This window comes from Anolis carolinensis, chromosome 2, assembly GCF_035594765.1.
Source record: "Anolis carolinensis isolate JA03-04 chromosome 2, rAnoCar3.1.pri, whole genome shotgun sequence".
Lineage (NCBI taxonomy): Eukaryota > Metazoa > Chordata > Lepidosauria > Squamata > Dactyloidae > Anolis > Anolis carolinensis.
In genome coordinates, this window is record NC_085842.1 from 249,232,371 (window position 1) to 249,304,459 (window position 72,089).

Below are 72,089 nucleotides of genomic sequence, written 5' to 3' on the forward strand. Positions count from 1 at the left end.
CGGGGTGAGAAGGGCGGAATATAAATACTGTAAATAAATAAATAAATAAATAAGAGAGTTCCTGACCATTGCTGACTCCACAGAGGTGCTCACATGACAAGAAAGAAGGTAGAGAGATCACTGACCTCTATAGCGATCTGGGAATTGTGACAAGTGGTAAAGTAACAGTCCATAATGCCCCACGTGGTCTCAACTTGGCTGGATCAGCTGGACTCTGATTCACTACTACTGTGAGTTCAGGCAATTTGGATAATTTGTGCTCCAGACTATAAATGCGCCCTGAATAATATTTCTTTGGGCAGTACTCAGTAACCTTTGAGAAAGGGGTTGATGTCTTCTGATAGACTTTTAAAAAAAACTTTTGTTTTTCTGATATTAAACGCAACAATCCATTTAGAAGCACTAAAAGAAATTGCATTGGAGCATCAAGATCCACACTTAATCAAAACTGAGCAGCAATGGAATTGATAAAAATATTGAATGTATGAAAGAACTGATGTTTTATTGTGTTTTTCAAATTCAGCCCCACAAAATACATTAAAAACAACTACAATATTGGGAAAAGTGTTTTCCTCGCACGTCTGTTTTATCGAGGGCATCTTTGTGCCATGTCACCACTTTTCTTGGCAAAATGCAGCTTTTTCTATTGCTGCGTCTGTGTATTTTGCTGAGAAAAGTGGCAAATTAAACACCTGTGCAGTGTTCAGAAAATAATGCAAGGTGTGCTTCATTTGTTCTAATGTACAACATGACAAGTGAGGAGCAGCAAATAATCCCCTCAGTACTGAACTCACAATCCATCAAGTACTTCAGATTACATTTCCCCACATATCCAGGCTTCTTTTCATTCTAAATTAAGTAACTTTAACCCTCATGCACCAAGATAGGGAATGCTAGTCAATCAAGTTTTCATGTAGAATCCACACACAATTAGACCGACAATGTAGACATCCTGGACCACTGTCAGCTGAGGACATAGGAAATTTGTTTACAAGTTTCAGCCATTTTCCATATGCAAGATTGATATTCTACTGCCTGTTGACACTGAGTTCGTCTACCCTGGGCAGTTTAGCAGCTTAGTTCGGTTTAAATGTGCCCTGAAGCAGCCTCAAATCAAGCATGTTTATGCTAAATCTGGGATCATTGTCTACATAGTCAGGCAGCATAGCCACAGCTTTGGAGCGGTATGCACCAATACCACCTCCATGTTGCTGCCAACACTGCTTCTAGCTTGCACAGAGCTTGGTGGTTGACTAGAAGCAGTGTCAGCAAGGACACTGCTTTGATTCTTATCTTTTCCTTATGTTGATGGTGCCAGTGTCCCATCTGGACAGATGATCATACTGAATTGGACCCAATTGGCCCTCCAAGGTCATTTACCCAGCCCCTGCCCTAAACTTTAGACAACTTGAAAGCATAGAACAACAACAATCCTAATTAACATCACTATCTCATCAGACAAAAGCAGACCCACACTTCCCACTGAAATACTGGAAATTTTTGTTGGTTAAAATTGTACTTCATTTAAATATTAACATTTTTCTGTTATCTTATTTTACAAATAAAATATGTGCATTGTGCATAGGGTTTCATTCATATTTCTTTTCAAACTATAGTCTCTCCCCTCAACAGTTTCAGGGGCTGTGAACTGGCCCTCTGCTTAAAAAGTTTGAGGACCCCTGCTATAGGGTTTTCATCTCACAAAGACAAAAAATACCCCACAGCATCGTCAACAAAGTCTTTCCCCCCTTTTAATTTTGGTTCACAATGATGAGAAATATCTCTAATGGAGATGTCTACATTTCTCCATATGTTCTGTGATGTCTTTTAAACAATATCACATATTCATGCAGTTATTTATACGTTTGGGATCCAAACACAATATGAGGTTAAGGTTTTAATTGGGAATGTTCTGCCACAAAAAGAAAGGGGGAAAAAGGGAAAATGGATGATGGCCAGGATTAACTTGGTTGGCAGTTTCAGCTGCTTAGCATGCACAATTTGCTTGGCACACATACTGTAGGGGTGCTTAGTTTTGACAGAGCTATTGTGACTGACAAGAGGATTGCTCTGTCTTCTGAAAATGTACAACACAGAACATTCTACCAGTTGAATTATTCATTCAGAGCTTCCGCCAACAAAGAGCAAGTTGCCTTTCAGTTATTTGAGGGGTGTCAGGGGGAGAGTTTAAAAAAACAGGATGATGTCAATGGTGTTTAATGAAGAGAGGTGTGATAATAATAAGCTTGAAAAGCATTGCAAGGGGTAACATCTGCTTAATAAATGCAAAGCTTCTTAAAATACATTGAGGGAAAAGAAAAAGTCTATAGAAAATAACCTTTATGATTTGAAAGAACTGGAAACAAATGCAGACTTGACATTTAAAATGCAAGAAAATGTTTAATATTTTAAGTTGAATTTTATGCTGATTTCAGATGACACACATCACAACATGACCCCAATAGGAAACTTCAGGGCATGAAAAACAAAGGAACTAGAGATGAACTATAACATTTTTGTTCCAACATGGTTCATAGTGTTTACTGTTTACTCTTAGGCCATAAACCAACACAGAATTGTGTATGCCCAAGTCTTGCCAATTTGTTCCAGGAAAACATTATACACTAAAGTCATTTCCAATATTTAAAAGCAAGTCTACATGGAGACAATTCAAACATCAAGGGAGCATCTACTGATATTCTATAACAAGCTTTTAATAGTATTAGTTGAGGCAAAATGAAGGGATCATTTATCACTCTAATATGTTTTGTACAATATGACATTTTTATTTTGTTGTTACAAATATTCAGCAATGGTGCATAGAAGCTGCCTTCTACAGCTACAGCTTTGAAAGGTTACTATGGTAGGCTAAAATTACACATTCTCTAGTCAACATGACAATTATTGTAGGTATGGTCTAAAACGTAACTTTTCCAAATTGATAATCACTCTAGAGGGTCTCCCAAACTTATTAAGCATCACTGGAATTCACTAAGTCAGCTGTAAATGTGCTATCTTTAGTTACGCATTTGTCATTGTTTCATATCCACAATCCCTACATATTCTCTACTTTATGGGATACTTCAGGGCCGCTAGAATAATAGAATCATAGAGTTGGAAGAGACTTATTGGGCCATCTAGTCCAAACCTGCAGTCAAAGCACCTCTGACAGATGGACATCCAGCCTCTGCTTAAAAGTCTCCAAAGGAGGAGCTTCCACCACACTCCGGGGCAGAGAGTTTCACTGCTGAACAGTTCTCACAGTGAGGAAGTTCTTCCTGATGTTCAGGTGAAATCTCCTTTCCTTTAGTTTGAAGTCATTGTTCCGCACCATAGTCTCCAGGGCAGCAGAAAACAAGCTTGCTCTCTCCTCCCTATGATTCCCCTCACATATTTATACATGGTTATCATGTCTCATCTCAGCCTTCTCTTCTGCATGCTAAACATGCCCAGCTCTTTAAGCCTCTCCTCATAGGGCTTGTTCTCCAGACTCTTGATCATTTTAGTCGCCCTCCTCTGGACACTTTCCAGCTTGTCAAAATCTCCCTTAAACTGCGGTACCCAGAATTGGATACAGTATTCCAGGTGTGGTCTGACCAAGGCAGAATAGAGGGGTAGCATGAATTCCCTGGATCTAGACACTATACTCTTATTTATGCAGGCCAAAATCCCATTGGCTTTTTTTTGCCACCACATCACATTATTGGCTCATGTTTGAGTTGTTGTCCAAGAAGACTCCAAGATCTTTTTCACACGTAATGCTGTTGAGCTAGGCATCCCCCCATTCTGTATCTTTGCATTTCATTTTTTCTGCCTAAGTGGAGTAGCTTGCATTTGTCCCTGTTGAAGTTCATTTTGTTAGTTTCGGCCCATCTCTCTAATCTGTTAAGATAATTTTGGATTCTGCTCCTGTCTTCTGGAGTATTAGCTATTCCTCCCTGCCTATCAACTTATCAGACAGCAGCTCATGCAATTGACAGAAGTCTATTAGCCTGCCAATTGGGAAGATGCGAATTGATTATTCCACTCCTCTTGTATAAGCAATCATCAGCTTGAGGAGGTAGTGGCAAGATCCTCCTTCTGTCTCTTGCACCAGAGATTGAGAGTGTGTGAGACAGTCAGTCAACTACTTTCCAATTGATAGGGAACAGATTCCCATCCATTGCAGTTACTGCTTCCTGGTAAGTAAAAATTCAGGAGGTTGCACTGGGATTCACATGGCCAAAAAAAGTTTGGGAACCAGAGGTCTAGGCCAAAGAGATTAAATTTTAGAGCAAAATTCAATGGCAGTGTTGCCAAGATTTTAAAAGAGAAAAGGGCATTAATTGACACATGACCAAGACGGAAAATATTAAACTCTCAAACCACAGTCTAAAACAGGGTCTCTTTTAAGGGTTTTCTTCATATAAGGACTTTGCAGGCTTCTTGGAGAAAGAGTGTACCCTTTAGATGGCAAATCTCACCATTATATAAATGTTAGACATGTGCGATCCAAAAAAAAAATATGGTTCTAAACTGTGTTCAAATGTAGGAGGCCTTGGTGCTTCGTTTCTAAAGTCCTTTCTGAATTTTGGGGGTAAAAATTTCAAAACTTTATGAAACTTCCAAATATTTGTAATTAGTTTGTTAATGGTGGTCGTGTATGCACAATAAGGAAGACATCATTGCCAGTGGGGAAACTTCAGGGGGCCATATCTCCTTCATCTTTAAAACTATTAAGATGAAACTTGCAACAATGGTAGAACACATTTAACAATGTTAGCTTTCCAAATTTCAGAATGTTTGTTTCAACCACAGATTTTGGTGAATTTTCAAAGTTTTAATAAAAAACATTTTTAATAATAAAGAAAATCTGTTCCCGATTTGGAAGTGTTATTTCTTGTGTCATTTGTGGTCTTTACTTTGAAAGTCTACTGTGTTAAATTGGTGGAGACTCACCAAAGCAAAATGTGCTATATAATATTTATAGGTCAATGTCCCTTGCACAAAGACAACGTTTTAGCAGTGTAATAAACTTTCACCATGTTTTTTATGACAGAACCAATTAGAAACTGCCATTTATAATCCAGAAACAGAAATCATAGTACAGACACCATCAAGGGACATCTAGACTAGACTAACCCCCTTCATCCAGGCAGAAAGGCACCACCCAAACTCTCCTGACATCCAATTAATATGCTTCCCCTATTGACACCCAACCTCACAACTTAGCACAGATTTATACTATTACTTACTGTCCTCTTTGCAGATTACATGATTTTCTATATATTATAAGAATTAGTCTGTCTCTCAATGCCACAGCTAGCTGCTCCAGCCCAATGCATTCTGGGAAATGTAGTTTAGTGCAGGCATGTGGCTTCTCCTCACATCCCATTAAATTACTATAAATGAGGAAAATTCAGGGGCTCCTTTCTCCCTCATTTTTAAAGCTATTGGGGTGAAACTTGCTATAATGGTGGAACACATTTATCACTCTTTCCCTATCAAGTTTCACTCATCCACTGATGTTTTTGGAATTTTCAAAGATTTTAAAAACATTTTTAAAGACTATAAGAGCAATCTCTGCCTCTGCCTCTCCATCTCTCCTCCACCAGCCCTGATTGGCTGAGAGGCAGGTTTGGCTTCACTTCTCAGTAGGGCTTGGTCACAGCTACATCCAAAGATATCTGAGGCTTAAGAATCATAGGCTCCTTTTGATTCAAATTCTTAATATGGGGGTGGGCAGCAAACAGGTGGGTCAGAATTTGCTTCAAAATTGCTAAACTTCCAAATTAGATCCAAATTCAAAGAAATTCCAAACAAAACACACAACTCTAATAAATGTATTTACTAATCAAGAATAGAATGCTTGTGCAAACCAAGGCAGACTACAAAAGTAAGGAGCACTCTGAAGAATATGTACTTCCATGCACATGTCCTCTGGAAGATGTTCCACATCCCTGCTCTCAAGGGAAATGAATGGTTTCAATGCATAAATGAATACACGATGATGACACAAGTAAATCCATTTCATCAGAAATGAGCTCTCTTTAATTTACTGAAATGGATAATGCCAGGCTGCACAGGTTTGGCAGCAATTTGATAATCCTGTAATTTGGCATGAAACTGATTAGCATCAGCTGGGCTGCTGAGCATTTCCCCTCAGAAGCCTTCTTCAGTGAGCGCCTGAATAAATTTAGCCTACAGCAGTAACATTTGTTGCACAAGCAAGGAGAACCAAGTGATACTGTGGTGTGTTTTAATATTTAGTTTACTGCTGGACAACTTGGAGATAACATGAAGACATTATTTCTGCAGAAACAGCATTGCTTTATTAATTAATTTGCAAATACCTTTTCTCCTGGAGCAAACTGAGGCAAATTGTGCCTAATTTCAATTGCAATATAACATGATCATACTACAGGATGCCAAACCAAAAAGGCCCTCTCCAATGTTGTCATACCCCAGCCACCTTTGGCTTCTGAACCTGATCCAGAAATGAACTATGACCAGGAGGAAGCTTATTCTGACTTTTTACCTAGACCACAGAGCTCTTTCCAATTACAGCTGCTGGCTGTTGATAGCTTGGATGATTCCTTAATTGGGAAAGAAAGTGAAAATATTACTCCCATGGCGGAACCAGATGTTCTTAGTTCCCCAGAGAATGTGTCCTTCAACAGAAGGGAGTTTCTGCATCGCCACAGATCTGAGAAACAAAAACTCCGCAGGAGTAACCGCTTGGCATCTCGAGGGGATAATGGATAGAAGGTTTCCCTTGGGAACCTTTAGGGAGTTTGGCTTTCCTTGTTTGTGATCAAATCTAAGTTCCATAAAAGTGCTTTGCACCATGGACATTTCGCGGTGTCAACTTCCTGAGAATGGTTCACTGACTCTAGCTCCTGTTTCTTCCAAGCCAAGTTTCCAGATCCTGGCAGCCAAGCCGAGACGCGACTCCCGAGTAGGCCCGGATTAAGTCTACTTCCTTGCCTAGCCCCTGAATCAAGTTTTGCCTCAGTTTCATCACGTTCCTGCCTGGATATCAAAGACTTCCTAGTGACTTTGGACCTTGTTATTTCAGTCTTGCTTCCTTGTTTTGCCCCGCTCAAGAACTTTCCAACAGTTTTGAGCGTGTTTCAGTTTCTGGACTTTGGACAATAATATTGGACATTTCCCTTCAATTCTTTGGACTAATTCATACCTTTTCATAAAGGACTATTATCTGCTCAACCTTTCCACCTATTCATTCCTGGATTTATAATTGTTTTAATAAAGATATTATATGTTTATTGGTTTCTGTCTGGTTTTCAGTGCTCACGCTGCCCTGGGGTGCAACAAATGTCCTCCTCCAGAGCAAAGCTGCAACTGTTCTTCATATGAGGTGCCAAGACATTAATGGCTTTAAATGTTGTCACCAGCACTTTGAATTCAGACTAGAAGTGCTTCACCATTGCATGTGATTCGTTGAAACTTGGTGTTACAGAGGGACCTTCCAGATAGGCCCCAAAATGCAGGGCCTGTTGTGCTTTTGCAAGAGGCCTCCTAATGATGCTTCGGGTAAAAGCAAATTAATTCAGAACAAAGCAGGGGATCGCATGACATGGTCCACAGACCCAAACCACACCGGGCCCACACCTGGTGAGGCCTGGGCCTTAGCTAAGATCCTGGCCTTATCAGGTGTCAGCCCTGTGTGGATTGGGTCCGAGGACCATGTCATACGCTCCCCAAGCACAATGCACACAGCCATCTTGGTTTTCCGGGTTCCAGGAGTCTGGAAAACCAAGGGAACACCCATTCACTCCCCCAAAACCCCCAAAATAGCCCTTAAAATTATAAACAACTTACCTGGACACCATTAAGGCAGTCCTGGAGTCCTCCTGGCACATAGAAATGACATGCCAGGAGATGGAGTGAGGAATGAGGAGCGATTCCTCCCCCCCCCCCCCCCCCCCGGTCTCATGGCATGTCATTTCAATGAGCCAGGAGTAGTCCAGGACTACCTTAAGGGCAGTCAGGTAAGTTGTTTTAAATTTTAAGGGCTTCTTTTTGCGGGGCTCCTAGGTTTCTGGGTGCCATCCTGTAATCACCAGAATGGCATCTATGCACTCTCCCCCCAAGAAAACCCAGGTTTTGCAAGAGGGTACTCAAATTTGCCCCAAAGTGAGTTTTAAAAACTCACTTTGGTGTGGATTTGGGTGCTGTCTGGAAGCTTCTGGGTGTCTGGTAGGCTTGTGCACTGAGTAGCCAGTTCCCTTCAGCCAATTCAGCTTGGCTGGATGGCCATAACAGTAAGGGCCCAACTGTCGTGTTTTTCGTCTGTTACAGGACCACGTAGCAGCCAATCACGGCTCCTCCTCCCCTATTTGGTATCACGTGACACACAAAGATGATGTGTCTTACACAAGATTTGACTGTTTCCTTAACTGTTGCTGAAACCTAGGCTCATATGAAGGGAAAAAGGAAAGAGTGCCAGAAAGGTTGCTTTGTTGCTGAAACCCAGGCTCCCTTGAAGGGGAAAAAAAGGAAAGGGTCCCAGGAATGGAAAGGGGAGCCTCATAAGTTCCCCATTGCCACCAATGGACTGGATCTAGCGAAATTTTCAGCTGTGGACCAAAAAAGGTTATTCGGCTACTTGCCTGTTTTCAGAAGGTGTGCGAAAACGGATATGGGGGTCTACCAGAATGTGGCCAGCAGAAACAGACTGAGGTTCAGCCAAAATGCACAAGCATAATGTCTTGGTGCCATCCCGGTAATTAGACACTCTGTCTGGTAAAACCCAGGTTTGGGGGCCCTTGTGAGGACAAAAAACCAATGCTGAAGCAGGCTTTTTAAATCCACTACAGAGCGGGTTTTACCCCTGTCTGGAAGCACCCACAGTTTCTGTATGTTGTTCCAGCCAGCAATCTGCTTCTACATTCTGATGGTACCCAGTCTGTACATTCATAGAATCATAGAATCATAGAATAGTAGAGTTGGAAGAGACCTCAAGGGCCATCTAGTCCAACCCCCCGCTAAGAAGCAGGAAATCGCATTCAAAGCACCCCCGACAGATGGCCATCCAGCCTCTGCTTAAAAGCTTCCAAAGAAGGAGCCTCCACCACATTCCAGGGGAGAGAGTTCCACTGCCGAACAGCCCTCACAGTGAGGAAGTTCTTCCTGATGTTCAGGTGGAATCTCCTTTCCTGTAGTTTGAAGACCTGAAGAACTCTCCCATTGGTTTATATAAACATTGAACAATGCCTTCCCCATAACACTCTTTAAAACCAGCCTTGCAGATAGGAAAGAAGCCACCATAATATAATAGAACTGGTCCAATAGGATCAGTGGCATCTGAGAAAGCCACCTTGGTTAATAGGGTAGCAATTTCCTATCTTTTTTTTTTTGGCAGATGTCATTGGTTAGGGCAACCAACGCTCTCTCAGTACCATACCCTAGCCTGAAACTAGATTGAGGTCTTGTCTACAGTAGTAAAAAAAAACAAAAAAACATTCTTACTCTGAATCCACTACTGGCAGTCTTCACAATATATGGGAACTTCTTGTAACTGAGAGTTGCCCTTAATCCAGTTTTGCTTCACATTAAACAAAGTTAGGGATACTCTGGAGTTTGAAGAAAACTGAAGTATCTGTGGGCTTTGTGGCCATGTGGACAGCTGGGTTGGGTCCATTTTGTCCTGGTCCATTATCCACATCCTTCCTTTGTGCAGATCAACACAAGGAAGGGAATGAGCTATCTACATGTCACTACTACCATTCCTCACCAACCACAAACCTCCCTGCAAGAACCTAACCATCATGGTCACATCTTCTGAGGATAGAGTGGAGTACCCACATGATCAGAAAGAATCTATCCCTTCAATTTTGACTACACAGGCACCTCATTATGATCTCAGCTAATGTGATAGGCAATGACATATTTCATGAGAAAAAATATAAAAGAAGTCCTGACCTGAACCTAGCCACAATTTGAGGATGAGTGAGAGCTAGGGAGAACCAGGGGTCATAAGAACTAGAAATGAAAGAGCGCTTCTGTAGAAAATATTGCTATTCTAGAACACTGAACTGATAAAGAGAAATCATTGGTAAATTGTTAGAGGAAATATTTATGTACTTGAATGAAGATGGGGTTCAGAGATAAGAAAAAATAAGAGAGCTCATATGAAAGTTAGATTCCTAAAGAGGTGCTTGACAGAGATTGCTGATGTAATATGAGGTACACACTTTATTTTACATTGCTACTATTATACTACTAATATTGCAAAGTGGTGCTCATCAGGATCTCCTTGTTTGTTGTTCACCGGGATTCACACACATATGCACATGCACGTTCTCAAAGGAAAAAACTTTAATTTGATAGAGAGAAAAAAAAGAAAACAGACGCACACTAACAAGAAAGGTAATTCAGATTCTCCTCACTTGCTAACTCAAAATATTGGCATATTCACACCAAAAAAGCTGGGGGAAATGTACAAAGGAACTCAAAACACCTGTTGGAAATGTAGAAACCATTTTGGATCGTACTATCACGTGTGGTGGACCTGTCCTGAAACAAATAAATATTGGAAAATGATACATTTGGAATCTCAAAAAATATTTTTAAAAAGATTTCCGATGAAACCAGAATATTATTTATTGGGGCTGACAGATACGGAAACAAATTTTAACTTAAATGAAGATAAACTGTTCACTTATATCAATACGGCAGCAAGGATTACATACGCAAAACAGTGGAAGTCACAAGTCATTCCTACGAAAGAACAATGGCAGGGAAAAATGGAAGAGATTAGAGACATGGACGAAATATTTTTTTTTATTAAAGGTACATAGGGATCAGTCAATAAAAAAGACAGACTGGACTCTATATAGAGAATATATGAACAATCAGTAAGGAACAAGCCTTGAAATTGAAGATTCAGATAGACAATAATAGAGCAACCAGGACTATACAAATTAAAAAATAAATAATTTCAAGTTCCCGCGAAGGAAGGATGGAAGACTAAATAGTGTCTATCCCCGCCTTTTGTGTGTGTGGGTTTTTTTTTTCTTTTCCCCCTCTTTTCTCTTTTTGTTCCCTTTCCCCTTTACCCCATTTACCCTGGACCCGATTTTGCCCCTCCCCCATTTTATGTATAATATATTATGTATAATGTCTTGTTTGTGGAAAACTTCAATAAAAATTACTTTAAAAAATTTGGCATATTCATGGATGCTTCATTCATCCTAACTTCCACTTAAGTAAATCCTGCAGTAAATTCTGCTAGTCACTTATTTTCCTACATAGGACATAACAAGTGGTGTAGAACAGATGAAATGGGGCTTTGATAGAACTAAAATCTACAAAGAGAAAATTCTCAGCATAGTCCTACATTTATTTATTTATTTAATGAATTAATTAATTTGTCACCCCTAGGGAGACTCAAAGCAGTGTACAGCATTGTACATAACAAATATTCAATGCCTTACATCCATATAAACTTATAAAAACATTATACGTCTAGAAACGATCACATATGGTCATAAATTAAATCATTAAAAACTATTCAAACATTCAGCATAACATTAAAACATTAAAACATTAGCATTAAGATATTTAATCATTGCCGTCTCTAAACTGTCCCATTTTCCCCTCCAACTTTTTCTTACCTATATGCTCACACGAAAATTTTTAATAAAAAATATTTTTTTAAAAAGACATTTAAACATTGCATCGATCCCATAGTTCCTTTAGCTGCTTGCATATTGGTGTTATTTGTTGAATGCTTATTTGCACAGCCAAGTGTTGAGCTGCTTCCTAAACACCAGGAGGGAGGGGGCCGATCTAATCTAGTTGGGGACGGAGTTCCACAGCTGAGGGGCCATCACCTGTCTCCCACCCCCATCAATTGCACTTGTGAATGAAGCAGGACTGAGAGCAGGACCTCCCCAACCGATCTTAACACTCTAACTTTTAAGCAGAGGCTGGATGTCCATCTGTCGGGGGTGCTTTGAATGCGATTTCCTGCTTCTTGGCAGGGGGTTATACTAGATGGCCCATGAGGTCTCTTCCAACTCTATGATTCTATGATTCATACAGGGAGATGCATTCAGATAGGTAAGCTGGACCGGAACCATTTAGGGCTTTATAGGCTAAAGCCTATACTTGATAGGCTAAAGTACTTTGAATTGTGCTCGCTAGCAAATTGGCAGTCAGTGGAGCTGACTCAACAGGGAGGTTGTGTGCTCCCTGTGCCCTGCTCCAGTAAGGAACCTGGCTGTCACCCATTGGGTTACTTGAAGCTTTTGAACAGTCTTCAAAGGCAACCCCGCATAGAGCTTATTGCAATAGTCTATATGAGATGTAATGAGAGCCAAGTTTGACTTCCCAAGGTATGGACGCAACTGGCACACAAGTTTTAATTATGCAAAAGCCACCGCCGAAACCTGGGGTTCCAGGCTCAGCAATGAGTCCAAGATCACGCCCAAGTTGCGAACCTGCACCTTCAAAGGGAGTGTAACCCCATCCAGCTCAAGTTGTAACCCTATACCCTGTTTGGCCTTCTGACTGACCAGGAGGACCTCTGTCTTGTCTCGATTCAATTTCAATTTTTTTCGCTCTCATCCAGATTGTCATAGCAGTCAAGCACTGGTTCAGGACCTGAACAGCCTCCTAAGTAGCAGGTGGAAAGGAGTAATAGAGTTGAATGTCATCTGCATACACCTCATGTAAAAAGTGAGACAGGTCCTGCATTTTGGGTCTGTCTGGAAGGGCCCTGAGTGTGATGGGATCTCCTTCTTTGGAGGCTTTTAAACAGAGGCTGGTTGGCCATCTGTCAGGGGCACTTTGATTGTGTTTTTCCTGCATGTCCGGGAATGGTCTATGTGGTCTCTTCAACTCTTTGATTCTATAATTAGTCTCCTGTTATATGTATTTCCTGGAAGCTTAAGAGGTTCTTACGGGAAATGTGGAAGTTGACCTACTTACTATACAAAAACCATTATTTACAAGCTTAGAAACTCAGGTGAACAAAATGGTCAACTCTAAGGAATTTTTGTTAGATACACAATGACAGGCATGAAGCAAAAAACTTTCAATCTCAACAAAAAGAGAGGTTTGTGAGAACAAGACTTGTTTCATAGACCACATCCAGATTTTAATGAAACCACTCAAAATTGAGGATCTCTGCTGTAGAGAGAAACATCTAGATCTCTAAAGTGCTGCTAGTCTACAGGACTTGCTTCAGCAATCCATTAATCTCCTTTCCTGTTACATAACTTCCAGTTTATCCTTTGTTCTACTGAAATATCTGGATCATGTCATCCTTTAGGAAAGAAGAGGACAGCTTTAACCCCATTCTGAAGACTCCCCCATCCCCACATGTGTTTATACAGGCTACAACAGGACAGGAGTTGGCATAGTAGCTCAATAGATGTACTACTTGAGGTATGGAGAGGAAAGAAATGGTTTGCTCTCCACAGGTCTCATTGAAACTAACCACATTTCAACTGCTGGGGTTTCACTATTGGGAGCTATGGTGAAGACAAACAGATTCTTTTGCTCTTTTTCGACTCCAGAGCTCACTTGACCTGGGTTAACTTGGTCTGGGTTAGAATCCATGGTCCTGGTGCATTTTCTCTTTCTCTGTGCTCTCTCTCGTCAATCACTCAACTCCTTTTCCCAACCACTGCTTTTTCTCTGCCTCCACTTCAGTGCTGTTTCAATCTCTTCCGCTCTCCATTCTTACTAAACATCAGAAGCTTCTCCTTCCCTGTGGGTTGCCATATTCAAGTTCCCCAATTCCAGGGAGCTACATAATATGCTTATTATTGAGATTCTTTTCTCAGTATGCAAATGTGGGGGATCACATAGACTCATGCCGCTCTAATGATTTACCCACCAGAAACAATCTGTTCCATATTTCTTTGTGCAGAAAAAAGAAAGACAATTTAATTTTCTTGAATACTTTGCATAGAGGTATTGACCTGCTGCCACTTTCCCATTTTACTTTCCCCCCTCAAAGCTCAAATATTTTCAATAGCTGCAGGACATGCAGAAATTCAACAGATATAGCTTTCCTTAAGGGAGTTTTCCCTACTGGGGATTACCCAAATTCTGTGATGTTGGTTGCAACATCTAAAATTACTCAAATGTGTTTATCATCAGACTCAAGCTTAACAGATGTCTGCTCATTTGTCCAATAAATGGTTTTGAGTTCCTAGCTCAGAAATCTCTGACATTTTATATGCTAAGTGGCACTATGAAAAAGATCTTAAGAGTGCCTTCAGAACAAAACACTTTAGGCTTTTAAACTAATAAATATACCATCTCTTGAACCCATTCAAAAGTACCATTAAAATCATTAACTACAGGAAAGTGGACTTATGATGCATTGTAGCATAAAGTGGCCCTGAAAGAGGACCTCTCATACCCCCAATTTCAAACACAAACACATTTAAATCTCTCTCTCCATACTCCGACTGTATGCCAAATTCAAAAAAATTGTGACTTGTAAAACACATTTGTGTTGTTCTAGTATTTGGGTTGAGGGCTGTCACTTCAATTCTTCAACATTGATGTTTTTAGCAGTTCCACACCCAATGTAGCTCATAAAGTTTAGATGTAGTATGAATATGTGGAAACATAACTACACTGGATCACATAGTCATCAGCCATAACAATACTGTGACTAGAGATGTACCAATATTGGTTTGTTTGTTTAAAATATTTATATATAAGCCTATATCTAAATAACTTAGTGTAGTATACTGCTGAATCAATTTGTTGTTGCTTGCCTTCAAGTAGCTTCTGACTTGCAATGTCCATAATGTGAACCTATCATGGGGCATCCTAGGCACGATTTGCTGGGGGAGGGGGGGGGGCTTTCTCTCCCTGAAGCTTTTTTTAATCATGTCAGAAGCAAATATACTGCAAGTTGCTTTTGGTGTTAGAGAATTGGCTGCCCAGGGGACACCCAGATCCTGCTGGGAGGCTTCTCTCATGTCCCTACATGGGAAGCTAGAGCTGACAGATGGGAGCTCACTCCATCTCATGGATTTGAACTACCTACTTTTAGGTCAGCAGTTCAGTCGGCACAAACCCATTAACTGCATTCAACTGGATTATATGGCAGTGTAAATTTATATACTCCACTTCAAAGCTGTTAATCTGCATTCTGAAACTAATTATCCAGCCTTAGTGGGATTCAGTTTCAGTTTATTAACCCCCATGTAGCCCATTATAGTATACATGCACTAGGGGTGGACAATTCGGTTAAACCCTTTGCCTTTTTTGGTGTCTGGATTTCAGTGACCCCACCCCCAATTCCGTTTTTTGAGAGCCTCTGAATTTGGCTGGGGAAAAATCAGTTTTTTGGTTCAGCAGCCAAAATATCTGGGAAGATCTGGCCTATTGGCAGCAATGGGGAACTTACGGGGCTCCCCTTTCCATCATTTTTAGGGCATCAGTCTTAAGAAACCCCTGCTTCCGGCTTCCTTCCCTTTAATCTCCTTCAGCTAGACCTGGGGAGGAATTGAATTCTCCCCTTGGGGACTCAAGGGAGTCAGGTTATCCCCTCCCTTCAGTAAACCACCCCAATATTTAAACAAACATCCACTCCCCAAATGTCCATTCATGGCCCATAAATGAAATTGCCAAAGGAAAGGACTGGAAGCAAGATCCTAAGAGCAGCTAAGGCACTGAGATTGATAGAACACAGAGCAGTGAACAGGTTTCTTCTTCTGATTGGCTCAGGCAGGCAGCAGGGCTCACAGCCTCACAGGGTAACTTGCCTCTCTCTCAGCACTCCACATGTAGCTGAAAGAAACTGAAGGCAACCGCTTTTGGCAGCCACGTGATTTGTTGCAGCCAAGAAAAAATGGTAGCAGTGCCTGTGCCGTTAAGGCTGGCTGAAAGAGCCAAAAGAGTCAGAGCCCATTTGATAAAAGGATCCATGCACAGCCCTACTATCTGCATAGCTTCAGCTGACTCGGATGACAATGTGAAAAAGATCTGAGTGTCATATGGTTCGTTTCTAGCCCCAAAACTCCTAATGACCTCCCCTAGTTACTTTATGTTTGAACAGCATAGGAGACAAGATGGAACTCTGTAGTTCAACCTTGCAGACAGGTAACACAGAGCTTCCTACTGCCTCCAAAGAAGCAAGTGTGTAGCTTGAAGTAAGGGCCCATCCAGACAAGCCCCAAAACCGGGACCTGTCCCAATTTTACCAGAGTATTGGCTTAAACAAAATTTGGTGCTATGACCTTAGAGAAAATTTTTATAAAATGAGGAACAGGTGGCACTTGACCCCAGCAAAAATAGCTCAAATGTATAAGGGAAGGAACAACAAGTGCTGGAAATGTAAAGAAGAGAAAGGAACTTTCTTCCACATGTGGTGGACTTGTAAAAAAGCAAGAGACTTCTGGGGCAAGGTGCAAAAACACTGCAAAAAATTCTCATTCAAAGATACAATTGGAGCCCAAATTATTTTTTTATTAGTAATGTCAAATACCCAAACAAAATCATTAAACTACAAAGTACTGCACTACATGATAATAGCAGCAAGAACAGCATACACAGTTCTGGAAGAAAGCAGACCTCCCAACAATAGATGAGTGGATAGCTAAAGTCTTTAAAATAGCAGAAGTAGACAAATTAGCAATGATGAATAAAGCAAAAAATGCAAAAAAAAACTTTATCAAGGACTGGGAACTTTTTCTAAACTATGTTTAAAAAGGAAAGAAGGAAAAGTTTGTATAGGTTTCATTTAACCTGTTAGAATCTGTGTAGGGAAATTATAAATGATAAATATTAGGCCAGAAGGAAAAATAAAAAAATAATTTAATAGGAAGGAAGAAAAGAATTATATATGAATGTCTTCAACCCAAGGGACGGGAACTGGGAGGGGTGGGAGGAGGGTAGAATATAACCAAATACGAATATTGTATAGATGTTAGGAATTATTGTATTGGTTCATGCATATATATATATATATATATATATATATATATATATATATATAGATTTGTTTCACTATTTTTTTATGAATATGTACATTGAAAATAAAAACATATTAATCTAAAAACACTGTAGAGAATGAGTATAATTCCCCATAATTAAGCATGTTTTGGGGCACTATTAGAGAGTGATCTGGATTACCTCAAAAAATAGAATCATGGCAGCAGTGATTTTAGTGGAAGAAGACATTTTAGAGGCATTTGGAATTAATTCAACTATCATCTTAATGTTGTTCATAAAGCAGGTGCCATCGTGAAATACACTGCTTTGAAACTGGGTCCATCATTTTGATAAAGACTATACTTCCTTCTCTCCTTCATTCACCATTCATTATATCAGCCACTGAATTCAGTGAAACTTAGAAGAACATGTGGTGTTCTACTATATAGGTTACAAATATTAATAGATTTTAATATGAGCACATTTTGAATTAGAACCTGTGTTGGACTACAGCTCAGGAGACCAGTGCTTGAATCCCAGCTCAGCCATAGAATTAGAAACCCTCTTGAGTGTCTTTGGGCAAGGCATACTCTCTCAAGCTCAGAGGAAGGAAAGAAAAATGACTTCTTAACAATTTTTGCCAAGAAAATCACATTATAGGTTCATCTTTGGATCACCATAACTTATAAATAACTTGTAGGTCCACAATAATAATCAACAATATTTTTTAATATCCTACTTATACGTTGTGCTTCAGGGTTGTTGTTTTAAAGAAATGCTAAAGAGCAGGTTGATCTCTTCCTCTCCCTCTCTTACGCATGCACATGCCCCAAACCACTTGGACTAAAAAAGTAGCCTCTTGAATTATTTTGGGTAATATTGTTAGCATACTTGTCGGCAGTCTTCCCCTTGATTTGTAATCTCACAGCCTTCAGAATTATTGCTTATAATTATAATAATCAAAAGTGATCAACAGTATTTCTCTTAAGGATGGCACTGTAAACATTTCCAATTACACCCAAGTTAATATGTTTTGCTTGACTGCAATTATTATTTTGATTTCCTTCCAAGATTTATACAGGCTGTAACCATTTAATTAAGCAAGTTTCCAACTTCGTATTGATATGTTTTCTCCCCTTAAGCTTTTCTGTTTCCAAATGACCAGACAATGAAAATTGTTTTCTCCCTTCCTCCCTAAGTCTCATCACCCCTTTTAAAACTGTGGGGAGAAACTGCCCTTACTGTAAGATGTTCTTACTATAATTGTTGTTCATTAATAGATTTAAATCTCAGTGTGCGTGCTGCATGTGTGTGTGCATGTAGATTTATGTCTTTTAAACTAATACCATGTCATCTCTTTAATCATGCTGATGCTGAATAATTCAGCCACTCCCTGGAATTTGCAGGGCCAGGATCTATAGCTCTATCTCTCACTGGTGGGAGTTTATTATTACTGAGTCTGACAGCCAAGAACTCTGGCAGGTTAATTGCTCCAGTCCGACTAGCTGGGAGTTTGCTGTTGATATATAGTGACTAAAGGGAGTGAAGGAGATTGACTGTGTCTGTTACAGCGCAAATATCTTCATGCGCCTCAGGTTCCTCTGAAAGATATGAGAAATAAATGTTCGCTGTTCATTTTCTGTCTGCACAATACAAATAGCCTCAGGGCTGAACATAACAGTGGCTATTTTATATATATATATATATATATATATATATATATATATATATATATATATATATGGAATCCACAAATTAACATTATTACAAACATTCCTGTTTGAAATGGCTGAAAATCAATTTCAGCACATTTTGCATTTTAATAAGCTGCCAAGGAGATAAATCAACCCCTTTCAAGGGGATGCTTGGCTGGCAATGATGTTGCTTGATCATCTCCTCTGTTAACAGAGATGGGATTGTGTCAAACCAATGTTAATTGAAGGTGTGGGATGTCTAAGTGCTAGTTAATGAAGTAAACCCCGTGCTGGTTATGCGGGATCATTAATCCAGTTTAGACATCCGGTTTGCTGTGAATGGCTTCTTCTTTTCTTGCTTTGATAACAAGCAGTGCTGAAAGTTGGAATTAATGAGGTCTTTCAGTTTTCAGGGAACTGGCGGATATTTCTTGAAGGTTATAAAGCTCTCTGTCCCACATGTAAAGGTCCTCGTAGCCTCATAGCAGTGAACTGATATTTGATATTCACAGTTCCCTCTGTGTAAAGTATGAACAAAGGAACACAGGGTTTGATCCTTTCTCATTGAGTCTCCACATTAATGGTTATCTTTTCAAAAGCCTTGACTGTGTATGATATAGGATGCATCTACACTGTCAAATTAATGCAGTTTGATACCATATTAATTGCCATGGCCCAATACTATGGATTAATGGGAGCTGTAATTTGGCAAGGCACCAGCACTCTTTGGCAAAGACAGCAAAATGACTGGATTATATTCTGAATGCTAAGGTTGTAAATCCAATGGGCGGCTCTGGGCAAGTCACAATTTCTCAGCCACAAAGGAAGGCAACACTCATCTGAAGTAATTTTGCTTGAGGTAGGTTCATCTTAGGGTAACCATAAGTTGGAAATGACTGGAAACAACACAATAACAACAGAATTTAGGGGCAATGTTTTCATCTCTACCACAGTCACTGCTCTCCAGAAAAAGGAAGGGGTCTGTTTATTTGGATGAAATTTTGATCTGATCCAGCAAGGCTCCTCTTAAGCTACTATAATTACTAGGGTGCAGAACTCACTGTGGTTTAAGCATTAGTGCAGCCACCAGGCAGAAGATAAGCAGATGTGGGTCTGGCTGGGAGGCTATCTGGAAATGCCAACCTGAGTTTGATGACACAGGAAAGGCAAGATTTTAAAAGACAACAAACAAACAACCATTCAGTAATCAGGTTTTCAAAGGCAGGAACCTAATATCTGTCTTCTTTCTTTTAAAACGTGGTTAATAGCTGTTTTAAAAACTACAGCACGGCAAGAGATTAAATAATCGATAACTTACATCATGTTTGAAATTCAGCCCCTTTTTATCCTTATTAGTCTCTCCTAGCAGAAAAGAGATGATGTTTTCCCCCTGGTGTTATTAAAGGGAATCTTTAGGCTTTGCCCAGCATTGCTGAAAGGCAATCAGTCCCTTTCCATCCGATTATTGTGCTCATTAGCTGCACTTCACTAGCTTGCAGGTCACCGCTATCTTTTGTGGGGGGAAATGGAAGCTAACAAGCATGTTACTTGATGGAAAGAATTTTTCATGAAATACTAACTGTTCAATACTAGAGGGACTCGGAAGAGTCTCTCTTTTCAGAAGAAGAAAAGTATTTTGCCCACACTGAGGACTGATTTACTCAACCCTGAGCTCTGGTTTAAAGTTCAGCTAGGTCATATATAGCATAGTTCCAGGATCATAGAGAAGAATCTGGATGAGACTCTCCATGTCAACATCTACTTTTACTTAAGCCTCATTTATTTGATTCTTTCCCTGGTTATTTTGAACTAGGCATCAGTGTTATCTTCATTCAAATTGCTGGAAAAGAGATTCCACGTAAACATTAGGAAGAACTTCCTGACAGTCAGAGCTGTTTGACAGTGGAATATGCTGCCTTAGATCGTGATCGAGTCTTCTTTTGAGATTTTAAAGCAGAAGCTGGATGATCATCTGTTGGGATTCCTTTGAGTATGTATTCCTGCACAGCAGGGTGTTGGACCATATGACCCCTGCAATCTTTTCCAACTCTTTGATTCTATGATTCTAGAAAGACTTAGCTGCTGCTGTGATTTTTTAATTGGCCTTCAAGTCAATGCTTATGTTATGGTGACCTTAAGACTTATGACTGACAGACCTCCAACAGCCATGTTCAGGCCAGGTCTGTGGCTTCCTTGATTAAGTCCTTCTCTTTTCCTATTGTGTTCCAATTTCCTAAGACTTCTTGTCATTTCCAATGAGTCATGTTATCTCATGATATGTCCAAACACCATGGTCTTAGTTTAATCATTCAACTTCCATTGAGAGTTCAGGCTTCATATGCATTTAGACCCATTTATTTATCTGCTTTTCAAATGAGATTATTCTCTTCCGATCAGATTAGGTAATTGTCCAGGTATCACAATCATGCAAATAGAATATTCTATTAATGGCATAGATTATTCTGGTTTTGATATTTAATTATATATCTTTGCAATAGAGGATCTTCTCTAGTTCCTTCATAGCTGCCCTTCCAAATTTTAATCTTTTGATTTTTTGATGAAAGTATCAATTTTGATTAATGAATAAGCTTAGCCCAAAGGCACAAATCCCATCTGGTCAGTCCTGATTACTACTTGGATAGAAGGTTGCCAATGAATACTTGGTGATGGAAATTCTTATTTCAGAGGAAGGAACTATGAAACCACCCTGGATGAATCCTCCACCTTGTGTGACTGTGGAGCAGAACAAACAACTCCGCATATGTATGCTTGCCCACAATGTCCTGCCTCATGTACAGAGGAGGAGTTGCTTAAAGCTACAGACAATGCGGTTGCTGTTGCCCACTTTTGGTCTAAAGCTATTTAGTTGCTTGTGATTTCCTTTTTTCCCCATCACTTTAAAATGTATTTGTTATACAATGCTTTTGACACGAAATAAAAAAATAAACCACCTCTGAATAATTCTTGCTGAAGAAAACCCTATAAAATGTATGGTCACTATAAGTTGACAGGTGACTTGAAAGCATATGCACATATGCCCATACTAGGTATGTTTTCTTAATATTCAATCATAACACTGTTTCTTCCCTACTTGTTCCAAGTTTTACTTATTTTCTGCCTATAATATGGTGTCATCTCCATATTGTAAACTGTTGACATTTCTTCCCTCATTTTTCACAATTTCCTTCCTCCAAATCTATATTTAAAAGAAGTATACAGTCAGCCTTCCACAATCACTGGAATTAAGGGCATAGGATCCCTATAAAATTGGAAAAACTGAATTTTTTAAAAAATGCTATTTTTAACTTGAGAAAACACCTTTATAAGAATTTCTAAGCCCTCCAGCATGATTCTATGGTCCACCTCTGGCAGAAGTTGATCACAGAATTGCACTGAAGAACCAAGAGATTCCGAAAGACAATGTTTTAATCAAATCTGTAAATAATCCAATCCACAAAAGTCAAAGTGGCAAATATGGAGAGCCAGTTGCAGTCGATCTGCATGTTCTCCCCCAGTGAGGACATCGGTTTCCAGGTGGAAGACGGTCCCGGTCAGGGTTGGCTTGACACTCCTTCCTCTTGGCACGTTTCTCCCTTAAACCCTCCATTCATGCCTCTTCAAACTCCGCAGCACTGCTGGTCACAGCTGACCTCCAATTAGGGTGCTCAAGGGCCAGGGCTTCCCAGTTCTCAGTGTCTATGCCACAGTTTTTAAGGCTGGCTTTAAGCCCATCTTTAAATCTCTTTTCCTGTCCACCAACATTGCGTTTATAGAGGTGATCTCCCTATTCAGTGTTAGGAACTCAAAGACTGATGATCTCAAAGCATTGGGAGAAGTGAAAAACATCCTTTACAATTATGGCCCAGGACCATACATTTGCGACTGCAACTGTCTTGGCTGCCTTGGAGGATGCACTCTACAGGGAACTAAATGGAAATGCATCACTCTTGGTTCTGCTGGATTTCTCTTGTGGCATGTAATAGCCCTGGCCATTATTCTTCCTGAATCCTTTGTTGGTTTGAAACTTAGGGGCACAATGCTGTGATGTCTATAAGGATGAATGGCTTTACTTTTGAGAAGGTACAGTTGGGGGATTATTGCTAAAACCCTTTGCTATAGGCTTCTAGGGTTTCTCTGTGTTTTTTTTTTTAATCTGCTAGACTTCTTGACATCTGCATTAAATCATTAGGAGAGGCCAATGGAGAGCTGAATTTCATCAGTATGTTTAGACCAATGATGTTCTCTCCTTCTTAGCTGATGCCAAGGAGGCTATGGAAATGTTGAACTGAAAGCAGTGATTGGAAGTGCGGTAACAAGTTGAAGCTTAGTGAAGACAAACTAGAGGTGGTATTGATTGGGAAACACATTAATTTAAGACAATACATGCAGCATTTTATGGTTGGAGTTGCACTCTAAATGAATAATAGACCCCTGTTTATATATCCTACTTAAAATAGCTGCTTGACTGATGGAGATGAGCAATAGTATCTTCTTGTTGACCATGTCACCATTGAAATCATATTTGATGTCCTTCCCTCTGGTTTAATTGGAGTAGTATTTTTATTTCATGTATCTTTATATTGTTTTGTGGTTTTTAATTGTTGTAAACTACCCTGGATGGTGTGTGGGCACCAAAAGGATGGAGTAGAAAACTCTGGATAAATAAACGAAACAAATTTCTGATTTATAAGCTTTTAAAAACATTTATGAAACTTTGTTTTAAAAAATAAACCCATATAAAATGCATCATGTCCTAGCTTCTTGGCTATTTCCAATGTCCAATTTTAGGAATGATCTGGAAAAATATGACAAAGAAAAAAGTTTAATCATTGTGGGGAATGAGGAAGTTTTCAAAATGTTGCTTTCCCATGATCCTCTCTACGGCACGTGAATTTTAATACTGAACAAGTTATATTAATAAGCTGGACACAAGTGTTTTAAATCCACATACATAAACGAGCACATAGGAATTTCACTGCTCCACTTCTTAAAACATCAGTTAAGAGTTATATGGGATTAGCCCACAAAATTGCTTTGAAAACAACTGCTTTAGACTTCATCAGTTGGCACTTGCTGAAAATCAAAAGAGTGGAAAACCCTTTTTGAAAAGAGGGAGTGAGTTTGCCAAAGAGGAAACATAATAAGTTGCAATGAAACCCACTTGTAAAGATCCCCCAAATTGGTAACCACTTGAACTTTCTTGGTTTCAGTTCAAAACCAACATGCTACAGGGATGAAAAACATATGCTGCTAAGTGGTTCTAAGCTGGGTATGTAATTGAATAACACTACACATTCCACTCATTGAAGTTCCTTCAGATTCACTTCTGGAACTAGCTTGCAGTTGATGCCACCGCAGTGTGACATGGATATTACTTATAAAGGATTCTTCTACTTGACAGTAATCTTGCATTCTCTCTTTATACTCCCAGGTTCATCTCACTGGTTTAACCTTCAACTTCTTCATGCTAGTCAGACTGTATTATACCCAATCGTTACATCTTGTCTCAAGAAAGAAGTGTTCCAAAATGATGGCAGGTGATTGCTATAGTCAAGGGGTCCGCAAACATTTAAAGCAAAGGGGCCTGTTCATAGGTCTAAGACTGTTTTGTTTTGTTTTTTGGGGGGGGGGGTGACAGCGGATGGTGGGCTATAGTTTGAAAAAAAAAATCCTATGCACACTGCACATATTCTTCTGTATTGCAAAATAGTACAGTAGAGTCTCACTTATCCAACACTCGCTTATCCAACGTTCTGGATTATCCAACGCATTTTTGTAGTCAATGTTTTCAATATATCGTGATATTTTGGTGCTAAATTCATAAATACAGTAATTACTACATAGCATTACTGCGTATTGAACTACTTTTTCTGCCAAATTTGTTGTCTAACATGATGTTTTGGTGCTTCATTTGTAAAATCATAGCCTAATTTGATGTGTAATAAGCTTTTCCTTAATGCCTCCTTATTATCCAACATATTCGCTTATCCAACATTCTGCCGGCCCGTTTATGTTGGATAAGTGAGACTCTACTGTAATAATGAAATAACAATAGGTAAAGGTAAAGGTTTTTTCCTGACGTTAAGTCTAGTTGTGTCCGACTGGGAATTGGTGCTCATCTCCATTTCTAAGCCAAAGAGCTGACATTGTCTGTAGACACTTCCAAGATCATGTGGCCAGCATGACTTCATGGAGTGCCGTCACCTTCCCACCGGAGCGGTACCTATTGATCTACTCACATTTACATGTTTTCAAACTGCTAGATTGACAGAAGCTGGAGCTGACAGATTCAAATCGCCGACCTTTCAGCAGCAAGTTCAGCAGCTCTGTGGTTTTACCCACTGTGCCACCGGGGGCTCCGAAATCACAATACAATATTTAAAATTAAGAACAATTTTAACTAGCAGATATTGTGGCCCCGTCCTCTGCCACCACGTTTCTCTCCCTTCCCTTCACTTCCCCAGCACTCGCCCCTCATTGGGCTTTACCTCAAGTTGGTTGAAACTCAAGGGGAAACTCCTACAAGTCTGGAAAGATGCTGTGCTGCTTCTTCTCTTCTCCCAGTGCTGGCGGGGAAAGAAAGGGAAGACAGCCCGAAGGAAGGAGGGAAGAGGGAAGGTGTTTTGCTCCCCAAAGCCCCAAATTCCTTCCTCGCTCGAGGAAGGGTTTTGGGGTTTTGGGCAGGAGGAGAGAAGCAGCGTTTTTCTCCCCAAAGCCCCAAATTCCTTCCTCGCTCGAGGAAGGGGTTTGGGGCTTTGGCCAGGAGGAGGCCTCCCACGCTGACCGAAAGGCAAAGGAGGCCGGGGGGTGGGGGTGGTGCCATCCTTCTGGGGGCTTTAACTGCACCCCCAGACGATGGCACCACAGGCAAGCACCTACTTCGCCTCTGGGTTGGACTGCCTCTGGATATAGGGTTACTATATCAGGTTCTTGGTTTGCATGTGCTCTTGAACTCAAAACTGACCCTGGATGTCCAGGATATGGTGATGGCCAGGAATGTGTTTATAGTTAAAATTAGTATGTCAGCCATTATTGTTCCATGAAAAGTCAGATTTGGTTACTGTAATATTTTCTACATGATTCTGCCTTTGGAAACTGGAAATTTTAATAGGTGCAAAATGCTGCACCCAGGCTGTTGACCCTTCCTGTTGAAACAACTTCACAGGATGCCAATTTGTTTCTGGATACAATTTTAAATGTTGGCTTTGACTTAAAAATATTGGTTTTGAATTTGAAAGCCCTTCGTGGCTTGGATCCGTACTCTACATGAGAAGGCTTTCACTCAGCCCACCAGTTAACTTCTAGAAGTCAGTCTGGATCCCATCCTGGCAGAAAGATGGAATATAAATTCACAATAAATAACGAAACATCTTCAATCATTCATAATGGAATCTATGTAGGCAATGGCGAAGTAGAAAATACACTTTCCTTTATAACTCAATACAAGTACAAAAAAGATGCTTAACTGCCCGTTTTCTTCCAGGGACTGGGCTGAGGTTTATAAAACACATGTTGTGATCAAATGTGTGAAGATTATTGCACTTTTAGAAGCACTGCAGTGTGTTTGAGTCTCTCTCCAATTCAGTAACTGCAAGTAAAAGCGAAGATGAACCTTTTGAGTCGTTAGTAATAGACCTTCAAGTACACTTCAAAAGTGTTTTCTTATACATGAAGATTCTGTAGAGCACTGTTATTTAATCTTGAAAACAGGAGAGCTGCTCTGTCATTGAATAGAGACTTGTACACACATACACCCTCACACACATTACAAAGGGCCACTTTGCATTGAGGTGTGATAATTGTAACATCAGGTCACTATTGTTGAACAGCTCAATCTCTTATATATGAGGTAGCAATGAAAGTGTGGTGGTATCCATTCTTAACCTGAGAACACATGGATTTCTTTTTCAAGATGAGGCAAAAATGCCTGCTTGGTTTTCATTTTTATTTTTTTTAAAAGCTGCTTCAAAGGGGAGGGTGAGACCCTACAAATGTCTTAAGTATTGAATATAGAAATGCATGAAAGATATGCAAAATAAACTCTTAGTGTATTTGAAAACTGTTTGGTCTATCTTTTGAAACTGGAGAAGGAATTAATGTAATAAGTAACATGGAATTCCCAGTCAAAATGATATGTCTCTGTCTAATTCTCTCTTTTCTCACACAGATATTGGATTTTATTCATACATTATTATTTATTCATTATTTATTCATTCATTCATTGTTTATTCATTCATTCATTATTATGTGGGACTTCAATTACCCTGATATCTGCTGATGTGACTTGCAGATAATTTCCTATTTCAAAAGGTATGAGAAAGAACAAGGACTTGATCCTAACCAATAGAGAGTAGTTGATCACTGAAATCAAAGTAGTTGGTACTTTAGGGAGATGTGATCCCGAAAGATTCCAGAATTCACAGCTGTGGGACAGTGAAAAGGAAAGTATCATCAAATGCAAGCCTTAGAGTTCAGGAAAGCAAATTTTACAAGTTTGTGGAACATCAGAGTGAAAATCCATGGCTTAAGATTCTAAAAGGAAAAGACACCAAGGAAGAATGAGAGTTCTTGAAGAAGTAGTTTTGAAAATCACAAACAAGAGGAAACAGAAGAGGAAAAAAAGGACATATATGTAAAATCTAATGTGACTGCACAGCAAACTCAAGGAGAAAATGAAAAAAGGGGGATGTATAAAGAATGGGAGGAAGGATGAATTACCAAATGGTTCAGATGTGTAACGCAAGCTTGCAGGAATCTTATAAAGCAAGAATCAGCTAAGACTGATTCATGACAAGAGAATGACCAAGAAGGCAAGGGGGCTGCTGTTCAATAAGAATGGTAGCAGATCACAACAAAAACACAGGACTACTCAATACCTATTTTGCTTCTGTTTCCTCCCAAAAAGAGAACTGTGTGCTGCTCTTCAGCAGCAGTGAGTGCCATAAACCACCCTCTGGACTTAGAAGATTCCAAGGATGAGGCAAATTGCTAGGAATCTATCACTCTTAATCGTGGTGGCTTCCCTGAATCCAAGGATCTGGGGACACAGGTGGGGATGGTACTCCACAGCAGGAAGTAGCAGATGCTGAGGATATTACCATCATCTGCAGAGTGATGAAGGGACAAGGAGATTGCACTAATCCCAGTAGCTGTTAAATAAGATACTATTTTTAATATAATTTTTATTGATAAAATATAAAAATATGGAGGGGTAAAATAATAGATACAGAGTAGGGACTTTTAGAAAACATCTTATATTGGCGTATTCCATCGTCGTCTAATACAAAAAGAATTTCTAGCAATGTTAAAAAAGGACAAAAAAGAAAAAAAACTTATCTAGTCTAAAACAAAATACTAGAAAAGTGTGTATAAAGTATGTAGAAGCATAGAAGTTAGGAAAGTTAAGAAACAGAAATCAGAAAGCCCCATCTAACACTTCCTGCCCTAACACTTCCTTCCTTCTACACAATCAAAATGTCTATCTTTTTTGTCTTGTGTCTTCATACTTCTGGTAGATTAACTTTTCAGGAACCCTTAGACATCTTTAAGAATCCTGCTATTCTGGTCACTAACTACCCTCTTTTCCTGTTCTCGTTATTCTTACATTCCTGTAATCTCTTATTATTATTATTATATAAAACCCAATACTTTTATTTTATTCTTTTAAAAAGGCAATAAAAGGATGCCACTTTTCTTCAGATTTGGTGATTGTATAAGCATAATCAATTTTTCCATCTCTGTCAGATCTATCTTTTTTGTAATCCATAAATCTTGAGTGGGAATTTCTTCTTGTTTCCAGTAATAGGCATAGGCAATCCTTGCTGCTGTTACCATATATAGAAACAGTTTCAATAATTTATTTGACAATATTGCATTTGTAAATCTCAGAAGACATGCTCCTGGTTCTAGTGTTATCATAATTTTTAAGATATTTTCAATGCATTGTAATCCAGAATATTTTGGCTTTAGGGCATGTCCATCACATACGGTAAAAATTTCCTTCTTTTTGCTGACATTTCCAGCAAATATTTTTTAAAAATTTAGATCTATCTTAGCTAGGAGATATTGATTAGGTACATGATGCCTTGAAACAGCTACAGTAGAGTCTCACTTATCCAACACTCGCTTATCCAACCTTCTGGATTATCCAACGCATTTTTGTAGTCAATGTTTTCAATATATCGTGATATTTTGGTGCTAAATTCATAAATACAGTAATTACTACATAGCATTACTGCGTATTGAACTACTTTTTCTGCCAAATTTGTTGTCTAACATGATGTTTTGGTGCTTCATTTGTACAATCATAACCTAATTTGATGTTTAATAGGCTTTTCCTTAATGCCTCCTTATTATCCAACATATTCGCTTATTCAATATTCTGCCGGCCCGTTTATGTTGGATAAGTGAGACTCTACTGTACCTATAAATCTCCCAGCAGCTGGTGATGTAGTTGCTTTCAACCATTGCATCTTGGTGACTGGCATTACAATGAATGGATAGCCTGGTATCTCTCAGGTGTCCTCTGGAGTTCCTAAAGGATGATATCATCATTATGCATTTAGACATAGTTAGATGCTTCTTAAACATCCCCCCATCTCTACTGGCCATATATGGAGAGAAACTGGGAGACCTGGCATAATTCCACCTGTAAAATATGTACACCATGTCTCCATGATGTAGTTTCTCACCCTGAAAATATTGAGGAACATTGGAATAAACTGAAGATCTCCAGCATCACAGCCTGTGATGAAACCATTGGATATCAAACTAAGAAACATCAGGACTGGTTTGATAAAAATGATAAGGAGATCCAACAACTAATTGGTTAGAAAAGGAAAGCTTTCCAAGTATGGCAGAGAGACAGAAACTGGCTGCTAAGAAAAAGATCTACACTAGTGCAAAAGCTGAGGTTCAAAGAAGGACCAGAGAGCTCAAAAAAATCTGGTGGACAAAAAAAGCTGAAGAAATCCAACACTTTGCAGATGTCCATGATGCTCAGGGTTTTTTTTTAAGCCACAAATCTATGGACCAAGAGATCATGGCATACACCCCCTGTGTTCATCAGATGGAACCAAACTTCTGAAGGACAAAAAATCAATTAAACTATGTTGGAAAGAACACTACCATAACCTCCTTAGTTGCAGCTCCAATGTGGCCAAAGATGTTCTCTCACAAATCCCGCAACAACAAACCAGGGACAAGCTTGCAGCTTGTCCTAGTTTGGAGGAAGTTAGCAATGCCATCAGCCAACAAAAAAAATAACAAAACCTGTAGACCTGATGGGATCCCTACTGAAGATTTTAAAGAGGGTAGAGCTGAGCTGACACAACAACTCCACGAGCTCATTAAAAAAGTGTGGCTGACCAAGAAAATCCCAGCAGACTTCAAGGATGCCACCATCATCACCTTTTTCAAAAAGGGGGAAAGAGCAGACAGCGGAAACTATCGAGGTAACTCCCTTCTAACCTCTGCCGGGAAAATCCTCGCAAGAATCTTTGCAAACTGCCTTCTCCCTATCTCAGATGACACCCTCCTAGAATCCCTTCCGCCCCTCCAGAGGAACAGTGGACATGATCTTCACTGCACGACAGCTCCAGGAAAAATGAAGGGAACAAAAACAACCTCTGTACATTTATTTATTTATTTATTTATTTATTTATTTATTTCCAGTATTTATATTCCACCCTTCTCACCCCGAAGGGGACTCAGGGCGGATTACAATGAACACATATATGGCAAACATTCAATGCCAACAGATAAACAACATACATTAGACAGACCCAGAGGCATTTTTAACATTTTTCCAGCTTCACGATTCCGGCCACAGGGGGAGCTGTTGCTTCACCGTCCAGAAGTGGCTGTACTTCCTCATTCCTTTCCTCGTGTTTTGCTGGCAGTTTTATGGTGTTGTAAATTAGCCTCCCGCATAAAGCGTCCCTAAATTTCCCTAATTGACAGATGCAACTGTATTTCGGGGCTGCATAGGTCAACAGCAAGCCGGGGCTATTAATGGTCGGAGGCTTAACCCGACCCGGGCTTCGAACTCATGACCTCTCGGTCAGTAGTGATTTATAGCAGCTGGTTACTAGCCAGCTGCGCCACAGCCTGGCCCCTGGCATTCACATGGCATTCATTGACCTTGCAAAGGCATTTGACACAGTGAACCACAGTACTCTCTGTACCAGCCTCCAAAAAATCAGATGCCCTGACAAATTTGTGAACATCCTGCGGCTTTTCCATGATAATATGATGGCAACAGTTTTGGACAGCAATGGCTCCCAAAGGGAGCCATTTAAGGTGGAATCAGGTATATCAAACAGGGATGTGTTATTACCTCAACCTTCTTTTCCATTTTCATCCCTGTGATACTTCATCTTGTTGATGGGAAGTTTTCCACTGGGGTGGAAATCATCTATCAGGCAGATGACAAACTATTTAACATCAGCAGACTGAAAGCCAAAACCAAGGTCAGAAGAAGATCTACAAACCACTCTAAACACCTTTGCAGAAGCATACAAGAGGCTTGTATAGGCTTGATTAATGTGATCCTGACAACAATGAGGCTGCAACATTTTGTATTCCATTATATAACATTATTTTTGTTCCTGGTTATAAATGTCATTTCCTAATTGGGTCTTTCATAAAAACATGGGCAATTTTTGATTAAACCACAAAAACATTGTTCTTATGGGACTTCCTGCAGCTCATTTTGCTATGGTTTTTCAATGAATATTTCATAGAGTCTCAACCATTTCAACATAGTTTGTGACAGCCACAAAAACTAAGTTTCTGGAGTATAACAACTACTTTCAAAGTAAGTACCACACAATTCAACAGGAAAAAATATTTTCAAACTAGGAAGAGATTTTTTTCCAAATTTTGTTATATAGCATTATCTATACAAGATGTGGCGGCTACTTCTTGGAACCCCATACAGAACATATTGCTGTGATCTAGATTTCCTAACTTTTTTGGACAAAATAATTTTTGAGATTCTAAGAGCCAAGGTGCTAAGAAATATCTCCGAATGACAAAAGGGTGGAGGTTCTTGAAAACAAAGATAATTGTTCATTCCATAATATCCTTCACCATATACCAGCTAAGATCAAATGGTCTTGGATTTGGAGTTCACATTTGTCTTGCATTTGAATGAAGCAGCAATCAATTGAAGATATTTTCAGAAGTGCTTCAACCACAGTGGAAACATCTGAAGACTTACGCTGCTTCCATTTGCTGAGATGAAAAGATTTTTTTAAAAAAAAAAATCGCCAGACTGAAATAATTAATCATCAGAGTAAGAAAAGAGAAATAAAACTTCAAACACAAAAGGATCAACACTGGGGAAGCTAAGTTGTTAAGACACAGCACAAACTACAAAGGCTTCCATAGAGCTACCTGATATATCAAGTTAGAAACCACAGTGAACAGGCAGGCCTTTTTTGACCAAAAGCACACACTTGCAGCACTAGCTCTGCATATCTTCCTTAGTAAAAAGTTCCTGGGAGGCAAAGATGATGTGATAACAGGAGCACTTAACATCAACATTATTCCTTCCTCTCTACAAAGCCACACTATATTCTGTGGCTTATAATTTTCATCAATTTTAGTTCACACAACTACACAGAAAAAAGAAACATAACATTACACATAGATACAGTACCAATATCTATAGCATTAAAATTAAAACTAAGTGTGTAATATTCACAATAAACATAAAATAATTAACAACCTAATCAATATTGTGAACATGAACACTGAACTAAATGTTAGACCAAATAAAATCAAACACTAATTGATACTGTGCCTGCATGTGTGAGTAGACAACACATATTTTCTGCAGTATCCCCCAAATCAATTATTGATGGAAGCCACCAACCACATCTGGTTGTACATTCATAGTTGGTGACTTCCATGTTGGTGGACAGTGAATCAGCTCTGGTTTTAGGACATCATCACACCCTCCTTTCTTTTATCATTTTTTCTAATAACTACTTCTCAAAGAATGATGCTAAAACCATTTAATCAAATATGATTTCAGTACTGTGGTGATTTTTTTCAGTTTCTGTTTAAAATGCTTGCAATTTCTTTCTGGTCAAACTAAAATTAAAGATAATGCAGTTCTCTGTGATTGTACAGAATGGATGATACTGAAATTGATTTATAGATACTGTACAAGGCTTTGTTACATCTTGCAGTGGAACAAGGACTGTTTCACATACGCATGTATATTGCCCAATATTCCTTACCTCAATTGGTTTATCTAACCCATGGCAGATAGTGAAACAAAATGAATTCTATCTCACAGAATGCAAAGCCATATGAAACCTCTTTCTGTGGTGTTCCATCTGCAATGGCTTGTTGCACCTCGCCTCAGTCTCCCAAGTGATGAGCATGCCTATGAGATCGAAGGTTTCATTGGGCCTTTGTTTTCAGACACAAGCAAGAGTGTCCCATGCACTGTTAGTCAAACTCAGAACTAGTTTTGACATACACTTTCTAACCGGAAAGAGAATAAAAAGTCTGTTTCAGAGGATGGAAACTGCTCTTTAGAGCTCTGTCAGAGTGAAAATCACACCACATCTTCAAGGGTCATTGGCTGCAAATAATGAATTAAATTATGATCACAAATATCTTGGAATATCAGAGGATGGCTTTGAGAACTAATCAGCTCAGCCACATGACCGTGCTGTTAGCCAAGACTTGTTATTTGACTAATCCTTATGATCCAGATGACATTCTGTTCCTGTTCCAGTGCACAGCAGGTGGGAGAGTGGATTTGTTAAGCTGGGTGGCTTTATCCTTCTTTTATGTGTTCATTCAATTTTATGTTCCTTTACTTACTGTACACATATGGCAGGGGAAGCCATTAAAGTAATAACTGTTATCCTGCAAAGAAGCCAGGGCAAAGAAACAGCTGTAAGATCTCTACCGTTCCTATTGGACATAGTGTGGCTGAATACATAAAGATAAATTATTTAGCTATTTAAATAGCATTTTGTGTTAGGAATGGATAAGAAACATGTGGGGTTTGCATTTCTCTGTGAGGGGTTTGCATTTTCTTCAATTACTATTGGATTCACAATTCCCATGTCTATAAAACACAGGAAATAAATTGAATCTTGTCTGAGGACCTCATCAAAGCACTGTGATTCGCCACCCTCTGTGGCAAATATGACTGGCAACGGGGCAATCCCGGCACCCCAACCATCAGCTGATGCTTTCCCATCCCACTTGGGAAAATGTTGCTACTCTGTCAAAGTCCCATTGTTCCTAATGGATCACAGGGCAGCTTCTGTGTTGGCAGCATCAGCACCCCACCACACTGCCACCCCAGTTTACCCATGGACACCTCCCCCCTGGAAGTTGCCGTACGTTGTATGATGGGCAGTGTGGGGCTCCATAGGTGAACTGTGTGATAAGGCTGTTCAAAATCCATACATTGCCAAGAGTTTTCACCAATTGTGTTAAAATGTATATGCTTAAAAATGCACGCAGTTGAAAAAATATATGATATCAAACATACTTTCCTCATTGGGAAAAGTACATGTATAAAAAATAATACAATTTAGGAAGCAATGTACACACTTTAGGGAAATTGTATACCAAAATCTGCATGGATTTTTGGAAAGGAGTGAGACTGAGTCACTTTTCCAACCTGAGATGAATTTAAATGAAACAAGGATGCAAGTGGGATTCTAAGAGTCAAACAAGAAAATTGACAGATGTTGGCATCCCTTGTTTGCAGGTGTGTCCACATGAAAGAGAACAGAGGAATGCATAAATCCTCCCAAAAAGCAGATAATAAATCTATAAATGTGATTCTATCAAATAATGATAATTTATGGTTGTTAAAGGTAAAGGTTTTCCCCTGACATTAAGTCTAGTCATGTCCAACTCTGGGGGGTGGTGCTCATCTCCACTTCTAAGCTGAAGAGCCGGTGTGGTCCGTAGATGCCTCCAAGGTCATGTGGCCAGCATGAGTGCATGTTCTTAATATGCTTTAAAATAATAATCTGCTTTTATATGAACTATAAAAATTAAGATACAGTAACTATGAATATAACTATGAGTAGTTCCATAGAGACATGGATTCAAATTCCCAATTAAGTGCCACTGAGTGATTCTAGGAACTAGTCTCCTGCTGTGCCTCCCCTTCCTGAGAAAAGCTTGCTTTCTAAAATCCTTAAACATTCTCCCAATGTTTGTTCTAATCAGCAGTATCTCCTACACTATTGACACATTCCCAAATTTTGTGGCATAAAGGTGGACCTATGCATTTTTTTTTAGATTTTGAATTTATGATTTTACTGTATCATGTCACACCCCAAGGCAGAAATCCCTTTGACTGTAAGCAACACACCAACTGAAGATACAGCAAGCAGTTTATTGTAGAATATATAAAAAGGCCAAGCAAAATATAGTAAAAAGTACAATCCAAAAATAAGGAGGAAAGAATGTTTTTTAAAGTTTCAGATTAAATCCATAACATCAAGTTGTAGAAATTCCATGGAGCAAGGCAGGTAAAAACCAGGCAATATAACCAAACTCTATCCTTGGACGAACTTGAATAAAGTAATTCAGAGAGCCAAACATAAAATCCCATAGACCAACTGGAACACCACAAATCCTTGGAAACAGGGACCACTTGGAAAACGTGAACCTTGGGTAAGACAATGTTGTCTCGACTGAAACTGAAAGCAACATAACATCAATGAGAGCCCTCCCCAAAATCCCCAGCCTTGAGAAATGGACTCTTCCTTCCTTCTGAGGCACCTGTCTTATTTTTCATTTGTAAACGAACCGAGCATCTGAGCTTTGCTGAGAGCTCCCTATCTTTGTTGTAAATTTGTTTTCAGTTCAAGATTACATCCTCACTGCCCACATTGGAATCACTGCCAGAGTGTAACTCTGTAGAAGTCGGTAAAGGGTCACCTGAAACTGTCTGATCTACACTTAATATTGGCTGCTCAGACACACATTCCTCAAGTGAAACATCATTCTTTGCATGAAAGTCAGCCTCAGGCTGATCAGAAGGAACAGACACAGGCTGACATACAACATATCACATCCTTTTAATGTGATACAGTAAAATGTGTTTCAGAGTTATAAGAAATTCCATTTAAAATACTTTTTTGCCACAACTCCATTGTCTGCCACTCTGTCTCTGGGGACAAATCAAACTGCTGGTTTCATCTAAAGCCCTATATAGTTTGAGTCAAAGTTATCTGAAGGTTTATATCTCTCTATATGGGAAATCCTGCCATAAAAACCTTAGAATAGGGTTGGTCACTATAGCAAACCGCTGACACCAACTATAGCACACTGCTGCTGACACCAATTATAACACACCCCGTGCCACACACACACAGACACGGAGGCACAGGAGAGGGGTACGTGTTAGAGAGACTATGAACCCTGCTGGTCTTTAAAACTTTCTTTTAAATTAAAGCTGCCACCAACCTAAGATATTTTAGGATTTTTGTTTTAAAATTATGTGAGGTAAACTTCTCCCACTTCTGCCAACACTGCTTTTACTCCTGGCTCCCAAACAACTGTTTATTGAGAGACTTTTCTGTAGTACCAGGATGTTAAAAGGTTGGAACTATCACACAGGCTTAATGATGGAATGAGGCACTGTAGAGACGTTTTGAAAGTTAAATAGAACAAGATTTATTTTCTTTAAAACAGAAAACTAATTACCTTTTGTACTAAAAGTACTAAAAGCGTGACTTGTTACAAAAGTTCTATAGCTTGACTTGGTTGTTTCAGTTCGCTTCACTTAGTTACAGACAGATTTAACCAGACCAATCTAACTATTGGTTACCAGAACCCTCGCTCTATCTCTGAGAATAGCAATGAGTTTGACTAACCTAACTAGGTAGTCCCCTGGGTTATCAACTAACTCTGTCCTAGAGTTCTTCCTGTTAACTAGCCCAGTATAGAGAGTCAATCCCTTGTGCCAATTCCCCACAAGAAATCACCCTGCTGTCTGACCTTTTTCCTGTCAGCTACCAGTAATCAACTCTCTAACCTACACTTCCAAACTCAACTCCCCTGACTCTGACTGAAGCTCAACTCCGACTTCCCCCTCCTTTTCTAAGACTTGGCTCCTCCCAACTTCCCCTGGCCAATCCTAGGAGTCTCCAAACTCCTCCCCTTTCAACCAGCCTAACTTAGGATGACTGCCTCCCTGGCATTCCCTCCCAAAATGGAGGCCTGCCCTACTGTTATCCAGGTTCCTTTTCTGGCCTAACAGGTAAGATTCACTACAGTCGCCATCAGTTGGAATCACCTTTAAGAAACATAACAAAACATTCCAAGTAGGGATGTGTAGTGCTCTCCATTAGGAAATGTTGCTAATCATATGGAAACACTTTTCTTGCCCATATGTTTTAGTTTATCAAGGAACCTACTTGTTCACTCTGTGTAAAATTAGGTGACAACTGTCCTGACTGCACCTTTAAAGCCGGTCATGAAATGTTTGCAACTCATCAGCTTCATAAACCTCAGTTACCTCTCCTTACCTGAAACTGCAAGAAGAAGGGCAGAGTACATTTGGTCTATCAATCACCACCTTCATTCAGTTTCCAGCCTCCAAACCATTCATTTAAAAAACCCACCCTGTAGAATATTTCCATTTAAACTGGTGTGACTGATTTCAAGCAGCGGACCCTGTTTGTACTAAGGTATCTGTGTAATGTTATCCTGAGTCCTACTGAAAGTTGGAGGAACTCTGCTTGGATTCACTGATGGTTTAATTAGCAGGGTTAAATCACCCAATTGGTCAAAAACCCCTGAAAAATGGAAGTATTATTTTGTGAGACAAACTGAAGTAATGGGGATGGGTGGGCAAGAACCTTAATCTCTGTGACAACCTCTCTTGGGTATTACAATTCACATCCTTCTCTATGCTTGTTTGAAAGAGAAAGTTTTTTTCCCTATTATTGCTTTCACCCTTACATGATCCTTATTTCCCATATTGCTCTCACATGTATGATTATTAATTTATCATTCTTAAATTATTTTTATACTCTACCTGTCTTCCAATGAGTTCAAAGTGACTGTCCTTTCCCCCCACTTATCTTCCCAACCACACTGCAGCACGGTAAGTGTGACTATTTCAGCCAGAGAGTTTCATGATTCAGTGAGAAATTGAGCCAGATTGTACACTCCAATCACTCATTCTAATGTTTTAACATACATTGGTTCTCACTATACCACACGCAGTAGAGGAAGACTTTATAGATCTATCTTTGAGTTATTTCTTATATTATTTATTTATTCGATGCATAACCCAACATTCCATTGTGCACGATCCCCACATTTTCCAACAGTTTCAGTAGACCTTAATAGGTATTGTGTCAAACTGAACTACTTTAACCTTCAGAAACCTTGCTGTCTAAAGAGGACTAGCACTACTTTATACTGTGCCAAATGGATGCATCAGAAGGTAACTGAAGTTAATGGTGACTGAGGTCACAAAAAGTCCAAATGCATCACTTCCTATGTCAGATTTCTGGGGCAGATAATTCACTGAAGTAATCAACACAGTCTTTCAGTCAGAAAGACAGATTAAAATGTATTCTATTCAGAAATCTCTAGAGACAAGACACTTTCCACATGCTGCTGTGTCTATCTCAAAATTGGAATATTAGAAACTGGCCAGTGTTTAGCAAAGTTGTCACCCACCATTTCCTTCAGACAAGATGGAAGAACCCCTTGTCACAAAGAAACATTCACTACTCCTTTACTCACTTTGTTATATGCTGCGATGGCCCTGCATCTATATGATTCAGTAAATCAATTAAGATGCTTCTTTGATTGCTTGTGCTCTGAGCTCATGCTGACTTGGAAAGATGTTGTATAAATTCATCTCCAGTTTTATTGGTCCCATGACAGAAGTCTGTCTAAATTGTGCTCTCTAGTCCTATTCTAAAGTGGCCATTTAAAATGGCGAACTTCAGCTTACTGGTGTGATATATATACCATCCATTTTCCAATATAGAGCCATTGACTGAGATCCAAAATAGGACTGCAGGAAACATAAATAAAAGGATGCTTCTCTCAATGGATCTACTTCTGTTGCTTTTGCCTCTCCAACACATTAAACAACATTTTCATTTTGAATGTTTATACAACTAAATCCCATCAGAATTTTCCACTAGTAATGCAACATGTATTTGCAAAACTGGTGATGAATATATAGTTTGGAAACCTGAATGTGCCTGGAAACATTTTTAGATGTCCTTTTCCATGTTTTTTGGGAATTGGCATTTGTTATTTCCCACTGCTAGGCTTGTAAAGGGTCTTGTATGCTGGGATTTATCTGTCTTTCACAAGAAAACTGTTGTGTGTTACAGAAATATACCAGTGCCACTCAAAGAACACATCAAAGATTAGAGGCTGCAACTGTAACAATGATGGGTAAATAAATGAATGTTTGGGGTCACTGGAAATATAGCAGAAAAATAATCTATCGGTGGGAGTGCTCTCAATTCATGGGGGTGTGTTTGGTTTCTTATTCTATACAAACTAAGGCCAGTACATATTAGATTAATCTCTCCAGATTTATTAGATGTTGTCAACCAGTATTGTGGAATATTTTCAAACCAACATGGATATGCACAGTGGTGGCTGGAGGCTTCCATAACGATGGATCAGTGTTGGATTTTAGTCCAAGGTACTGAACTACCCCCAAAATAGAGTCAGTACTTGGATTGTTTCTTTAGGGTATGGATTAAAACCCATTAATATTTAGCATCTTATAGACATGGAAACCACTAGGCACCACTGGCTAAACTATGAAGGAGTTGGGGAAAATTCAGCAGTAGTTAGAATTACAACCCTAGAAATAAAGGTGAAGGAGCCAGAGACAAAACCTAGAGATGGAAGTGGTCAATATAACCACTTATATTTCTTTGGTAGTGCTGTGTTTGCTAAGTGTACACTGTCTTTCCCCTTCCAAAAATTAGTATCTTCCAGTTTGAGCCAGTGTGATGGCTGAAGATCAATGATGATGCTTTTCATTCGTAAACCTTGTTATCATTGTTAATGCTGTCAATAGTTTATTGACAGCATCAACAAACATAACTGATAAACAGGCATATACAACAAAACAGGAAAATGTCTGTCATTTCTTTCCCTTCAGAGCTTGTTTGTTTTTTTCACTCACTTTTTCAGATTTTAGTCTCATTCCTTATCTACTTCTTATTTCAGGAGGCAAATGTTTTCCAGTAATTTGTATTGTTGAATGTCTTTAAAAGAACCAGGCAATGAGATTATCCACGATGCACAGTTATAGTAAATTAATGATCCTTTAGCCACTATATTTTCATCCCATGAAATCTTGGGATATGTAGTTTGGTAAGATATGTAATTAGAATTCTGTAATGCACTCACTAAACCAACTCATTAATCAACCAATATATGTCATACATATATATATATATATACACACACACACACACACACACACACACACACACACACACACACTAGCTGTGCCCGGCCATGCTTTGCTGTGGCGAAGTCTGGTGGTATGGGAAATAAAGTATTGTGGAATTGTTGGTAGTTAAGGTAAAGGGGAAAGGTTTTCCCCTGACATTAAGTCCAGTCGTGTCTGACTCTGGGGATTGGTGCTCATCTCCATTTCTAAGCCAAAGAGCTGGCGTTGTCCGTAGACTCCTCCAAGGTCATGTGGCATGACTGCATGGAGCGCCGTTACCTTCCCGCCGGAGCAGTACCTATTCATCTATTGTCATTTGCATGTTTTTGAACTTTAGGGTTGGCAGAAGCTGGGGCTAACAGTGGGGGCTCTCTCCGCTCCCCCAATTCAAACCTGTAACCTTTCGGTCCAGAAGTTCAGCAGCTCAGCACTTTAACATGCTGCGCCATCAGGGAATATTATTTCCTAAAGGTTGTGAATATACAATATTTCTGATTGTTATTTTTTTGTCTGTTCAAGGGAAGTATGAATGCTGGAATTAGGTAAAATGATTAGCATGTAATGGCCTTGCAGCTTTAAAGCGTGGCTGTTTCCTCCCTGAGTGAATTTTTTGTTGGGAGGTGTTAGCTGGCCCTGATTGTTTCCTGTCTGGAATTCCCTTGTTTTCAGAGTGGTGTTGTTTGCGATATTTTATGTGCTTCTACTGTCTGTGGCCCTCAGAAAACAGAGAGATTATATTGTTCTGTATTATTCTACCACAGTAATTATTTCATATTACAGTAGAATCTCAATTATCCAACATTTGCTTATCCAATGTTCTGGATTATCCAACGCAGTCTGCCTTTTAGTAGTCAATGTTTTTGTAGTCAATGTTTTAAATTCATTGTGATATTTTGGTGCTAAATTTGTAAATACAGTAATTACAACATAGCATTACTGAGCATTGAACTACTTCTTCTGTCAAATTTGTTGTATAACATGATGTTTGGTGCTTAATTTGTATAATCATTACCTAATTTGATGTTTAATTGGCTTTTCCTGAATCCCTTCTTATTATCCAACTTATCCAACGTTCTGCCGGCCTGTTTATGTTGGATAAGTGAGACTCTACTGTATATTTATAATCTTATCTGCTTAGAACTGGATTATATGAGGCCCCTTCTACACAGCTGTATAAAATGCACACTGAAGTGAATTATCTGGCAGTGTGGACTCAAGATAATGCAGTTCAAAGCAGATAATATAAGATTATAAATGGGTAATATAGCTGTGTGGAAGGGCCTTGAGTCTACACTGCCATATAATCCAGTTAAAATCAGATAATCTGTATTTTATAGGCAGTGGGGAAGAGGCCTGAGGCCTAACTGTGCCTGTCCCCTGAGCTGAGTAGGTTGTTAGAAGACCAAGTGGGCAGAGTTTAGCCTTGTAACTGGCAGCAATTGGATAAAAAACAATTATTGCTCTCTCTCTAATTAGGACTTTATTTTTCTTTTCTTTTTGTTGTATGAACGTAGAGGCATGGATGAGGGGTTGTGTTGCCAAGTTTAGTGTTTCTGGGATGTGTAGTTTTGTTGTTTTGTCCTAGGCTGATTTTTTAAAATCCTTTTATAGATAGATAGATAGATAGATAGCAGGATTCTACTGAATGAAGCCATGGCAGTTAATATTGTATCAAAATGATATAATTTTATAGTGTGGATCAGTGAAATAAGATTTTACTTGATATAGACAACCAGAATTTTCAAGGATGAACAAGAGAGTGAGACATTTGCCACTGCTGGGATAAAATACCCAATGTAATTCTACCCTTACAAGATAGCCTGTTTTCATTGACAAGACCAAACACATTTTATGATGACTAGAATTGGTGACCTGTTCATTTTTATCTTCATGTAATCACTGGAGGTCCACAGTATCATAGCACTGTTGCAATACATTCATTTCACAGTTAAAAACCCATAAATTATATTGGAACTCCAATGGCTCAAATATTAATTACCAAATCACAGCACAATTAGAAGTTAATATGATTTTGTCTCATGCAAATTAAGGTGTTTAGTAACCTCCAAGTGGAAATGCAGTGACAGATACAATACAAAAGACTTGCCCTGATGTATCTCAAAGATTTTGTGACTAAAGCAGAGCTAATGGGATATTGTTGCCATAAAGTAGCTAAATCACCCGTAACTTGCTTTTCTTCATTTTTGAAAACATCTTATGAGCTATCAAAGCATGTTAATGACTCTTCTATCAAGAACAGTTCTCCATGATATGATTAAACAATCAGCATCATCATCATGACAGTACAGCCAACTCCGAATAAGAATTGTTTGGAGGGGGGGGGGCATGAATGAGAGAATGCTACAGGATATACTGCCCTTTGGTCTGATTTATAGGACTCATTTCATGTCCAATGTATTCTCAGCATACTAGCAATGGAAGAACAGTCTTCTAAGCCAAACATGTTTGCATGTGTAGTCCCCAGATTTAACACCCAATGGGAGTAGAAAGAGCTAAGTTAACTATAAATCTTAAAGACATTGTTGAAATGCCAATGAAAATGTTTGGTTAGGTGGGTGGGTGAAGAATGTGGCTAAGTCTTTTCCTGGTGGTCTTACTTCCTTTTAAGAGCAGGTGACTGTATGGCAAAAATTTCATGGTATTTGAAAATGTTGCCTCCCAGAAAGAATAATTCTACCTTAACCTTCCGTCTGATGTGTTACCTTTCATTCGGCATGGTGCTTTTTTGACAAAAGGCATTCAAACATAGGATCTTCCACATGCATAGAAAGCAAAGTGGTACAGATCCAAAACTGTACTGTGTGTTTTACGCACTGTGGTTTTCTGACTGGTAAGGAAGCCGACAGTCACCACTGTGGACTGGTGGATCATCATCCCTGAAGTTCTAACATGCTCATTTCCAAACAATGGCTAGAGCTATCTGTACACACCCATGAACTACTTAGGTAAAGACATCTAATAATCATACATATGCGCTTGTAATTTGAACTCTTTAAAAGTAAGAAAAATGTATTTCAATTGTGCCCCATCAGCTTGTAAGAAATTTTCCCTCCAGATTTCAACTGTCTTTTATCTGGCTTCGAAGGACCTATTTCTTCACCCCTCTATTGCCCTTTCCATTTTTCTTGTGTGTCCTCTCTTATTTAGACTGTAAGCCTGAGGCCAGAAAATTTTCAAATAAACTATTTCTAAGGCACTCAGGGAGACCTTTTAGCTGAAGGACAGAGTATAAATGCTACAAACAAACAAACTTGAACAAAACATTATTATACTCCTTTATACAAAAAAGAACTTAAGATGAATTTTGGTATATAACAGCATTACTTAATGGGCTGTTAGGATCAGATGCTAGTAACTAAATCAAAAGTGCCATGCTCAAATTATGAGTGATATTATTTTCTATATTAGCATCTTAACTTGTTATAAATGCCTTTTCAGAATAATGCATATTGGTGACATGAACAAAGCTTGATAAGAATTATAAGTCCAATTAATCACACACATGCATACACTGGGGCAGATTTTTCACAAGCAATCTGCGTTTGCAATGTTTGTGCATTAAGTCATTAATGCAGTAGGAAAATGTTTCTACTCTATCCAGAATTGTATTGGGACTTGTCATGAAAATTATGCCTGGAAAGATCATATAATCTTGTAAGTGAGGGAAATAATAGAAGTACATCAGACAAAACCCAGGCTTGCTAGCTTTTAAAGAGGATTTCTGCTTCCAAACAATGGAAATGTGAAATCATTTCTCACCTTGTAAAAGTCAAAGGCAGTCTCTGCATTTTCATTATTGTGTTGAAATCCAAATATTATTCTTCCATTCTCTAACTCATTCTCATCACTGTGTGATCAAACTATAGCCAGGAAAGGAAAGGTTAGATTTATCAATCAAAGTTTGCTACCAGCATTCTAAATAATTGAACCCTCTGGAAAAACAAGCCTTATGTATTCCTTTTTTGTTTTTTCAATATCTCTATAAAAAGTCATTTCAATATGTTTGGTTTTGTGGCAGGAGATTTTTATGAAGTGTTTATCCTTTTCACAGTTCTCGACAGAAGAGCTGATATATACATATAAATATATTTGCAGTTCAGGTCTCAGCAAACTTTCCAGAACAATTGCAAAGTTTTCCCCCTTAATAATATTTTGCTTTTTTGTGCCTTCATAACAACCATACGGAAACAAGGGCAAATTAGGTATTTCATGAAATGCAGTGATTTGCACCTCTTCAAAACATTGAACAGAATGAAATGGGAGAACTTTTGAGACAGCATAGTGTAATGCCTACTACTTATCAATGTACTTTGGAAATGCAAGTTGAGCATCCATTATCTGGAATTTTGAAATCCGAAATTCTCCAAAATCCCAAATTGTCCATATAGGTGGCTAAGATAGTCACACCTTTCCTTTCAGATAGTTCAGTGTATATAAAAGAAATAAAATAATGTGCAAAATAAACTTCCGACTGCATGTTTAAGTAAATGGAACATAAATTATTTCCATCTTTACCTAGAGCCCTATCTCCAATATATCTCCTTATGTATGTATATGCTAATAGAGGCATTCCAAAATGGAAAACAAAACCTAAAGTATTTTGGAGAAGGGATACCCAAACTTTAGGTATTTTTAAGTGCTCCCTAAACTTGAAACTTAACAGACAAAAGGATTTGGCCTTGCAGTACATTGTTTTCCCTTTGTTTAATAAAGGTATGTAAGCATTCCAAAAAAAAAAAAAAGTCTAAGTTAAAGAATCATTATCCAGGCAAACAGAATTACTTCCAAGGTCTATTGATTGCAATAAAAGAAAATGAAAAGCGTTCTTAAAGAATTTAACTATTAAAATGAACAATATTTGGAAATTGGTCTCTTTGCAAAATAGGATGGTATTATTGTCATTTTTAAAACAGAACAAATAAAATAAAATAAAATAGAGTTAAAATCCTGAAATCAAAAGGCGCTACCCATCAGAATGATCGGTGAAAATACTGAGTGTTGCAGAAGCTGCCAGGCAGGGCAGGCTCTGTTGACGTTGCAGGACCCTGCCATACTGTATCCAAGGTGAGAAATGAAGGCGCAATAAGGAGGCCCCTCTGGAGACAGGAGGATAATTAGACATCTGGAGACAGGAAGATAATTGTAAGTTAATAAATATAAGTTAAAGAGAGCCATTGTGAAATAGCGGCTTACATGTTGGACTACGACACTGGGGTACTAGGTTTTGAATTTCTGCTTAGCTACTAGGTAACCTTGGGCAAGTCAGACACTTCAAACCTCAGAGGAAGAGAAAGGCAACCACCTATGAACAATATATGCCTAGGAAATTCCATGATTGGTTCATTTTAGGGTCAACATTTTTCAGAAATGACTTGAAGGCACACAACAACAAATAAGTAAATAGTATCAATTTGTCCCTATGGAAAAGAATCGAAGAGGGGGGAACTCCTGAGGGAAGGACAACACCTTGTTCCAGTCTCTCATATAGTAGCCTACTATCAGGCAAAATGTGGTTTTGGAAGACCATATAGATACCGTAGGTTTACTAAATTTGGTTAGGTATGTTTGGTGAAGATGTTTTCTTTGGACATTTGGGCAGAAATAAATATCTCAGAGTAAGCAGTTTTGGAGGAGGAGAAAATTGATTTTATTATTGATTTTATTATGTGAGATGGAGTCAAGCCTCTACAGCCATTTTCTTTAAGTAACACAAATGAATGCATCCAATACTAGTTCAACCACTCTATATATTCATGCATAATTCTAGAAATGTTAGTAAAGCCTGGGCTGACTTATCTAAAACTCAGTGTGAGTACTATACTTTAACTCTTATAAAAAAGGGAACCATCCTGTTTTCTGAGTAGAGTGGCAAAAGACAAGAGCTTAGTCTATCTGGGAAGAACCTAAAAGAAGCAACACCTTCCCTCTATCTGCTATGGTGCCACATCTAGCATTTATAAAAGCTTGGATGGAGATATGGTAGCAGCCCCAATGGCCACAATGTAACATTGGTGTTTTACCCTCTCCTGGAAATGATCCTCAACTTATCCATGGGTCATAGCAAAATCCATAAGTTTGGATGCAAAGTGCCCTCAGTGTATACGTGAAGTTGACTTAAATAGCATATATAGTTTTTACCCATGCTGAACTATTGTCAGATGACATATCAGAAATTACTATATTTGATGCATAGTTCTTTGAGTAAACTAAGATTGCTTAGATAGGCATCAGAATTTGTAGGATTAGCCTATGTAGGTGTCATGGGACCAATTCCAAGAGCTAAGTTTGCAAGCTCTTGAATCGGAGCCATAACAAATTACACTCCTCTACATCTCACACGGGACACCTGGCAGCGGAGCCTGGGAAACACAGGAGAGAAACCAAAACAATTTTAATGAGTAACTGTTTTGTAGTGATGATATTTAAGTGCGATGTGACGTTGAAACAAAGGTGATAAAGGTGATTGTATGTAAACATTATGCCATTCTCAACTTTGTTCATGTCGAGAGTTCTTCAATAAAGATCCTGTTTGATAGCAGCCACCAGTGGTCTGTCTTCATGCCGGTCGTTTGAAGTGAGCACGACATGTAGGTCTAGGCCCCTTGGCATTATAGGCATTACTATATTTACTCTAATCTAGTGCAACATCAAATCTAATGTGCACCTCAGTTTTCAAGACCCTGAAACCAAAAAAGGATTTGCTGGCAAATGTAATGTGCAGCAGAAATAGAATAGAAAGAAGGTACAAGAAAGAAGGGGAGGAAGGTGCCTCTAAAGAAAGGGCAAAGAGAGAAAGAGAATAGAAAGAAGGTACAAGAAAGAAGGGGAGGAAGGTTGAGAAGGTACAATAGGGAATCCACTGTTTAATGCATGTACACATTTTCTCATAGTTTGTATGCAGAAACTCTCTCCCCGAGTTTTCACAAAGTTATATTCTCTTGTCTCTGCTTTTAGCTCTGAAATCTCAAGTCATGGAAGGATGCTGACCTGATAAAGCTATTAGTATACCAGGAGCAAACCAGATTAATAATAATAATGTGGGCATTATTGGAGACAGTGTGCATTGTACCCAGAGCCGGCTCTACATAATTTTCAAGAGTAGGCGAACAGAATTTTGGTGCCCCCCCCCCGAATTTTGGCACCCCCCCCACACCAATTGCTCCCATATAAAATTATCAAAGCAGATAATCCACATTATCTGCTTTGAACTGGATTATCTGAGTCCACACTGCCATATAATCCAGTTCAAAGCAGATGATCTGGATTTTATATGGCAGTGTAGAAGGGGTCTTCTACACTCCCATATAAGATTATCAAAGCAGAAAATACACATTATCTGCTTTGAACTGGATTATCTGAGTCCACACTGCCATATAATCCAGTTCAAAGCAGACGATCTGGATTTTATATGGCAGTGTAGAAGGGGCCTTCTACACTCCCATATAAGATTATCAAAGCAGAAAATACACATTATCTGCTTTGAACTGGATTATCTGAGTCCACACTGCTATATAATCCAGTTCAAAGCAGACGATCTGGATTTTATATGGCAGTGTAGAAGGGGCCTTCTACACTCCCATATAAGATTATCAAAGCAGAAAATACACATTATCTGCTTTGAACTGGATTATCTGAGTCCACACTGCCATATAATCCAGTTCAAAGCAGATGATCTGGATTTTATATGGCAGTGTAGAAGGGGCCTTCTACACTCCCATATAAGATTATCAAAGCAGAAAATACGCATTATCTGCTTTGAACTGGATTATCTGAGTCCACACTGCCATATAATCCAGTTCAAAGCAGATGATCTGGATTTTATATGGCAGTATAGAAGGGGCCTTCTACACTCCCATATAAGATTATCAAAGCAGATAATCCACATTATCTGCTTTGAACTGGATTATCTGAGTCCACACTGCCATATAATCCAGTTCAAAGCAAATGATCTGGATTTTATATGGCAGTGCAGAAGGGGCCTTCTACACTCCCATATAAGATTATCAAAGCAGATAATCCACATTATCTGCTTTGAACTGGATTATCTGAGTCCACACTGCCATATAATCCAGTTCAAAGCAGATGATCTGGATTTTATATGGCAGTGTAGAAGGGGCCTTCTACACTCCCATATAAGATTATCAAAGCAGATAATCCACATTATCTGCTTTCAACTGGATTATCTGGGTCCACACTGCCATATAATCCAGTTCAAAGCAGATGATCTGGATTTTATATGGCAGTGCAGAAGGGGCCATTATCAAGCCTAAAACAGCAATGTAGTGGTTTGAGCATTGAACGATGGCTCTTGAGACCTGGGTTCAAATTCTTTGCTGTGCTATGGAAGCCCATTAGGTGACCTTTGGTAAGTCACACTCTCTCAGCCTCTGAGGAAAGCAGCAGCATCCTCTCTTTGAACAAGTCTTGCCAAGCAACCCCTGTGTTTGGATTGCCATAAATTAGGAATGGCTTGAAGGTACAATGACCTAATCTCACCTAAAACTAGGAAATGAAGCACCTAAATATTAGGAATAATGTTTGTATTCTGTGTGATAGTGGAATTGATTGTATGGGACTGTTGTGGACTTTCCATCTTTGGGGGAAGATGGTCATCTTTCAGGAATGATTTAAGTGTGTATTGCTATATGACAGAATGCGGTTGAATGTGATGGCCATTAAGGTCCCTTCTAATTTTAACATTTTATGATTCTACTAGCCAGTTGCTGTGGCATAGTCAATTGGTCACCCTGATTAGCACTTAATGGCCTTGGAGCCTGAAAGCCTGGCTTATTCCTCCCTGGGGGAATACTTTGTTGGGTGGTGTTAGCTGGCCCTGATTGTTGCCTGTCTGCAATTCCTCTGTTTTCTGTGTATTGCTCTTTATTCACTGTCCTGGTTTTAAAGTGTTTTAATGGTGGTTGCCAGGTTTTGTCGATTTTCAATGGTTTATATAAGTATGGAATAATGTCCAGTGTGGGAGAAAGAACTCTTGTCTGTTGGAGGCATATGTGAATGTTGCAACTGGCCACCTTGATTAGCATTGAATGGCCTTGCAGCTGCAAAGTCAATCAGGGAGGGTGGGGGCAAGTGGAGTGTATATATACCTGTGGAATGATGTCCAGGGTAGAAGAACTGTTGAAGGCAAGTGGGAATGTTGCCATTGGCCAGATTGATTAGCACTGAATGGCCTTGCAGCTGCAAAATCAATCAGGGAGGGTGGGGGCAAGTGGAGCGTATATATACCTGTGGCATGATGTCTAGGGTAGAAGAAAGAACTGTTGGAGGCAAGTGGGAATTTGCCATTGGCCAAATTGATTAGCAATAAATAGCTTTGCAGCCTTGTAGCTTCAAAGGCTGGCTGCTTCATGCCTAGGGGAATCCTTTGTTGGGAGGTATTAGCTGGCTCTTCCTGTCATAGATGTGGGTGAAACGTCAGGAGAGGGATATAAATAAATTAATTAAAAGCAGGAAGCTGCCAGGCTTTGAAGCTGCAAGGCTATTCAATGCTAATCAAGCTGGCCAATTCCAACATTAACACTTGCCTCAAGCAGACAAGAGTTCTGTCTCTCACCCTGGACCTTCCATAGATATATAAACCCCACTTGCCTAGTTTCCAACAGACCTCACAATCTCCGAGGATGCCTGCCCCATGGGCAAAATGCCAGAAGACAATGCCTCCCGACACGGCCACACAGCCTGGAAAACTCACAGCAACCCACAAATAAAAAGCAGTTTCTAAATTTCTAGCCTACCTCGCAGGGCGCGCGTTGCTGGCCTGGCTGCTGCTAATGGAGGAAAGCAACAGGAGGGGGCGTGGCTTCCAGGCCCGGGCGAGGGAGGGAGGGAGGGAGAAAAGGAAGGCGAGCTCCCATAGGCCAGTATCGGCTGAAACAGCGCCAAATAGCCAATGGGAGCCCATCCTGAGCAAGAAGGAGAGATCCACCCGGCCTTTCCCACTTCGTGTGTCCTTTCCATTTTGCATGTGCAGGCAGCCCTGGCTCTCCGGCTGTAAAGGCAAAGGGGAGGGAAGCCGAAGCAGGTCCAAGGAGGCCAACCTGGCTCTCATCTGCTGCCAAACGGGGGAAGAGAGGCACTGCTTTGTCCCAAAGGGCGCCCGCCCAGAGCTTCAGCGAGGCTCCTTTGCCCCAGCGCCCTCCAAAGCATCTCCAGGAGGCAAGCCCCAGCAGCCTGGACTTCAGCTCAGCTGGGCAGCCCTTTCCAAACTCAGGAGGATGAGTGCACAGAGAGAGAGAGAGAGGTGGGGGCGGGGCGGAGGGCCAAAGGGGACAGGAAGCCAGAGAGGAAGGCATGGAAGGAGGCAGGGAGGGAAGGATCCTGCTGAGAGGAGGCCGGGGTGCGTGTGCACACACGCGCGCGCTCCCGGGAGCGCCTCAACTGCGCCCAGAACAGAATTGCGCCACAGGCAAGTGCCTAGTTCACCTGGCGGTTGAACCGCCTCTGATTGTACCCCAAAATCTACACACTTCCATCCAAAATACAGACCCTCACTGCCTTATCATCAGTGGATCCTCTCTTTGCAATGAACAAGAAAGCAAAACAGTACCTGGTTTGGGGCATGATAGTTTTGCATTCTGTGCAGCGTCCCATACATTACTGATGCAATTTTACTGAGGAAAAGGGAAGTTTCTGGCAGGATTATATTTTAAAACCTGACACAGAACACTGTTCATTTGATTTATTTAGGGAAGTTGCAATCATCTCAATTTAAAATAGCTTAAAGCCCCTGTGAATCAATGAGCCCTTTTTAGCCATGAGTGTCATCATGCTTTGAAGCTCATTTTGGTCAGAATTTGTTAACAATTCCTGATAATACTACACCTAGAGCAAGTAAAAGATAGTATGCAGTCTGGCAAATGATGTCTTTTCATTTCTTTATACTAGGTTTTATGTGCTTGTGCCTAGACAGAGGAATTCAGATTCTAAAAGAGATCATAACCATCATAAATACTCCCACTACTCCTATCTCTCAGTTCTCTCAACCTCATTTTATATTTATCAGACACAGTAACTCTTAAAATAGAGCGAACAATGTGCCACTCTCCACCTGTTGCTAGACCAAAACTCTCATCAGTCCCAGCCAGCATAGCCAAAGGGAAGAGATCAGGGAAGGTTCAAGTCAAAAATCCTTGAAAAGCCACAAGTTCCCCGCTCATGTTTTACAATTATTTCCAAGCTAGGTTGGAAGTTTTATAATTTGGAAGGGCTCAGAAACTGATTTTCTTTAAAAAAAAATGTACTCTTGAGTTTCAATATGTTTCTGAACTGCAGCTTCCATCATACCCCCATCTAAATATGCTTGATGTTACCATTGGAAGTTTCAGTCTAAAAACAAGGAGAGACCCAGGGTTGTTATATGTTTTCCGAGCTGTATGGCCATGTTACAGAAGTATTCTCTCCTGGTGTTTTGCCCACATCTATGGCAGGCATCCTCAGAGGTTGTGAGGTATGGAGAAAACTAAGCAAGGAAGGTTTATATATTTTTGGAAAGTCCAGGGTGAGAGAAGAACTCTTGTCAGTTGGAGGTCAGTGTGAATGTTGTAGTTAATCACCTAATTAGCATTGAATATCTTCATCTCCTGGTTTCTTCCTGCCTGGGGACATCAGAGTCGTTATTCAGAGTCATTAGCTGCCTCTGATTGATTCATGTCTGGAACTCCTCTGTTTTCAGTGTGTTGCTTCTTATTTACTGTTCTGATTTTTGAGTTTTTTAACACTGGTAGCCAGATTTTGTTCATTTTCATGGTTTCTTCCTTTCTGTTGAAGTTGTCCACATGCTTTTGAATTTCATTGGCTTCTCTGTGTAGTCTGACATGATAGTTGCTGGAGTGGTCGAGCATTTCTGTGTTCTCAAATAATATACTGTGTCCAGGTTGGTTCATCAAGTGCTCTGCTATGAGAATAAGGACAAAGATCTACCCAGAGGAAAGGTGTTCTTACCTTTCAAGGGAACCACTGATCGCATAGGCAAACTGATGAAGAAACACAAGCTATAAACTATCTACAGACCTACTAAGAAAATCCAACAAATGCTACGTTCAGCGAAGGACAAGAGGGATCCTTCAGCTGTGGACACGTCTACATAGGGACCACCAAACACAGCGCCCAAACATGAGTCAAAGAACATGAAAGGCACTGCAGACTAACCCAAACAGAGAAGTCAGCCATAGCAGAGCACTTGATGAACCAACCTGGACACAGTATATTATTTAAGAACACAGAAATGCTCGACCATTCCAGCAACTATCATGTCACAATAGAGGATGGAAAGATTTCTGGAGAGGTGTTCTTTTAGATAAAATAAATTAGTGTTTCTTTTTATTTATGTTTTTTCCACTTTTGTGGGGGGCTGTGAACCTAACTCCCACAAATATACAGTGGGCCTACTGTAGTTGTTCATCTCTGGTTTGAGGCCATTGTGTGAGTTTATAGGTAAAATGAGATTTGAGCACAGACTATCTTGGTAGATGAAAACCTCTAAGAGGCAGCTATTATTTAAAGAAATTCTTGAGGGAAAGGAAAAATTGGTAAAACTGTAAAATTGCTTCGACTTTGCTTTTGAAAAATGGAGCAATGGAACTGTCAGAAAGCAGAGTTACAAAAGTAATCTTAAAAAGATATTTATGAAAATAATTTTATTCTTCCCTTTTATCATGACATCTCAGGGCAGCAAAAAGATGAAATCTTATAAACAAATTTAAACAATGCCAAATCAAAATCAATAAATAATTTAAAGAAGAAAAATATATTAAATCATTCCACAAAGTTATAAGAGCTTTACAAAGCTGAATGGGTAAAAACCTTAAAAGCAAATACGTCCTCAAAGTCTTTATCAAAAAGCTCTTTTTTGACCTGGTGCCAAAAGTTCTTGTTTTCTCTTGTTGTTGTTTTTTTAAGTGCTTGGTCTGGGTGGAACCAATTTCTGTAAATTGGTTGATGCCAAAGTCACAACTATTGGAACCTAAACAGAGCTCAAGGCTAAAAATACATTGTGACACACCTCTCCCAACCACAAGTTTAAACAACACAAGATAGCAACACCGAGATCAGCTACATGGCATTAATTCTTAACTATCTTTGTCATGCTTGCAAGACATTTAAATATTTCACAAGTATTTCGTGTTTCCTCAGCAAAAAGGTTCTCCTCCCTCTTGTCTTTTACAGATTGATAAATGAAAAATAGATGAGTTGTATAGTGCAGGAGGATGGTTGTAATTGGCAATGGCCATATTTGAGCCAGCCAATCATATGATGCTGAGAAGATGGGCAAGATTTTCAGATCACAATTAAGGCATTTTTGTTTTGTTTTAATATATATAAAATATTGGAAGAGTCCAAGTAAAGCCCTGAACCATTAGAAAACAGGGGAATAAAGAATGGAGGCCTGACCATGTCATGGTTTGCAAAGGTACTGTGCTGTGTGTTAACTGGGAAATGAAGTGCTTGAAGCCGATTGGCTGAGCCTACAAAGACCTGGGGATTGATTTGATACTGTTTCTGTTCTGCTGCTGCAGTTGTGCAGTTTTTAAAGGTGTGCAGTTTTTAAAGCAAACTCTAGATTATTGTTTAGTTCTGAGTCCAAGTGACAATTTGAGTTTGCAGGTATATACGTACAGTGACTTTGGAAATAGCAACGACAGAAAATCAACCACAGGGATTTTGGTCAAGTTTGCAGGCACAGTTGTGTATTGGAAATCCAAGAAACAGGGGTACGTAGCCTTAAGCTCAAGTGAGACAGAGTTTGGTGCCGTGAGCATGACATACACTGAGATCTGTGTAATAAAGAGGTTATTACGGGATTTACGGATTCCAGTTGAAGATCCCACAACTATCTTTGAGGACAATCAGACACGCATTCACATGGCTACCCAGACCAGGGTGAAGAAGGAGCAAGTATGTAAACATTAAGTACGCTTGTGTCAGGGATGCAGTAAAGAATGGGGAAATTGATTTAGTGTATTGCAACACCAATTCAAATTTGGCTGATTTTTTTTACCAAACCACTAGGAGTTCAAAGACATTTAGCAGTATTGAATGATTTATCTATTTTTAAATGTACTGTTTGAATAGGAAATGTGTTTTTTTCCAGTCAACACAAGGAAAGGGGTGTCATGGTTTGCAAAGGCACTGTGCTGTATGTTAACTGGAAAATGAAGTGCATGAAGCCGATTGGCTGAGCCTGCAAAGACCTGGGGACTGATTTGATACTGTTTCTGTTCTGCTGCTGCAGAAACAGTTTAGACAAGCTTTTCAGTGCTGACTGAGTACTGCTGGTGAAGACAGCTGTGTACTCAGAGAGGCCTTGCTATTTTGAAGCCTGTTTGCTGCTGAGAAAAAAGGGTGAAGAATCAGGACTGTATCCTTGAGGGACCATTGTAAATATTACTGTTTTTTGATCTCTTGAATCTGTAAATTTCCTGTATTTTTGTTCTGCAAACCTGAGTGTTATTGTTCTGCGGGTGACTCTGGATTTCAGGCACACATAAGAGCTTCCATTTATCATCATCCATCCGCAATAGACCACAATGGCCCCAAACTCCATTTCGACTAGAAGTTAAACCTGAATGTCCAAATTCCATCTGATGACTTCTGATCCATAACATGGGGTAAAACTGGTGAATCTTCACACTTTGGTGTTAGTGTGGACAGATGTACCAACTGTAATCCAAGCTGATATCTTGTCCACATGGGGAAGCACCACAATCCCTTTTCCGTGCACTCCATTGCACAGGTGAAAGGGAAGGGATCAGGCTTGTCTCACTCTCCCATTGCTTCAGCAGATGTCCCATGGAGCTCCAAAAAGCTCTTGGCCATCACTAGGAGGCTTTTCTGACATCAGGAAAGGGGGAAAAATGGGAGGATCACCTTCCTCCTTCTCCTTGGTTGTGTGGTTACCTTTCATTTCACTAAAAGTGACCAGTGACACCAGGTGATGTAAATATTCAATCATCCAGGAAGGCCAAACTGGTTTTTGCTCTGCTGGATGGTCTGGATTTAGTTGCTATGGGAAAGAGATGGGCAGTGTATCTACTTCTAGGGTGATTCTGAGCTGGCCTTGGATTATGTGGCACATGTAGATGCCCCCTAGGACATCATAAGAAAATAAATTGGTATTCAGAGCAATCTACTGATGCAGTAATGCAATCTATTATTAGTTTGGACACTGCCATGAAGAAATGTGGTTGTGCAAATGTCATTTAATTGAAAAAGTGATGTGCTTTTGTGCATCTTTGGCTCATTACACTGAGGATTCAAAAGAACTGAAAGGACATACTGAGAATCAGAAACTATTCCAGTCCCAAGACATGGTTCAGGAAAATAAGTAGTATTTAGCTTGTAATTTGGTCAGACTTCACCTGGAACACTCTGTTCACTTCTGGGCACCACTGTTCAAGCATGATATTGACAAGATGAAATATGTCCAGAGAACTGTGGTATATGTTTAGTTTAGAGATGAGAAAACAGAGAGATAGCTATCTTTAAATATCCGAATCTATCTGTTGGTGATGGAGCAAACTTGTTTTCTGCTTTGGCCAGGGAATGCAGCACCAACAGGTGGATTTAAATTAGTAGAAAAGGAATGCAATCTCAATAGTAGGAAGATTTTTTTACTGCTAGATATAGGAATGGACCACCTCAGCAAGGGGGGGGGGGGGGGTAGAAGAACTTTAAATAGAGGCTGGATGGCACTTTCAGAAGTGCTTTAGTGGTATATTTTTGCATGGCAGGGGGTAAGACTAGATAGGCTTGTGGTCCCTTCCAGCTCCACGAGTCTGTGATTATATGAATCATTGTGAGAACTTCCATTGTTATACATCAAACATATTGGGGTATTCTAACCAAATTACATAAATTCCATTAATTCAATAGATTTACTTTAATTGGAAGTAATAATTGGATTTAAATCCAAGAAAGACAAATGAAATACTTTTTACTTTTCAATATATTAATCATTAAGATAATTTGGCTTTCACCCCTTCCTAACTCTTCAGAAAAGAGCTCTATAAGTAGAAAAGCAGAACATGTGATCTGGAGAGAGAGAGAATGATCTAACAATAAGTATAACAGAGAGCAGATTTAAGCTATTAAACATAATAACGTAAAAAAGACCTTTTGTTATATGTCTTCTCTTCATTTTGGTGGAACACTATTTCACAAAATACATTATGAATTAAGATACTGGTGTGTATTTAGCTTAATTAAATATTTAATCAAATGTCATCCAGATATTATTTCTGCTCCTACAAATTTTCATAACCCCTTGCAGATTTTGCTTATTTTATAATTTCTGTTGACTTTGGCCATTATAAAGCATCAGTCTAGCTGACTGATTCTTGCAAGACATTTTTCTGTGCGTGAGCTGAAACCTGCCGAGAAGCAGCCATTGCCTTATTGCAGAGATAGGAGAATCTGACATAGTTGAGAGTGAAATTTTAGACATCAGTACCCTCCATGAGGCATAGCAAGGCTGAAATGCTAAAAATGGTAGTGAAATTTTAAAAGAATGACCAAATAACCCCTCTAAGCTTTGAACTGAGGTTTGGACTGCTTTTGCCTCCTTGACCTTTTTAAACACAATACTGTTACTTTGTAATTAATACACTGGGCAGCATTTTTGACCTCACCAGACAGGCTGATTTGCCAGTTAGACACCTCTTGTTCTCCCCTTTTGCCACAGAGTCCATTGCACGATGCACAGCGACTTCTGGCTAGGCTCTATAGCCAACGGGGAGAGCAAGTGGCATACGCCACTACCATGTAAACATGGCAGGCTTATCGTGTTGCCTTTGGAGCAATGGGGGAAAGCCGGGTGGTGATGCTCCCCTCCCCCCATGGGATGGGGACAGAGGTATGTTGGGCAATGCGGGGCATGCTCCGCTGCTGGGTCCAGCCAACTTACACAACCACATCTCCCCCATGAACCTGTTCAGGCTTTAAGATCTGACAGGGAGGCCCTCCTCATGGCCCCACCTCTGTCACAAGCACAGTTAGTGGGGACGAGGGAGAGGGCCTTCCTGGTAGTGGCCACCCGGCTTCAGAACGCCCTTCCCAGAGAGATTAGGCAAGCACCCACACTCACGTCCTTTAGGAAGGAACTGAAAACTTGATTGTTCAAACAGGCCTTTGACAATGGCTAAAGTAAGAATTCTTAACCACCAAATGAAGTACATGTCTCATATTGATCATACAATGTTTTGACCTTTTAAAAACTTGTTTACATTGTTTTATATAATAATTGTTTATGTGTCAATTGTTTTGTGTTAATTTTGACTTGTTTTAATTCTTTATGTAACCCAGTTGTTTTATGTATCTATTATGTTTTTTATTATTATAAGCTGCTCAGAGTCCCTTGTTGGGAGATGGGGCTGGGTATAAATAAAGTTATTATTATTATTATTATTATTATTATTATTATTATTATTGTTATTATTATTATTATTTATATTATTATTATTTACTCTAGAGACCAGGGTTCAATACCCTACTTGCCCATGATATTCCACTGGATTTCCTTGGACAAGTCTCTCTCTCCAGCTCAGAGGAGAGCAATGGCAAATCCCATCTGAACAAATCACAGCAAGAAAACATTGTGATGTATTTGCCTTAGGGTCGCCATAACTTTAAAATGTCTTCAAAGCAAGCAGGCCCATGTGTGCACACACACAGTGCTTCACTACAAATAGCATATGCAGGGCCGGCCGGAGATATTTTTAAATGTTAAGCGGGGGTGCTAAAAAGCGCCCCCGCCACCGGCCCCGCCTCCCACGCCCTGGCCCCGCCCAACATGCCCTGGCCCCGCCTCCCACGCTGCGTGGGAGGCGGGGCCAGGGCGAATAGTGCTGGGGGCGGGGCCAGAGTTGGCCCCACCCCCCGTCCAGCGTGCCCTGGCCGCGACCAGGAGGTAAGGCCCGAATGGCCCGTGCGCACAGCGCAGATAGCCCATTCGGGCCTTACCTCCTGGTCGCGGCCAGGGCACGCTGGACGGGGGGCGGGGCCAACTCTGGCCCCGCCCCCAGCACTATTCGCCCTGGCCCCGCCTCCCACGCAGCGTGGGAGGCGGGGCCAGGGCATGTTGGGCGGGGCCAGGGCGTGGGAGGCGGGGCCGGTGGCGGGGGCGCTTTTTAGCACCCCCGCTTAACATTTAAAAATATCTCCGGCCGGCCCTGCATATGCTATTTGCACAGCGCAGATAGCCCATTCGGGCCTTACTTCCTGGTCGCGGCCGGCGATCGCCCGGGCGATCGCCGGCCGCGACCAGGAAGTAAGGCCCGAATGGCCTAGCTGTGCTGTGCGCGTGCGCACAGCACACCTAGGCCATTTTGCCCTTAGTCAACAAACTAAGGGCAAAAATGGCTTATCTGGCTGTGCGCATGCACACAGCACAGATAGGCCATTTTTGCCCTTAGTTTGTTGACTAAGGGCAAAATGGCCTAGCTGCTTGTCGCGGTTTGGCGTGGGCGCGGGGATTGAAGCCCCGCGGGCCCGCGCCAAACACCGGAGGCGTCGGTGGCGCTACGGGTCGCTGTCGACGCCTCGACAGCGCCCCTAGCAGCCAGCGCCCGAGGCGGCCGCGTCAGCGGCCGCCTAGTAACAACCGGCCCTGAGCATATGACAAATAAAATGTCATTTCTCATACAATATGTGATGGAAAAGGATTCATACATCAATCTGAACTAAATAATGTGGGAGCTCTTTTTCTCTGTATGTGAATGAAAGTAACTTCGGGACTTGATCTGCATAATTTCACATGTGATATTCACACTGTGGTCAGCAGCAATAGAATTGAATGAGCACTAGTATTTGCACATTTAGAGAATTTAGAAAATCAGAAACCATTTAATAAGTGGTTTGTGAATTTCATGGAAACATTCTTTGAGAGGAATCTTTCCACATGTAAATACAGATCTTGTCTCTTAGATTATCTAAATTACTATTACAAACCATAGTACCTAACTCAAACTTGTGACTCTAGTGATGCCATTGATAATAGTGACCAAGAAGTTTTACATTGGATACTTTTAAATTTTTTTTAAAGAAATGTACATCAGCTTTGTAGGTCTGAATTCTAATACTGTTATATTGCTTCTAACACATTTTTCAGCAACATAATGTCTTTGTACCACTAAACAACACCTACTTGCAAGTGGAAAGGGAACAAAAGCTCATAAAACTGCAATAAAATATTTATTTCTCTTCAGCAATAGGATTAATTTTATCACTGTAGATTTATGACCCTGGAAATTCTTTGCTGGATATTTAATATATCAAAAGAGCAGAACAAGGAGACCATGTTCGAAAATGGTTTGAGAAACACTGATTTACTGGAAAGAACAGATTTAGGTGGTGGCTTTTTTTTCCAGAGGACTTAATAAAATAGCGACAAAATTGAATTAGCTTGGCATAAAGTTTAATTGCCTGACAAAAATTTGATACTTCTATTGTGTTACTGTTTATGTACAGCATATATCAGATTGAGCTTTTCTACTATGATTGAGGGTAAAGTGGATAAGACTTCAACTTTATCAACTACAGAAAGTTTACTTGCCCAGGTTTTGCAATCAACAACAGCCATTCTTTCCCACCAATTTAATCTGGTTCAAGACAATATTACCCAAACCTCCTCAGAAAATAATTTTATACTAGAGAAGTTTGCAGGGTCTTCGCTATCAATGTACTATGATGACAATATTTCACAATTGTGTAATTTTAGATAGGTGTTTTTTTTCCTTTTAAAATGGCTCATGCTGTTACAATAACAGAAAGCCATGATGAGGAAGAGGACAGGCAGGACTATAGTTTAAGCCCCTTCCACACAGCTGTATAAAATCCACATTGAACTGGATTATATGGCAATGTGGACTCAGATAACACAGGCCACTTCCAAACAGCAATTTATAACAGAAGAGATCAGGTGAAAGTAACCCATTTTCTTCTGGGTTGCTGTACACACAGGTGCCCAAAAGAAGTGGGTTTTCCCATGCATTGTTCCCATTGTAGCACAATTGCTACAATGGGGACAACCCAAATCCCCCCCCCCCCCAAAAAAAAACCTTTAAAAGAAAAGAAAAACTTATGCAGTGGGAGCTCCCACATTATGGGCTCTGTTTGGATGGGCCCACAGTTCAAAGCAGATATTGCAAATTATCTGTCTTGATATTCTGGGTTATATGGCTGTGTGGAAGGACCCTTAGTGGGGCTTTTGGGGTAGGGGGAAGTATGATAAATAAAGATATGATAAATAATAAATATAAATTATATACTGAGAATCTCTCTATATTTAGGAAAAGTAACAACAACTGGGTCTTGTAAAACAGCCATGACCAATTAAATAGATGCTGAGTTTATGATAACAACCTGAAGATCGTTGACTTCATCTTTGACTTCTGAACATTGACCTCTTGGAGTAAGAGGAAGTCCAAAAAGGAAAGTGCTGCAAATTCCCCACTTGAACTACAACATCAAATGAATTATTGGTTCCAACTGGTGAATGGAGCAGTTGTAGTAAATTCTATTGATTTCTCTCTACATTTCCAGGCGTTCCCAAGGCAAGTGCCACTAATGTCAAAGAGATCCCATCTAAATTACTGTCAGAACCCTGCTACTAGAGCCTGGATGTGGCTCTGAGTTTCAGGGTCACTGACATTGATAAGACACCTGCGTCCCAGGACTCGGAGGAGAAACGGCTGATGGACTTGGCGGGGAATTTGCGCGGGGTTTTACTGAGCGGGAAGAGACTGTTCAAATGAGGGGGAGGGTATATAAAGGAGGGTTGGCCGGAGCCTCCCATTCTTGGCTTTTCTGATGTTCATGTTTCCTACAGTAAAAGTTCCTGGTGATACCACAAAGAGTCTCGTGTGTTCATTCAGGAGCGGCTGTGGTGAGTTGACACTAAGCCAAGAATACGGACACCATCCCGCTGTAGCGGTGAGGTGTAACATGCAAGTGGAGGATGAAGAGCTCTTGGGCGCCGGAGGAGGAAGGTCGGAAAGGGCCACTCCCGAGACGGACGCTGAGTTCCACCAGCTGGCGGCCCTGGCGTCATCCACCGCTTATGCCCAGCCAAATGGGGTAACCCAGAGGCGCGGAGTGGTGCGGGGAGATAGCACCGGAGGAGAGGACGGTTCACCTTCCCCAGGCCCGCAAAAGATGGTGTTTCTGGAGGAGAGGATGTCGGCGATGGAGACCACCCTGGCAGTGATGTCGAGGGCGATGGAGCGCCTGGCGGTTTTGGCGGAGCCGGAACGAGGAAGGGAACTCCGGGCTAGCTCAATGTGGGACGTGAGCATGGGAAGCAGCCAGGGCTTTGCAGACCTCCCAGCACCGAAGGGAAGGGAAATGCGAAAGGAGCCCGGTGCCCGGCCCAAGATCCAAACGAGCCTGACGCGGGTGGAGGAGAGTGACGACGAAGGGGAAAAGCCTCCGAGAATCCCGGCTACGCTCCCAACTGAGACCCTGGTGCCCCTGGCGAATGCCGGGCGTGGCACAGGACAAAGGGAAGCAGCAGCGGGGCCCACTGGCCCGCAAGGGGGCTTGCGACGGGCGGAGGATTGGGGATTGCCACCACAGGGACCCCTACCGAGACGAGAGGAACTAAGGATCGAGTTTGGGGGAGAGTCCTCTGAACTGGATTTTTTCCTGACCACGGTGAGGGGCTATATGGAGGACAATGCCCACACTTTTAGAACGGAATCCAGCCGGGTACGGGCCATTGGTGCAGTGTTGAAGAGGGGAGCGGCCAGCTGGTACGTTCAACTACACGCGCGGCGCGACCCATGTCTGGGGTCACTCCGACGCTTTATGGGGGCCCTGGAGACCCGTTTCCGAGATCCACTGGAGCAGATCCGGGCGAGGGAGAAGTTGAAGACCGTCTCCCAGGGGCAGAGGTCAGTATCTGAGTATGCGGAGGAGTTCCAATGCCTCGCTGAAAAGGTGCCGGAATGGTCTGCAGTAACAAAGATAGAACTCTTCAAAGAGGGTCTCAGGCGGGAGATCCTCTCCTGGGCGGTGCATCGTGATGAGCCTGACACACTGCGCGGATGGATTCAGCTGGCGGGGCGCATCGAGACATCGCTGGCCCAGGCGAGGAGGCACCGAGGAGGGCTACAGCAGCGGCCGCAGATGAAAGAGGGGAGCCGGAAGGAGGGATCAACCCCAGCCGGGAGGAGAACGGAGCCGACAGGGAACGTGAGCACCAGCAGGAGGGGCTGCTTCGTGTGCGGCCGTTTGGGCCACAGGGCTGCCGAGTGCTGGCAGAGAAAAGGGGAAGGCGGAGGCCCGCCCAAACCAAGAGCCGTGGCAGGGAAACGCGCCGAGGAAGAACCACCGATGAGGCACCACTCGGGGGGGTTGGTAAGTCAGGACAAAGCCATGATAGTGGTCCCCATTCAGCTGGAAAGTGGCAGCAAACAAGCAACCTGCAAAGCATTTGTGGATTGTGGATGTTCCAGGAACATCATCTCCCCTGAATTAGCCGAGGGATTGGGATGCGAAAGAACGAACCTAGAATCCCCAATAGCTTTTTCGCAGTTGGACGGATCCACAGCATCGGGATCATTAGCTAAGTACAGTGCCGAAGATGTAAAGTGTAAGATAGGGAGTTGGGAAGGAAAGGTGTCATTTGTGATATCACAAATAGCCAGCTATAATGTTATACTAGGCATGCCATGGCTGGGGCAGGCCAACCCGCAAATCAACTGGGAGGATAAGAGCATGATCTTCAGGATGAAGTTGGAAGGAGGGAGCCAGGAAGTGGAAAGGGAGCCGGGGAAAAGGGGGGAGGAAGACTCTATCAGGATAGCAGAACTGGCAGATAAATTACCCCCAGAGTATCGGGATTTTGTGGACGTATTTGATGAGAAGGAAGCAGACAGTTTCCCACCGAAGCGGAGAGTTGAAGTGAAGATAGAGCTAGTCCCAGGAGCAGAGCTTCCTAAGGCAAAAATATACCCAATGTCGGCTAGGGAAAAGGAGGAACTGAGAAAATACATTGATAAAAACCTAGCGAGGGGTTTCATAGAGCCTTCAAATTCCCCTCTAGGGGCGCCTGTGTTGTTCAGGCGCAAAAAGGACCAAACGCTGAGGCTCTGCATTGACTACAGGGGCCTGAATGCAATCAGTTCTGGAAATAAATACCCCCTACCTTTAGTGAAGGACTTGATCGCCCAGTTATCGGAGGGACAGATATTCACTAAATTGGACTTAATTGAAGCGTACCATAAATTGCAGATTAAACCAGAGGACAGGTGGAAGACGGCCTTCTCCTGTGCATTCGGATTATTCAATTATCGTGTGCTCCCTTTCGGTTTGTGCGGCGGAGGCGCCGCGTTCATGCAATTAATCAACGAAGTGTTGCATCCATTGTTGTACAAGGGAGTCTTTGTTTTTTTAGATGACATATTGTTAGTATCTCGGACTAAGGAGCAACACATAGAACTAGTCAGGGAAGTCCTGCAAAAGTTGAGAGAAGCAAAACTGTATGCGAAGCTTGCCAAGTGCGAGTTCAATAAAGACCAGATAGACTTTCTGGGGTATAGGATTTCCTCCCAGGGAGTGGCGATGGACCCTGCGAAGGTAGAAGACGTGAGGGGGTGGGAAGCCCCCAAAACACGGAAGCAGCTGCAATCCTTCCTAGGGTTCGCAAACTTCTATAGAACATTTATCAAGGACTTTGCGCGCCTCACTTTGCCATTAACGGATTTGTTAAAGACTAAAGGTAGGGGAGAAACAGCCAAAGTGAAGGCCCCAGGGGCCAAACTGACCTGGACAATAGAATGCCAGGAAGCTTTCGAAGCCCTTAAAAAGCGTTTTACTGAGGAGCCTGTCCTACAGCACCCTGATATGTCTAAAGCCTTTGTATTACATTGCGATGCGTCAGACCGGGCATATGGGGCAGTTCTGCTACAGAAAGACGAGGGGGGGAACCTGAAGCCATGTGGCTATCTGTCAAAAAAGTTTAGCGATACAGAAAAAAACTGGCCGATTTGGGAGAGAGAAGCCTTAGCGATTCTAAAAGCACTAGAGTGCTGGAGACACTTTCTGGAAGGAAGTGGAACACCGTTTGAGGTGTGGACTGACCATAGAAATTTACAGTATCTAAGATCCCCTCGTAAACTATCAGCGAAGCAAATTAGATGGGCCCAATATTTCAGCCGTTTTGATTTCAGACTCAGATTCTTCCAGGGGAAACATAATATACTCGCTGACGCTCTCTCTCGGATGCCTCAGCACGGGGGAGGAATTCAGGAATCTGAAGGGAGTATTTTTCTTGATAAGCAATGGGGCCTGGCAGTACTAACTCGAGCACAAGCGGCCAAAGAAAACAAACGTACTGCCATTTCCACGGGGGGAGGAGAAATATGGGAGGAAGAGTTGAAGCGAGCGTATGGAATGGACAAATGGTTACAAACTAACAAGGAAAAGGGAGAATTGTGTGGGGATTTGGTGTTTGTAAATAAGAAATTGTATATTCCTGAATGTTTAAGACGAGAAATGTTAAGGAAGTACCATGATAACAAGGGTGCGGGTCATCTAGGCCCCACCAGGACTATTAAACTGTTGGCCAAACAATGCTGGTGGCCCGGAATGAGGAAAGACGCCAGGGGATACGTCACGCAGTGTGAATTATGTGCAGAGGGAAAAACACCACCGGGGAAGCCCCAGGGGCTATTGCAGAAGGTGGTGGAGCCCATGAGGCCATGGGAATGCGTAGCCATGGATTTTGTAGGCGAACTACCCCCCAGCAGAGGCCACAGATACATTTGGACAATATTGGACCTATTCTCAAAACAGGCACACTTTGTGGCTCTGCCAAAACTTCCTTCAGCTGAAAAACTTGCTGATTTGTATGTGAAGCATGTATATCGCCTACATGGGTGTCCCGACAAGATAATTAGTGACCGGGGAGTCCAATTTACTGCAAAATTTTGGGGAAAATTCTTACAGCTGTTAGGAGCAGAAAGGAACCTGAGCTCGGCCTTTCATCCCGCAACCAACGGGGGGGTCGAACGCACCCAACAGACACTGTGCCAATTCTTAAGGATGTACACCAATTATAGACAGGATGATTGGGCGGACCTTCTTCCGTTTGCTGAGATGGCTTTTAACGGGGCCGTACATTCGGCCACAGGTCGTGCCCCATTCGAAATAGTATACGGACAGGAGGTGGCACCTTTCCCCAGGCTACCCGAGTGGAAGGAAGGGGAGGGCCAGACCGACGAGGAATGGCCGGCCAAAATCAAGCAAGGGTGGCAAACCGTGGTAGAGGCATTGCGGGAAACACAAAAGAAGTACAAGCTCTTTGCGGATCGTAGGCGCCGAGAGGGGGACAAATTGGGCGAAGGAGATCTGGTTTGGCTGAGCACAAAAAACCTGAAATTGGGGTTCCCATCCAAGAAATTGGCTCCACGCTATATAGGGCCATTCAGGGTAGCAAAAAGAATAAACGAAGTGACCTATGAGCTGAGGCTACCAAAGGACCTAGGAAAGGTACACCCGGTATTCCATTGCAGCCTGTTAAAAAAGTATAAAGGAACTCTGGACAGCGGAGAACAATAGTTGTGTTTAATCTTTTCCTTCCAGGACGAAGGGGAGGAGGACGCCATGTCAGAACCCTGCTACTAGAGCCTGGATGTGGCTCTGAGTTTCAGGGTCACTGACATTGATAAGACACCTGCGTCCCAGGACTCGGAGGAGAAACGGCTGATGGACTTGGCGGGGAATTTGCGCGGGGTTTTACTGAGCGGGAAGAGACTGTTCAAATGAGGGGGAGGGTATATAAAGGAGGGTTGGCCGGAGCCTCCCATTCTTGGCTTTTCTGATGTTCATGTTTCCTACAGTAAAAGTTCCTGGTGATACCACAAAGAGTCTCGTGTGTTCATTCAGGAGCGGCTGTGGTGAGTTGACGCTGTGTGGAAGGACCCTTAGTGGGGCTTTTGGGGTAGGGGGAAGTATGATAAATAAAGATATGATAAATAATAAATATAAATTATATACTGAGAATCTCTCTATATTTAGGAAAAGTAACAACAACTGGGTCTTGTAAAACAGCCATGACCAATTAAATAGATGCTGAGTTTATGATAACAACCTGAAGATCGTTGACTTCATCTTTGACTTCTGAACATTGACCTCTTGGAGTAAGAGGAAGTCCAAAAAGGAAAGTGCTGCAAATTCCCCACTTGAACTACAACATCAAATGAATTATTGGTTCCAACTGGTGAATGGAGCAGTTGTAGTAAATTCTATTGATTTCTCTCTACATTTCCAGGCGTTCCCAAGGCAAGTGCCACTAATGTCAAAGAGATCCCATCTAAATTACCATATAATGCAGTTTCTGAATCCAGGATATCTGCTTTGAACTGGGTCATATGACTTATGTAGACTCACATAATCCAGTTCAAAGCATCTGGATTCAGAAACTGATTTATATGGCAGTGTAGATACAGCTATAGAAGCCAGCCTGCAAAGAAAAAGCATGACATCCCAGGTCAGGAACATTGCTCTTCACATATATTACAGATAAACACTGCAAAATTCTTCCAGATGAGAAAACAATTTCCAGATGTCCCAGTTGTACAAACCAATTATGTTTTGAGATTTGCATGACATTTTCACCATCCCAAAGTATTTCCAGCATTATCAGCACTTTTCATTTCTAATGCCCAGGTCAGTTAAAATATCCCATTATTTTCAAAAATGAAATATATCTTTTTACAGCTGTCTGGAACTAGGTAAGAAGGCTTCCGTGAGTAAACACTGCTCGTGTTTCTAAGGGCCCTTCCAGACAGGCCCTATATCCCAGGATCTGATCTCAGACTTTCTGTTTATCCCAGATTATCTGGCAGTAGGGAATTATATAATCCAGTTTAAAGCACAAAACCTGGGATTAAATCCTGAGATATAGAGTTTGTCTGTAAGGGCTTAAGGCACAGACTCAACAGAGGTAAAGAGAGGAAAAGAGGAATGTTTGCACCAAAAGAAAATGAACTTAATGTTTAGCAAAATATTGGTAAAGTGCTTTAGGATCTTGACCGTAACTCCTAAATAACAATAAGGTAGGCTTAGCAGATGTGACATGCAATCAGTGGTAGGGGAAAAAAGAAGAACAAAAGTACGGAGTGACTATTTATTTATTAAACATTTCAAGAAAAAGTTCAGAGGAAAACTGCAGGTGAAATCAGAACAAAAAAAGACTGGTATCTTTTCCTCTTCTGTGTTAGACCTTAGATATATAATGGATGCAATTGGTTATATTTTTTTGCTGGAGTAGTATTACCAGAACTACCTTGAGAGAAAATTCTGATAATATAATAAAACTGCTATGCACCCTGTGGTTATCTCCTCTTTTTCTGTTTCTCCTGGTCTTAATCTTGCCTATCTCCTAGGCAGCAGGGATACAAAATTCAAAGGAGCTTTCTCCTGGCACTGATATAGTCACCAGCTGAACATCAATACAATAGTTTGTTTTTCTTCTATACCTTTAACAGGAACATAGCATGCATACATTTTCAGATGATGCTTTAGACTCCATGGAGATAATAAATGATATTGCTTGTTATTGACTGCTAATTGTCACAGGTAAAATATATTTACTGAGGCTGGGAGAGATGGAAGTTCCACAGTCCACTGGTTCACCGTTTTGAAAATAAATGAACCTCAAGCATAATGTGGGTCTGAGAGACAATGAAGAACAAATAATCCATGGCAATTTATTTTAATTTGAGATTTTTGCAGTGTTTTTGCAGTATTTAGAAGCCCCTCATAGTCTATGGCCTAAACTGTAGCTTTCTTTAGCCTGACCATGGATTTTGCACTGATCTGAGTCCATGACATGAGTATGTGTGTGTTCGTGCATGCATATGAAAGAATTTACATACACATATACATGAAGGAGGGACAGATATTTGCACATTTGCTGAACTGATCAATATCAATGAAAATTACTGTTTTACATCTTTTCATCTGATTTAAAGAATTTGCAGGCCAAGGTTCTTCAGAAGATGGATTCTTATGCCATATTTATTTGTCTAATTCTCATAATCATTACATTACATTGAGCAAATTAGGAACACACAGCAAGCGGGGATTGGGTTAGGGAGGCTTTAAAAGCTTTGCTGTTTCCTCATATCATTACTGGAGAAAGCAAATTCAATTAGCATAAAATGCATTAGTAACAATTAAACAAAGCTGAGAGCAACAAATTAACCTTTGCTAATTTTAAATTAACATTTCAATTTTAGGGTGCTATCAGTCCCAGAGAAAACAACATTTGATTTAAATTAAACCACCACCAACACCAACATCGTCATTCAGTCCCCTGACACAGTTACAATGCAACTTGGTTCTCTTTTTTCGTCTTTCGAACAGACACAAATGTGACTAATGAGCTAATTTCATTTCTTTTGCAAATACTATTTTTCTCTGGTAGAGTTGCATAAGGGAAGAATTTGATTTTCCTCCTTCTGCTTAATAGGTGTAGGAATGATTTCCTGTTTGTAAATAAGATTTTAGATGTTTTTTAAAAAAATAGAGGAAAAGGCACACTAATAAATATGAGTCTTTGCTTGTTAGACATTTTACAGAGTAGACAGAAAAAAGAGAAACAAATCACACTTAAGCAGTTGCTCTATTTTCTAATTCCACATCATGCACCTCAATTCAAAAGGGTTAAGAGCCCATTAAATTCTTTTCTTAGTCTGTAAGATTCTTTGCCAAACATCTCTTCAGTGTTTTGAAGAAAATGTCTTGAAGGTTAGCCATAAAGAATGATTGTACTTCTCAAACATCCTTGACTTATATCTTGAAACACAGGGCCATTTTAATTACTTACGGATGAAAGCCAGAGTCATTTAGCGCAATCAGACTTGAAGTTCTTCCTATCAAGGAGAACATCTTAGAAATCTATCACATGCAAACTGTACAGCCGACATTTAAGAGCTTTTTCAAAGTTTTTCACCACCCCTGTGTTTTTTCTTTGTTGGAAGCCTGTTCCATGGCATTTTCTATAACTGATTGAATCATGAAGATTGAGGTGAAGGACAGAAGGTTGGTTACATTCCAGGCTGGATGGGAGGCCTCTGTAGAGCAGGTTTAGGGGATGTAGTTCAGATGTCCAGATGTTTTACTCCAGATGTTGTTGGGACTAAAATTCTTTAGCCACTATAGCTGGTGGTGAGGAATAATAAAAAATCTAGACCAGCAAGGCTGTGAGAAAATTTCTGTAAAACTTCTTTATTTGTCAAATGAACGGAAAATTTATAGAATTAGAAAAAATATGTCCATATAGTGTTGTACAGGGGCTTCAAAAGCCCTGTGAACTGTTGTGAAATCCAGCCAACACACATTTTGGTGCCCCATATGGTAGACCTATTTCTGGGTATATTTGACCTGCTAATTCCAAAAATGGCACCAGTTTCCCCCTATCAGCTCTAGTTTTTGAGATACATAACATATGGTAATACTCGTTGCCATCTGCTTGCCCATACAAAACCATGATCACAATATCTAGAGCTGATGCACTCTATCCAATGTAACTTTCTGTATCAGCACACCAAATAACCCTAAGAACAGGCCTAAAATAAAACACTATATATGTATATGTACATGCTGGATTGTGAAATCAAACATCACTATTTATAGATGGAACAACCTTCTAATTTGATATCCTAGACCAGTAATTCTCAACCTGTGGGTCCCCAGATGTTTTGGCCTTCAATTCTCAGAAATCCTAACTGGCTATTTCTGGGAGTTCTAGGCCAAAACACTTGGGGACCCACAAGTTGAGAACCACTGTCCTAGACCCATCCTTAATTCATAGAATCATAGAATGATAGAGTTGAAAGAGACCATTCAGTTGATCCCCCTGCAATGCAAGAATTACAATCCTCTCTTTCCTACTCTTTACCTGTATGTCTGATTCTTTTAGAATAGTCATTTTCGCTTGGTTTATGACTTATGTGTGGACCATAGCTCTTGTTGATCAACTAAATCATATAGACAAGGCAACTTTTTCTCATCAGTTGACTAGTAATATACTGACATGGGCTGTAAACCCATTCTGAGGAGTTCCAAATAAAGCAGTCACAAAATCGGCTTCAGTGACCCTCTTCCTGAAATGCAAATATTTGCTTTATTAGAATGCTGATGTGTAAATAGTAAATTATTGGTGTTTCATATTTATCTTGCGGACAAATCAAATATATGTATTTTTTTTAAATAAACTCTTAAGAAGTTTTATAACTCCGTTAAGCAGCTTCATAACAAAAATGCTCAATTGGGGTTTCATATGAAAAAAAATATCAACAAAGAGCCTTCAGTATTGGAAAGCAATGGCAGAAATGATGGCATATAGGCCAGCCTTTCAGGTTATGGCAAGAAATGGTGCATGGGAAGTAGAATGACTATGGGATATAACTGTAATCCACATGATAGCACATACATATTTATTTGAAGCAATGAAGAAAACAGCAGGATATGTACATGTTCTAGCAGGGGCGTAACACTGAACATGTACATATCCTACTGTTTTCTCCAAAGAAAAAACAAATGCAGACCAATTCAAATGTAAAATTCAGTTTTGTAATTGATATCACACAGTATGGAAGGTTATTTTTGAATGAATATGTTTCTTTAGGTCAATGAAAATAATATTTCATTGCCAAATTTCAAAGGAGAAATACAAGATGGGCCTAAAGTGATGAAGGAGTCCAATGTACACTGTATATGACACTAAGTTAGTGTATGATATGGAATTAAAAACAAAAAAAAGTTATTAAATGTTGAGATCCTTGTATAATCCATGGTCAACACTTATAACCTGTCCATGTAAGTCCAAGACAGAAAAAGGATTGTTGAGTTGGGAAATGCCACACATTTTGTGTTTCCATGTTCTTTGTTTATAATGGAAATTTCTCGTGTGCATTTTGCCTAATAGAATCCTTAGATCTAGGTTGAATTTAGTAGAAAGGATTGAAAGGGAAGTGTATAAAACTGTACACAATTTTAGCAGGAATAGTGTGACATGGTATGATTGATGTACTCTTAAGTTAATATAGTCATTGAAGTTGCATATGCCTGCTGTACATAATTGATAGGGCTAGTGCTGGAACACATCCAGAATTCAGCTAGCCTATGGCACAACACAGATCATGAAAGTCAACACGTATCTGGAGTGCATCACAAACAAGAGATTTGCATTGATGCACATAGTCTTGCATCAAGAAACTGAACATGTCAACTTCACTACAAACTTTACAATGTTCTCCAAATATTTTGCTTTTTGTATTCAAATCCCCATCTCAATGTTGCTGTACAGAGCATGAACATTTTCTGTAAAAAGCTATGGGAAGGGGATAATTATGTGGCACAGCTCTGTCTGGACAATTCCTTTTTAGAATAACTATAGAAGACAATATGCAGATATATAGCTATGGGATAGGGACAAAATGAAGCAATTCTTCCCCCAAGTAGGAATTTGCCTCCCCTCATGAATGTTTTTCTTTATTCCTCTAGCACCGCAGAGTGTTTACACACGGAACTCTTATAATATCTTTGTTCACTTTACCATGATAATTTGTCTGCCCTTTTTCTTTAGATCCATTTCTAACTGCTCAATTAAAATTTTAAGTTACTGCAATTTTAGAAATTTGGAGACTGGAGGAAGAATGGATGGAGGGAGCAGAATTCTTTTTCAGAAGGCAATATCATGTCCTCCCCCTCTTCTCTCAGCTTTATCCCATTCATACCTGAATATCTTTAAACTTAGTACAGGAGATTCTTTCCACCTAAAAAATATGCACTGGGGAAAACACTTGGATGACATCTTTCACCATGAAAGAGAAATGTGAATTTTCTATGTCCAGTCAGAGTTTTTTTTGTATGGGATGGATTAATTGTGTAGCTATCCTGATAAAGATGCACTGCAACAGCCCTAGCCAACATAGCCATATATAAGGAGTACTGGGAATTGTAATCCAAGAACTTCTGGAAGGCTACTTACTTAC

At 40.4% G+C, this 72,089-nt stretch overlaps 1 protein-coding gene and 1 long non-coding RNA gene across 2 annotated transcripts; one reads left to right on the forward strand and one right to left on the reverse strand.

Annotated features, from left to right (window-relative positions):
* Positions 1-43,804: 43,804 nt before the first annotated feature.
* On the reverse strand, positions 43,805-49,890 carry LOC103277655 (uncharacterized). Its single transcript, XR_505591.3, has 3 exons — positions 49,824-49,890; positions 45,039-45,193; positions 43,805-43,931 (listed from the first exon to the last, which is right to left on the reverse strand). It is a non-coding gene; the product is annotated as an uncharacterized LOC103277655 (long non-coding RNA).
* Positions 49,891-60,669: 10,779 nt separating this feature from the next.
* On the forward strand, positions 60,670-65,949 carry LOC134296622 (uncharacterized). Its single transcript, XM_062972012.1, has 2 exons — positions 60,670-62,439; positions 65,668-65,949. The coding sequence occupies exons 1-2, from the start codon at positions 60,892-60,894 to the stop codon at positions 65,707-65,709; spliced, it is 1,590 nt and encodes a 529-aa protein (XP_062828082.1). The 5' UTR covers positions 60,670-60,891; the 3' UTR covers positions 65,710-65,949.
* The last annotated feature ends 6,140 nt before the right edge of the window (positions 65,950-72,089 follow it).

Bases quoted from the DNA above. Each gene is read 5' to 3' on its own strand.
- LOC134296622 (XM_062972012.1), top strand. From the start codon at position 60,892: ATGTTCATGTTTCCTACAGTAAAAGTTCCTGGTGATACCACAAAGAGT. The intron at 62,440-65,667 runs GTAAGTCAGGAC...TTTTCCTTCCAG, and splicing joins GGCACCACTCGGGGGGGTTG to GACGAAGGGGAGGAGGACGC.